Below are 72,089 nucleotides of genomic sequence, written 5' to 3' on the forward strand. Positions count from 1 at the left end.
AGGTTATATAAAAAGCCTCCTGAGGTCTTATTAATTCACATTTGTTTTGCAGTTGTGAAGCTCGGTTTCTCTCCTTCTCACTCATCCTGTCTCTCCGTGTAGTTGTTAGTTTTTCTCTCTTTCTCTCTCGCTTCCTGTGACTGGAGTGCGACACAGTCACACTTTCCTCCTCTCTTTCCTTACTTCTTTCTTCCTCTGCGTCTGTCCAGTGCAGAGCCAGATACAGCTTGACACCCTTCCCCGGCATTAGGGAGGGTGTGTTAACACCTCCTCCCACACACACGCCAGGGCCTTAAGACCCGTTTATGAAGTGTAGGCCTCCTGGCGTATGAACACACATACACACATGAAGAAGAAGAGAGAGATTAAGACGTGCGATTTAACTTGTGTAGGAAAATTAATGATTTTTTTAAAGGGTTTTTGCTTGGTGTTTTCACAGCACTTTGGATTCTACTGATGTGAAACCACTAATTGTAGACTGGTTCTCTGTTTTGCGGCTCATTTCAGAATATTCTGGAAAAACTGTTGACACCAGTGTATAGAAAGGGTGTTTTCTGTATTTTTATGTGTCTTTTTTAATTATGGCTAAGACAGTTTGGACTTGAGTTGGTCAATGTCGCTGATCACATCTCATAAAGAGTTGGCATGGTCATCCAAAGGGAGAAAAAAACGGTTGACTAAGTGTTTTGATTGCGATTACACAAAGTTTAACGGCGCCTGAATGTGTCAGAGAGGGAAGCGGACTGTCATGGCTGCTGCAGCTGTGCGTTTGCTCTGAATGCTAAATCAAATTATACAGTATCAACATGTTTAAAACAAAATAAGGTAACTGGAGAAGCTTCACTTGGCCACTACAGCCGCTCAGTTAAAGGTTGTGTAAGGTTTGTGCGTGTGTTTGAGAGTGTGTGAGCGTGTTGGGTTACATGGCGGATATAAGGCTCTATCCCTCCTTTCATCAGCTGAGTGAGGAAGAATCGAGCAGCAACACACTGCAATCCGACCCTGACGTGCACACACACACACTTTGATACACACAGTAGCAGAAAAGCAGACATACTTCAGTGCCGGCCGTCGCTCATCAGTGCAAAACCTCACTGCTGCTTTCCACTGATCACCACTGTTATAACACATGCCTCTGCGGCTCTGATACCTCTTGCCAGCATTATATCAGTAAGTCAATATAACTCTAACTCCAGTTTGGTTTTTACTTGAAATGATGAGTGTTATCATGTAAACTCATCATTCGGGTAAAAATGTTAAAACCATAATTGGCTTCCATGGTCTGAAGCCAGAAGAAATCCGCCCCGCTGAAGGCTTGTTAGGGAAGATACTGAATCCCCACCAGCTGCAGGGGTGCTGATCTGTCGTTGACCCTGACCACTGACCTGTCTGGACCTAACAAAAGATAATTAACTTTCAGGGGTCAACAATGAAGGTCGTAGTTGTAATCGTAATCACATTAGAGAACTTTTAGCTTTAAAAACAATTCAGAACTAATTCTGTAATCATTTGTAAATATTGATAAAAGGCAGAAAGTATTTTCACTAGATTCTTGATAAGCAGAAAAGCCATGGACGTGATTTAAAGGAATATTTCAACATTTTTTGGAATATACTTCTTCACTTTTTGCTGAGCATTAGATGAGATCAATACCACTTTCATGTTTGTACAGTAAATATTAAGTTACAGCGAGTGGACGGTTATCTTAAGGTTATCATAAAGACTGGCAACAAGACAATCTGCTAGACTAGCACCGTCCAAATATAACAATATACATACTACTGGCACATGTTAAGCTCAATTTGTTCAATTTGTACAAAACAGCTTGTCATTTTCAGACACAGGTTGTTCGTTGTTTTTACATATTAAACAAACAAGATATATCTTTAATTAATGAGCTTTGTTCGGTTGGATTTTGCCTTGGGACAGAGTCAGGCTAGCAGTTTCACCATTTCCAGTTTTTATGCTAAACTAAGCTGTCAGACTAAACTCAACAGACAAACTCCTCCCTTGACATACAGTGGCTTCAGAGAGTATTCAGACCGCTTAACTTTTTTTGCAGTCTTTACTGTGTTGTAGTTTAAATGGATAAAATTGTCATAATAACAAAATGAAAACATGTTTTTAGAAATTTGGGTTTTGGCTGGGTCACACATTCTCCGGTCCTTTTAAATACTGTTTGGTAAACTCAAGTCAACTCAACCCTTTTACCCAAAGTCCATCCAGCCGCTCCGTCATAAAGGCCTGACTGATGGAGTGCTGCTGAAATGGTCGTCCTCTCGACAGGTTCTGCCGTCTCTGCGGAGGACTAGAGTGACAGTTGATAACACACAGTTAATAACCAATACAATTATTAAGGCCACTGTGCCCCTGAGAACACTCAGCGCTTGGACTGATGTAGATTTCATGGCTTTGTTTTTGTTGTAACCTGCACTGTGAATTGTGGGATCTTATATACTCAGGTGTGTGCCTTTCTAAACTATGTCCAATCAATTCAATTAGCCAATCAGGTTCTAGACACATCTCAAGGATCTGAATACTTTGTAAATTAGAGATTTCAGCTTTTAGATTTTTAATAAATCTAAAATTGCATAATCTTCTAAAAAATCATTATGGGTAACTGAGTGTAGATTGATGGGCAACAAAGGCAGTTTTATCCATCTAAAATTCAATCTACAACACAATAAAGTTTGCAAAAAAGTACAGGGATCTTTCCGAAGAATAGATAACTTTTTCCTGGTGATTGAAGCTGTGTAGGTTTTCAAAGTCAAAGTCTCATTCTCATCCACTTACCTGTCCTCATCTGCGTGTCATAACTCTGATCTGTCCTCATGGAGAATTAAATTAGCCTACCTGATGGTGTCATGGAGAAACTGAAAGAGACAGAAATATAAAATAGAAATTCAAACGGCAGCCAAGGAAACGAAGTAAGAGAGTTTGGATGGTTACTGAGTAACTGTGGGTATCAGTGTGTACTTTAGTGTGTGCAGAGGGGAGGGGGGTAATTACGGTGTAGAATGTCCTCCTCATCACTGGAGCTGACCTAAGAACACAACGGTTAATCATCCACTACCCAGCAGAGAGAGACAGAGGGAGAGAAGGAGGGAGGAAGCACAGTTAGATTGAAAAAGAGACACTTAATGCACCTGTACTCGCTACCAGGTAAAATAAACAAAGAAGAAAAGAGGAATCACCTGTCAGACAGTCTGGAATGAAGGAATTACTTATCTGACAGTGAGAGGACAACAGAAATCTGTGGGCGAGGACACTTCTTCCTCCTGAAGAAGGATCTGGATCCTGTGTTGTGTTCATGTGCATCTGGGTGCGTTAGTATGTGTGCTTCACAAGGTCAGACCTGGTTTTGGATTTGATTGTGAGTGTAAAGAGGCAGCCACATGGGGCCCGGAGCCTGTCCGGGATGCCAGCCGCTGCAGTGAAGCCCAGTCCAGAGGACATGGTGGCGGAGGGAGGGGGTGAAGGAGTGTCCCAGTGGGATGCCTCGACGCTGGACCGGGAGAGGCTGCCTCTCCCCTCTCTCAAGGTCCCCAGGGAGCTGCTGCGGAGCTTCCCACACTCCAAACGGGTGGGATCCTACCTGGTGGGGAAGATGATCAATAAGGGCTCATTTGCCAAAGTGATGGAGGGGCTGCACATCGGCACGGGGGAAAAGGTCAGTGCTTTCTCCCTGATGTGAGAATTAGAGAGAGGAGACGTGACGTGACCTGCCTCAGACTGGAGAGACGGCGCACTGGCAGAGGGAAAGATCACACACCAGATTATGATTACATGGTTACAACTTGTGCCCTGTACACTTGCAACTGGGAGTTATACTCACTTGAGTTTGAATAAGGCAGCGACCTGTTATTATTCTTGTTATGTGTACAACATCATAGTCAGAACTACCTGCATTTAATGGGTACCTCTCCATGACTCTTAAAGGGATTTTTTTGTTATTGCAAATTGATGCAGCATAAGTTTAATTTATGATTTATGTACATTATGAAAATAAACATGTCTACTACATGTTGAGAGGAAGTATACACGGTGTTCCCTTGAACGTATCCTTTCTTTTTAATGTGATATTCTTTCAAATAGTCGTAACAAAACCCACACTAATATATGAAAGTGTGTAATATTTTGCCTATTTCTGATACTGTGGCTATAAACTGGGATTATAGATATACATCATTGTGTAGTGGAAGCCGTGTGTGTGTGTGTGTGTGTGTGTGTGTGTGTGTGTGTGTGTGTGTGTGTGTGTGTGTGTGTGTGTGTAAGTAAATGTATGTGTAACTTTCTTTCATCGCCCCGGCTCATATGTACCTGACCTGGTTGCCATAGCAGTGACCAAACTCACCTCCAAGGGTGTTTGCACCTCTTAACCCCTGTTACCCTCTGCAGGTACGAGACCTGTGGAGGTGAAGTCTACAAATGTGCGCACACACACACACACTGTTTTATACTATAGGACCTTCTTATTTTTAAATTTTAAATGAAACGACAGTGACATCACACCATATATTAATGACAAACTTTTTTTTTTTTTATGGAAAATATTAATGGAATATAAAATGTAAATAAACTGAGCCTTCTAGATTCTACCAACACTTTACACTTTACCATCATTCACACCCGAATGTTTACCTTATACGTTAACTGTAGTTCTCAGTTATAAGCTGAATCATTTTCAATAAATGTCACTTTTAGGAATTTCATTTCCTGGGCCAAGTAATTTTTTTTGTCACAATCATTCATTTCAGGGGAAAATGGTTGTAAGAACATAAATAGCTCGTATCAACTTTTGTGTAACCAAGGGAAGGTTTTTTTTTGTTGTTGTTGTTGTTTGAATTCATTCAGTCTTATTTTCTACCACACATGATGAGTGATACAAGTTAAACATAGATCTAGAGGTGGGTGAGGTCTCATAACTGAAGGTCACTGGATGAGTCAAAGTCAAAACTCAGTGTATGGCTCTGCTGCATCGTAAACTGTTGGCACTCTTCCTAGTGTCATCTAGTTTCAGTCCTGTATCTGTTCGCTTCTCTTCTTCTCTCTGTGCTCACATGTACAGTACTTCGATACAGCCGAATTCCCAATTAAGCTGTTCTCATTTACAGGTTTTTCTGTTTCTGTTGTCAGACAATGGAACAAGTTTGAATAAGAACTGAAAACTCATTCAGAATACATGTCAACCCGCAGTCCCTTCCAAGCCATTTCTTAGCTGCTGCTAAAATCCTGATTTTATAACCACGACGTCATGTGACAAAATCACCAAACACATAAGTTAAAGACAAAGACTGTTCTGTGATTTTCAGCTAAATGATCACTCTGAGAGAAAGTTAGAAGCTCAGTAGCATAAGCTGCCGTGCGGTCAGCACAGAGAAGTGTGCCTGTGGAGGGAAAGCCTGACCTCACACTCGCGGGGCTGTACTGTACTGTACTGACTCTTTTAGGGAAGGTAGCTGAGGTCTGTCTAAAAAAAAGTCACTAAAGGCGTCTGAAAAGTCTGAACAATCCAGCAACAAAGTGCTAAGTTGGCAACACTGCTCGTTCGTTCCAAATCATCTGGTAAGAACAATGAGCAATAGGGAAACACTCAGCCTGCCGACCAATAGTCTGTTTATAGGACTGGCCCCGCTGTTGCGATCCAGCAAAACATATAGGTGGAGAAAGTGATTAAGGAATACTTCCTTAACAATTAAAGTGGAAGTACTCTTGGGCAAGGCTCTGAAGCCACAACTACTTACACATCTATCATTTGTAGAGAACTGTGGGTACACATCCATCCATGTAGCTCAGGACTGCCAAAAGACTTTTACATTTTAACAGAAGAGCAAAGGGTGCTGATTCAACTTTCTAAAAACCACATTAAAGCTATTGTATATTTATGTGCATATTTGTTTGTGTGTGTGTGTGTGTGTGTGTGTGTGTGTGTGTGTGTGTGTGTGTGTTTAGGTGGCTATTAAGGTGATTGACAAGAAAAAAGCGCGTCAAGACTCGTACGTACTTAAGAACATGAAGAGAGAGCCTCGTATTCATCAGATGGTCCGACATCCTCACATCGTTGTCCTGTTGGAGGTATGAAAAAAACCATCATCAATGTAACAACATTACATTTGTTCGTATTTGAATCCATTAACAGTACGTTAATTGTAGATTGTAAAAATGAGGTTAGAATAAGCTTAGTATGCGCATGAACGCCTGTTTGTGTCAGACTCTGGAGACAGAGAACAGCTACTACATGGCCATGGAGCTCTGTGCTGGAGGAGACCTGATGGACAGGATCTGTGAGAGGAAGAGGCTGGAGGAGAGGGAGGTGCGGCGCTACACCCGACAGATCCTGTCTGCAGTGGAGCACCTGCACAAACACGGCATCGTACACAGGTGAGACTACACACACACACACACACACACACACAGGACGAGCATGGACACAATGTGCAGTACTTCTACATGTATTAGAGACATCTGCCTCATACTGAGTTAATGAAAATGAACTGTTTTTCAGTTAAGTCCTGGAGGAGACATCTTAGTCGTAAACATTCGAACTGAAAAATATTTGCATATTTCTCTGGATACTTTTGTGTATTTTTTAATGAGGGAGAAGGAGGAGATGTGCTCTTAAGAGTTTGTAATCTTTTAAAACCCCAAACTGACATAAAAGCTGTGTCTCAATACAGGGGCCACATCCTTTGGAGGCTGTGTGTAGGCTGCGAAGGGCAAACCGAAATGAGACGGTCAGGTCTACGGTGGATTTCCATATTCATCCTCAGCCGCTGTTATACATTTGCAAAGTAATTAACCCCCCCCCCCCCCGCTGAGTCCTTCATTGCCCAGGAAATGAAATGAATTTGAGGGAGCCTTCAAAATGGAAGTGGATGTTGCACCACTGTGACGCAATCAGTCTTTAAATGCAGCCCTCGAATGATGCAGCCCCTGAGTTGAGACACATTCATAGGCGCTGACATCCTGTTAAAACTATGGTAACCTCACTTACCATTTAGTACAGTTTTAACCTTGATGTCCGGACATCTTCTGGCATGCATATTACAAAAAACTGTATACTGGAGCGTGTGATAAAGTGCTTGTCATGCTTTTTCTGTTTGGCCCTGGTAGAGATTTTGTGAAAACAACTGAGGCCTTCAAACACCCACAAGCAGTAGCTATTTGTTGCATGCTGGATGTTATGGTTAGACTTGTAGATTCATGCATATAAACACACTTGTTAGCACACAGCACACAGAGTAGTTTGCAGGGCATTAACAGTTTTCAGAGGAGGAAATACTGCAAGAAAGGCACAGTGCAGTGTGGGAGTCGAGAGTGTTATTTTAGTGGCATTTTAGTATGTGTAGGCGTTAGAGACCTAATGCTCATACACACACACACACACACACACACCACACACAACATGCACAGCTCTGGGCTTTGGTTTAAGACCTTGGCTCCTCTGAAGGTGGGAATGTGATTACCAGGCAATGACCTCATCATCCTGCGCCGGCGCCATGATTCACACATCATCACAACATCATGGACTTCCTCTCTAATGAAGTCCCTCAACGATGTAGCGCTCAACCATTCAATAGCACCTCTCTCAGTGTCACACACACACACACCCACGTCCTCACACACATACATACACTCACTGGCGCTCACACACACACTCTCTCCACCACAGTCCCACACAGAGATGATTAAACTGGAAATAAATGGAAAATTTGCACTTAAACGCACCTCCTGCCACCCACATTCAGTAGGTTTACCGCATACATTTTCTCCTTTATGACAATGTCTGCTCTCGCTCCGTCTCGCTCCGTCTGTCTTTGAACTTTCCTCGGGTTGTGTGAGCGGTGTCCTTTGGATTTTTGGGACCTGGAGTGTCTGTTGGTTAGATGAAGGCAGATGAAAGGAAAATGGCTGATTCCCAGGCTGTAGTTTATAGGGGATCTCTCTCCCCCTAACCGCAGATTTTCATTTAGCTTGGTAGTTTTAGAGCAGGCCGTGTGGCTGGTGGTGAGGCAGGGGTACTTTCAGGAAAGTGAGGCAACTTTTCCAGGTGATATTATTCTGGTAGAGGATCACAAGTCAAGAGGAGCAGTTTGAGTTGACTTGAAAATCTTGATGGGTGGAAGGTTTTAGCAGTCCAAAGCAAACTAATTCCCAAAATGACTACTACTGAATGTACCCCCAAATATTTTTCAGCAGTATTTTTAATGCTTGAGCTCTACCCAAACCCAAATTTAACTTGGGTTTTCCTTTGCTTTTGTGGGTATAGTCTGGTCCCATCTCATCTGGTTGTCCATAAATACACAGGAAAGCTTAGTAAGGCCAAACACGCATTGCAGGAGTGTCTGTCAAGTAAATTACTCCAAAACACTCATGTGTAGGGAAAAAGCAATTTAAGAAATTCCTGTAGGATTAAGGACAAAGCTCATGGTGAACCACACTTTGTTTTTTTGTCTCTCTTCTTTTCCCCTGTAGAGATTTGAAGATTGAAAACTTCCTGCTGGACGAACATAACAACATAAAGATCGTAGGTATGTTGACATTTCTGCTTTTTCCAGTGACATTTGCCTGCCGGTGTATTAATGCAAAATGTTGAACACATCAGGATATTGCAGAACCGTAGCCATCGAGTGCATCTGTAAATGTGCAGCAACACGAACCCATTGGAAAAATGATGATGTTTCACACAGACTTTGGCCTGAGTAACACTCTGAAGACCGAGTCGTTGTCCCTGGAGCTTCTCAACACCCAGTGTGGAAGTCCAGCCTACGCCGCCCCTGAGCTGCTCGCTCACAGGAAGTATGGACCCAAAGTGGACGTCTGGTCCGTGTAAGTGATAAAGTCTCATTGTGTCTGTTGAGGCCTGTTCGATCATAGCTTTCCCAGGATATTTCTTTCCTCTGTGGTGCTGTGTATGGATAATGTCAATGTGTTTGTGTTTGTACACATTTTCCCTCTGTGTGTGTGTCTGTGTGCGCGCGTGTGTGTGTGTGTCTGTGTGTGTCTGTGTGCGTGCGTGCGTGCGTGCAGAGGTGTGAGCATGTTCGCCATGTTGACAGGGACTCTGCCCTTTACTGTTGAACCATTCAACATCAAACAGCTGCACCAGAAGATGGTCAACGGAGAGATCAGCAGCATCCCCAGTGATGTCAGCAAAGGTAACGCCACCTTCCACCCCCCTCACTGAAACAAAGACTGTGCCCCCTTATGTACTGTCACTCGCCTCCATAGAGCTGGAGTTGAGAGAGCTTGCTTTGAGTCTTGATGGGGTTTCACGGGTATTTGCTAGAGGTGACATGGCGAGAACAAAAGTACTTTGAAATAATAAGAAAAGTAAAGACTGCTCTATGGGTTGAAGTAGCTAAAAATATATAAAGGCACACCTACAGGCTCATAGTATGAAACTGTTATGAATGCTAATGCTAAAAAATGCACCAAGACGGCTCTCACACTTCGTATTAATCATTTCAAATATCACTTATATGCTTGGCTATCCAGCTCCAGACAAAATGGCCAAGATTTAAAATACAAAAAAAAATAAAGTAAACCATAGAAGATCAACATGATGATTTCCCAATTTCCATTTGGGAAAGTTTTCCTCAGTCTCAGGTCAGCACATTACAAATAGCTAATTGAAGACAAAACCTAGGATTTCTACCGACCACAGATCTGTCACGAGACAAAGAACTGAGGGAAAAGTTTCCCCTCAGTTCTTACTTGTTCTGCACCATGTCTACATTGGCTTTAGTGTCTCTGTTTATCTCTGCTTTATTTTGGTCTCGTTCTCGCACATAGTCACTCCATTACAGTCTGTCATGGCGCCATGTCACCACAAACAAACACGGCTCCTGTTACTGTGGGGAAAACCAGCACGGCCCTGATGCTCTGAAACTGTGACAAGATCAGATTAGTGGCTGTATCACTGCCACAGATCAGCATCTGAGACATCCTCATTAACTTTTACACTTTATCCCGCTTTTGCAAAGGGTTGTTTCGTTCATCAACCCTTTAAACTCTCAACAAACACAATACACAACTTTAACTTACCCAGACCCCAACCACCACCGCCACATTTTTTTACTGTGAGTGTCTACAAAAATATTTTTTTTCCCAGATGGTGATCAATTAAAATCCTCAAATAGTCTATTGGTCACAAACAAACTGAGTTGACCCTGCTGAGACAAGCTGCTGCCTCACCACTGAAAGCAAGGCAGCTGATAGCAGCAAACTGAATTCAGCAGTCTTGGCGTATGTCTGAGAATGCGGCAGCCATCCTCTTTGAAGCTACCTTCTCCTCCAGACTGCGGTGCTTATCAGGAATCCTCATCTGGAGTCAAACTATCAACCACGCTTGGGTGTCGTAGGCTGACAGGCTAAATTGGTTCTCGTCAAGGGAAATCCTGCCTCTCTCCATGCTGTCGTCTCTGATACGGTTTCAGCGAAGTCACAATGAATGACAGCAGCCTGGCAGCCTGAAGTGGTTGTGTAACATTGGTTCTTTTTAGTTTGGTCTATTTGGCCAGGCATGAGTAGTGAGAGAAGTCATTAATTTTCTTGGTCGGTGGTCTGAACCTTGGCGTTGCCCAACTACATGCCAAAGTTCCCTTCACCTGCCCAAGACACTGACCCAAAACTGCTTCCATGAGCAGGCTGGAGTCTTGCATGGCCATCTGTGTGACTGTAGCTGAATATGAAGCATTTTGAAGTACATTTACCACAACCCCTTCCAAGCAAATTTGAGTAACCAACAAGATGGTTGTTGACCAGCAGTTGCTTGCATTTAGAATACCAACTATGACTGTGCGGTCTTGACTAATGTTCATGTCTGCAACCAAAGCTGAATGCTAGCATTTAACTTGTGGGTGGTGGTGAGGGTGGAGTGCAGTCTCCACCAACTTTCAAGAAAAATATCTGGCTCTCTAGCTGCCAAACGCTCCACTATGTTCACCAGCTAATCGCTAACTTTGTCCATCCACTAATTGGTGCTGGGCACATTAGCCTACAGTGGGCTTTTTGGGCTTTTTGAGCTTTTCTCTCCGAAAACAGCTGCCTGCTGTTAACAAACCAGTGAGAAATAACACTCAGCCAAAACTGTGAAGTTACAGGAAAGGAAACCAAAACAATGAGCTGAAAGACCCAAAAACACAGAGCTGAACTGCAGAGTCAGGTAATTCTGTGTGGGTTTGTCCCTATGAGCAACACCTTTCACATCATACACTGCAATACATTATTGTTTATAACTGCTTATTAATTTATTTATCTATTATTCTGCTTTAAAAGTTCAAATGTTACATCTGTGCTCCTGTTGCAGGTGCGGTGTCGTTTGTGTTGTCTCTCCTGGAGCCAGACCCAGCCAAGAGACCCAGTGTCAGAGCCGCGATGGAGGAAAGATGGATCAACGAGGGATATGCCAAGAAACCACTACACACGCTCTCTCATAAAAACAGGTCGAGATCTACTGTGTGACTACACTTTAACATGCCGTCTACACACACACACCCAAAGGCGACTGAAATATTGCGGAATTCACCAGTTTTATGTACTGTAAAAAGTTCTATTAAATGTTTTCTAAATATATCTTAAAATAAGAAAAATAGGTGATGTGTGCAAAAATATGTAAATACCTTCAGTATATTCACTTGTGATTTCTTAATAAATGACACTAGTATATTTGTAACATAAGTGTGTATTATACCATGAGATACAAAGAGCCCTCTGGGAAAGTTCTGCAGCAAACATTACAATGTGGGCAAAAGCACCAAGAGGGAAATCACAGCAAGTTTTCTGACAAAATGAACATTTTTGTGGTCAGTAGAGTAACAGCTTTGTGTATTATAGCGTGACTAAAAGGCTTTTATCACTTTATGCAGTGTGGAAATGTAATCATGTATGGCTCCTCCTGGCAATAACGTGTTTTCTGAAATCCACATGAATAAAGCAAGAACTGTTCCAGCCCTGGACAGCTCACAACCAAAACCCTGAGTAGAAACCAGTTTCTACCCATTCCTTACCGACAGATCCTGAACGAGCCATTAGATTTCTCTCTGCTTCACTTTTCACGCTTTATCTTTGTTATGGTTTTTCCCTACCTCTCTGTTGTGATTTCCCAGACTGTGTCCGGAGGATCTGAACTCGTCTGTGTTGGCCTATATGACAGAGACACTGGGCTACGCCCTCTCTGAAATTATTCACACGCTCACCACCCACCGACCCTCCGCCATCATGGCCTCCTATCACCTGCTGCTCAACAAACTCAACAGGAGCCAGAAAGGAGCCAAGGCCAGCAAGGTTCGCACCTCATTTTCACACACACGCAGGCCTGCACATGCTGAAATAAACGCAGCTTTTCTGATGCCCGTAATACACAAGTGGGTCAGTTGTTGGCATCTCAAAAATGATGAAAAGCATGTATGGTTTGCCTGAAGTTTGAATGATTGAGTTGCAGAAGCTGGAAACCAATGACTGGAGTCTTCCCAGTAAGAATACATGGAGAGAGAGGAATAACACTGAATCCAAGACTCAGCAACAGGTAATGCAGACATTGTCTATAATATAATAAACATTAATACGATAATCACTCAGAGATGTTAAAGTAATATTCCTCTAATACATTATAATGCAGACATCAATCTATATTTTTTTACTGTCATCATAGTGCATGTTAGTCTGTCTACTTCAAAATAGCTAAAAAATGTGCAGAAACAGCTGGGCGCTGTATTTGTTTATTAGCATGCTAGTGATGTGTCGGGCGGTTTCTCAGTCTTTCACTTTGGTCCACACTGAAGTACCTCAGCACCCATTGGATAGATTGGCATGATGTGCAGACATCATTATGGTGTCCATGGGATGAATCCTACTGACTTTGGTGATCTCCTGACTTTTCATTTAGTGCCACCATCAGATGAAACTTTCAAGTCGTCCAATCTAATCATTGCTTGATCTTTAGAATGAACCGACCAATGAGAAAAGCTCTAAGCAGTCCAGCAGGCCTCTGAGGGCCCAGCAGACAACTGAATGTCAGAGCAACAGGAGGAGGACCGAGGACCTTCACAGAAAGGACAACAGAGAGGACGATGAGAACCGTCCCCCTTCCCCCTCCCTTCCCCAACTTCCTCACTCTGCCTCCCCCTCAATACCTCCTCGCCTTCCCTCCCCCTCCCCTGCCCCTCTCTCTGCAGAGGATGGGGCAACTGATGAAGAGATCGCCATCACCTTGGACACCAGAGAGACGTTGTTTCCTGAGGGTAAGGATTTACTGCACAGAAACAAAGCTGCACACATCCACAGTACAGTGTGTGACATACAGTATCTGTGTACCTTTATGTTCCAGTGTCTGTGTTTAGAGACAGGGAACTCGTCCATCTTTCTCCTCCTAAGAGCTCTGCATCTCAACTCTGTGACTCCGCCCCTTGCCAAGTCCCCGTTGAGCCAATCAGAGACAGCAGCACAGTGAGACCGATCCGACACACGCACCTGCTCAGGACAACTCAGTCGGACGGGGCAGCAGACCCCGGGTCAGACTGTTTCCATGACAGCCGCCACCAGGATGACCACTCTCATCACCTGAGCATCAACGAGCGTCTGGAAAAGCTGCAGACGTTTTACTCCTCAGAGAAGAGCGGCATCTCTCCCAGGATGCTCCTGGAAGCCGACACACACACCACACACTCCTCAGACAGAGTCCACCTGGGTTCCATGGAAACAACCCAGACATCACCCTCTGCCCCCCTGCCACGCTTGCGCAATGTGGGGCTAAAAGACGGACGAGGCAGGAAGATGACGTGGGTGGGGTTGACTCGACCTGGGCCCCCAGGACTCCTGGTCAACGGGTCTAAACCTCCCGCCTTCCCCTCACAGAGACAACATACCTTGGTCATCAAGAGCCTCAGGCAGGAGAGAGGGAAGAGGAGAGATCTGTCGGCAGCAGGAGGAGGGGAGAGAGGGATGGCAGGGGGAGGGATGAGTGGAGCAAAGAGGAACTCAGTTCAGTTACGGTCATCTCTCCAGCGTCGGGTGGCAGACCTGAATCTGCCGCTGCTACCTGCAGCCCTGCAGGGGAAAACTGACAAGAAGAGCCAGCTGCACAGCATGGACTACTGACACAGGGATAGGAGGACGTGATAGAGCAGCAGTGATATGACGAGGGGAGGAGGATGAAGAAGGAGAGGAGTTAGGAATGAGTTAGCGACACAGATGACAACTGACTCAGAAACAGAAGTAGGGACAACATAAAGGTGGCAGACAGAAAAGGCTTATAAATGATCACTTTCTAGCTACAAAACATGGAGGACTGAGATATTAGAACTGTGCACAGACATTTTGAGAAAGCAGCTACAAAAAGATACTTTTACTTTTTCTCTTCCATTCATGCAGACTCCAACCCAAACACCACACACTGTGTATTTATATGCTGCAGTGCCAAACTTTTAAATTCTCACTAAGCTCATCAATTCAAATATGGCCTTCAAGATTTTTACCGTTGACCATTTTCCTCTTGGATTTCAACGTGTTTATTTCCACCCATCACAATGTGAAGTGCAAGACGCACACTGACTCATGGTTGTGTTTGTATTTACTGTTGTTGAATACGTTTTTGTACTAACGTTGAAAGTCAAAGTAAAAACAAGTCTCAATTCTGCCTTAACTTCTTGTTATGGGTCTTCAATTAAGAATTTGTTAATATATATTTAAATAGGGGTATGTTTTAATATGTGTTTACGTAAGTTGACTCTCAGACTATCATGCTCAGCTGTGATATCGCCACTTACGGCCAAATAGGAATTTTCTGCCAAACGGCTGCTCGCGCTAAATGCTCTGGGCTTCCCAGTAAAGTTATGCCACTGTATCAGTGTTTCACTACAAAATAAGATTTCCTTTCACACACAAATACCAAATTTACACGTTTTTTCTAGGGACAATGCACATAAATCAACATCTGTAAATGTGCCACTGTGAACCTGTTGGGTAACTTTTAACTGTTGTCATGTGGCAGGATTTTCTTCAACCAATGACTTAATCAAATAGTGCACCTGCTGAAGGCCATTGTGTTCACTAGCTTACATAGTGAGAAGAAACTCGCATTAGGATGGGCTACTTTTCTACATTAGGCTGTTGGCTAACTAAGAAGTACCTCAGGACTGCTGTGGCTTTACCTGTTGTTTTTACTGTATGTCCTCTTAGATACAGTTGAGCAACTCAGTATGAGATGCAACCAGTGACAGAGAGAGAGAGAGAGAGAGAGCACCAGAAAACTACTGCCCTTCACGTTATGTTCTGTCAACTTATTGACATTTCTGCGATGATTATATAGTACACATGAAGCCTCAACCATCCTTTAATAACATGCAATTGCTAAAATTGTTAAGAAATAATAGTTATTTTTTTATTTTGTAATCTGGATAACTTTCCTCCTGGATCAACATAGTGGCCAAATTTATAACTAGTCTGGTAGCCTGTTACATCAACAAACAGGGTTAGCTTACAAAATTAGCGGTCTGGTGGTTTGCATGTACAGGGTGGCCTGGGATCAAGTCAAACTCCCAGCCTGAATTATTGTTTCAGTTTGCCCCTGGACGCAACTTCACTAAAAAGCAACAAACCGATAGTTAATAATATGACCATAATAAACTGATAAACAGCTGAGTTTAAACAGGAATGATTCATTGTGATCATAAGATCATTAAATACTGGTAACTAGCTGACACTTCTCTCTCTGTAACTTCAAGTTATGGTCTTTAGAGCTGGGTACGTATTCATTAATTACAAATTAGTTTATTGTTTGTTCCTTACTAGTTTGGTAACTACACAGGATTTTGTCAGTGCTACCACAACAATTTTGTTTTTTACAATACAGTGGCTAACAGAGATCTAAATACATCTACATCTAATTTGTTTGTTCAGATGGGCTGACTCTTCCCAAGTTACAATTTGTAATGTTTGGTGGAATAGACAAGCATCAAATGGCTGTGGTAAAACCATGGCATTGACCTAAACTTGAAAAAATGAAAATTAGGAGAAAAAAAAACCCATTTTGACATATATTTTTTTTTTACATGGGTGTGGTTGTACTTCAAGCTTCAACAATCTTACTCCCAAATCTCTGTCAAGTGTCTTCTCCCTCATTCTCCCTCTGTCTCTGCATTCTTCTTTCTTCATGCCACCGTCTCTGGATCATTAATATTCAGGTGTGCTGCAAAGATGTGGAAGAATCTGGTTGCTGCTTCGTGGCTGCTAAATAATTCAGGGCTTGTTACCTGATACTCTGTTTGCATTTGTGTGTGTGTGTGTGTTTGTGTGTGTGTGTGTGTCGATTGGTGGCGTGCATGTTCTGCGTGTGCCCAATGAAGACAGATTGAACCCACTGAGGTGGATACATCCCCCACTCCAGTTACCTTTCTGGCTACTTAACAGTGATATGTACCAGTAAGCTCTGATATTGTATCAGACAAACACACATTCACACTGCACAATGGCAATCCACTAAACAAGAGCAGCACAGTCAACTTCCCAAGTTAAGTAAGCCTAAAGAACTACAAGGGTATGTGACACCATCACTTACGGCAGCCGACAAATAAATGGAAAAATCTCTCTCTGTCTGGTCCATGTCACAGAGAACAACACTTCCATATAAAGAATGAAAAATACAAAGTTGGAAATTGAATTCAATTACATAAAACTGACCCCCCCCCCAACTTTAATTTAAAAAGACAAAAAATATAAAATATATTCATACAAATGTATAACAGATTAATAATAAGGATCAATGATATGATAATAAATGGGAACATCATTGAGGTGGAGAAGCAGTGGTTCTTGAGGTCGTTGTTAAAATATGGATTCCTCAAACATACCTCAAGAGGGTTAGTAGGGTGTTGACATAGGACGTCTCACTGACTGGTCCTGCAGGTGCTGTGCATGTTGTGTGAGTGTTAATTGCATCTTTCAGAGTAAAATCAAGCCTAATTGGGGACATGGACAGAAATAGTCGTTAAGGCTCTTGCCATTTTTTGTTATGAATGTTTAGGCTGTTATCGCCCATGTTTGCAGAAAGGCTCTTATTGGGTTCACTTGATTCTGAATCTGGTACAAAACTTGAATAATTAATGCTGAATTTAATTGGTAAGGTGATTTTGCTGATATTAACACCTTGTCAATTGAAGTGCAGTATGGATGGAAGACATTTAAAGACTTAGGACATGGAAACACTGTGGTGTGGGCAATAACATTGAATCAGTGCCTGGTAGATTCTCAGGTAGAGCTGGGACAGTGGGGATTTCTCTTGAGCAATATCAACCACCTTAGGTACAATACAGTTGAAGCCATGAGGACACGTTTCCTGTTGATAGATGAATACGTTCCAACTCACCAAACAAAAAAATATTCAGCTTCATTCATCATTTATCAGAGTTCATGCAGATTGATACTAAACTAAATGCTAGTTTATTAAAGGCATATGGATGTTTGTTGAATATTGGCCAGTAGGATATGTTTTCATGCTATAAAACCATTAATAGCCATGTCAGTTACTTATGCTGTTGAATTTTGAATGTTAATTTATGATTCAGTTTTATGGTGGTATTTGCTGGTCCATTCGAGCGCAATACATCCACCAAATTTGGTCCATTAACTCCCTCCCTGTCATGAGCCGAACAAGAGCTTCATTGGGAGTGTAGGCAACTGCCTCGGAAATGAACAAATTTAGATATAGACCAGAAAACAACACCAGTGTGAGCAGCAACACATAGCTGAAGAATTTGTTTTGAAGGGTGCACAATAACGCACTTTTGTTTTGGTTTCCGCCATTTAAGTGGATGAAAAGAGCGCTCCAAGTGAAAGTAATACAGACGTGTGTTGTTGTGCATCTGTGAAAACTATTTTTCAGCTAAAAATCACATTGTTATCCAATCAATAAAATAAGAAAACTTGCTTTGGATGCCAGACATGTTTGTTGGTCTGAACTTGATAGGACTGAATCTGAATGGTGCATGTACGTAAGAAGTGGACAAACCAGGAACGGAAAACAGATTAATAATGCATGTTGCACGAAAGGATGTATCCAGGGCGATTGGAACATTGCGTAAATATGCATTCTACAGTGAACATTGTTCTGTCTGAATCAAAGGGTGACTTAAGACGTGTTTCATGTGATCACAACTGGTGACGCATTCACTGTTGTGCTGTTTCACTCAGTGTCTTGACCAATGACAGCCATGACAAAATCAAAACAAAAGCAAAATGGAAGTCAGCTCAAAGCTGACGTGTGAGTACCTGCGTCAGTCTTGCAATAGTGTGCAGCAGTTCATGGAAGCTGTTCTTTTACAAAGAGGAAGAAATATACTTCCCCAGCAGGGTTAGAGCAGAGAGGAGTTCAGAGGTGAAAGCTTAAGACTTATTTTTCCCAATAAGACATTGTGACCTTTTAGATAGCAGAGACCAGAACCGCCTCTCAATAAAGAGTGCGCAAAGTTTGGAGTTCATTACTTGCTAGTTCAAACTTCACACGTTCAACTCAGAAGTTCAGATTCCTGAGGACAGGAGGACTATTTGCAAATGGAACAGCAGTGTTCTCTAATATCAGCAGCTCAGTCTGTACAAGTACAGTTTTGAGGTACTTGTACTTCACTTGAGTATTTCTATTTTATGGTACTTTATACTTCCACTCCTACATTTCAGAGGTAAATATTGTACTTTCTACTCCACTACATTTATTTGACATCTTTGGTTAAACAAGCCAGATACTGTAAAGACACTTTAGTTCACTAAAGCATGCACCTGCACTGTACTGGTTTCCCTCATTATACTGTATTTGTACTCTACAGCAGAGTGTAGGTTAAGTTGCCTTAAAGATTCAGACGCTGTCACACACCATTAGGTAAGATGCTATAGAGACGTTCACTGATGGTCACTGGGAGTTAGTCATCTGTGTGTTCATGTGGGTGTGTTAGCATTACTAAAGACACAACATGCCTGGACTTGGTCAAGTCAGTTGATGCTTTCTGACGGTTGTTATTTTAGGGTTGAGCTAGTTACTTATTAGAGAAGCCTCAGGACAGAAGAAGATTTAAACCAGGTCCTAAAGGATCTTTGTCATTGTCATATTTCACCTTGCTAGAGGCCTGTGAGTTTGTAAAGCCTCAAAAAAAAAAATTTTAGGCTGAACCACTCCAGAGTTTTCAGTCGTTTGAATTTGACCACGGGACCCTTTGTGTTGTGTTTATGTAATGACTGTACGGATGTTAGCTGTAAGCTTACTACCAAGAGATGCACCAACCGTGTCTATGGGAGTGTGTCTGTGTGTTGGTATTTAGTTCAGACAATACCAATATACTGATGCTAAATCGGTACAAAAGCCAATCATGTCCATTATTGTAGTTTAGCATGTTAGCATGCTAGCATTTGCCAGTTAGCACTATATACAAAGTACAGCTAGTTTTGTGAGTATTCTACAATCCAAACTAGGTATAGGACAGATTGAGAGTTTGACTTGATGATGGTTAATTCTGAGGGAGACATATGTTTGTACCATCAATCCAATAGATTTCAAAATATTTCAAGTCTGGACCAAAGTCGCAGACCAAACATTACCATGACACATTGTCATAGAGCCAGGTGCTGCTATCATGTTTAAAAAAAAAGGGAAGAGAAAGTGAACAGAGACAATAGAGATGTGGATGAAGTGGCAGAAGTGAAACACACTGAAAACTGACATACCCAGATTCCACTCTGAAAGCTGAAACGCTGCTTGTGGATGAATGACTGTCTATGCCATCATTTTGATGTATAGTCGCTTAATCCCTATTCTAATGACTGATGAGAGATATGTCCTTTGTGTTTGTGCTTTCATAGAACAAATGCAGGATCAAGAGCCGAGACAAAGGAATGAATGTGCACCTGACCCCAACATCAACTTCCAGACACAGTACACAGGAATGGCATATTGTTACTGTCTGATAAACCACAATTCAGTTTCCTCAAATTAAATGATTTTGCCATGAAACATAATAAGTTTGGATTAATATCATAATTTGACACTGATTTTAATTTGATAATAATCACACTGATATGGAAAATGTATACTGATGGTCACCCTGAGGCCACAGGGGTTACAGGTGCACTGGTTATGGATTGAAATGGATGGTGTTACCCCATTAGCACTTCAATAGTCTTGGGTGTCTCTGAGAATAATCGCTGTGTCCATCACAGTGTGTGTGTGTGTGTGTGTGTGTGTGTGTGTGTTTGTCAGTCTGGGCAAGTCTGTGTTCTGGCGTGTCTGGTTTCTAATGATGGTCATTCATAATTGAGCATCATCTCGCAGGGGGATCGGTCCAGGGTGGCGCGGTGGTTAACTCGTCTCCGGCTGCTCGCCATCCCAGTGTGTGTCTGTATACGAGTCACGGGGGTCAGCAGCGCACAAAACGTCCAGTACCGCAGGGCAGCAACCCGAGCCGAACACTGTTTAATTGATGCCACATCTGATTAACTGTCAGTTCAAGATCAACACCAGCCAATTCACTAAAAGACGCCTTGACCAGAGGGACACTGTGTCACTTTAACATCAACACATAGGAGCTTAACCTTCACAGCAGGCTGACATGTAAAAAGAAGTCAGGTTATTACAAAACAGGGACCTTTATCTTGGTAGTTAGATTTGGTTTTCCTGTCAAACTCTGCCAAGTTTATTCATGATGTTTTGCATAAAATGTCAGTTTAGTGGGTGTGCCCTAACTGCTGAGACAAAATATTAAAAATAGATATTATATTTTGATTTTTACCACTGAGGCCACCAAAGTCAGACATTTTCATGTTGTAGTGTGGCTTTAAAGGGGCTATTTGTACATTTTCTCTACCATCGAATGTGGTTTCTTGCTGGGAGCGGGTGGTGGTGATTGTCACTTGACAAAAGCTTCAGACATCGTTGCATTTACAGACAAGAGATAATAATATGTTCTCTGAGCAGCGTCATGTCACATGTTATGTCATGTGTGGGCCAGGGCTAGCTGGTTAGCGCGCTAACTTCAGAAGAAGAAAAGACGTGATAGAGACAAGAGTTAACACTGGTGTTGCTTTCCAGTGCTGGAGACAGCTCTTGGTGAGTAAGGGAATGAAGTTTGATGCTGAAGATGCTGACCTGAAACAGCTTTTAATGCTACTTTTGGCTACATAGCAATAGCAAAACTTACAAATATGTCTTTTAAGAACAAATCTTAGTCCAGTTAGCCAAGAGGTAGATAATTTGGAAGTTTTTTCTATGTATGATGTAATACTTTCTTATAAAGGAGAGTTTATAAGAAAAAACTAATAACTTAGTAAATGATTTAATAACCTAGTGCAATTTATAAATCCTTCAAAGAGGTTAATTTCTTTTTCTTTTCTTTTCTTTTCTTTTCTTTTCTTCTTTTCACAGTTAAACTTGGTCACTGTTTGAATCCATTGTAACTTTTGTGAATCCACTACAGCTGTCGTCCTCAGTGAAAGTTTCAGACTTTTTAGAGGTATTTCAAAGCTGAAGACTATAACTGTTTAATACAGAATACAGAGTTTTGGTGGTTTACTCCATTAAGGACAAAAAAATTTTGGACTCAAAACAAATAAAATTTCCCTAGTGTGGATATATAGAGGACATGTGAATTAGACAAAAAACAGTGAAACTGAAATGTACAGAATATCCATTGACATTTATCCCCCAAAGTGCTGCCGAATAATTGCACAGCGGGCGTTAAGTCACACAAACATTTTACACCACTCCAAAGCTGCATTAGGCTGTTCCCAGACAAAGAGGTGGATCACATATTTAATGGACGAGCAACCCTCTGGCTTGCTCACAGGACATTGTTTGGATGAATCATTGCTCGATGAGAGTCATATTTCTGGATGAAAAAGATCCCGTCAAGATAAGCGGCCGTCATGACGTGCTGCCAGCTGTTTTGACAGGCAGAACTCACCACCTACACATTCACAATAGAAGGCCGATCCAAGACAGACATGCTGGGCCTCCACTCTCAAACATACTGACTCCGTGATATACAAGCCGTTATTAAAGACAAACCCACCATACAGCGTCCGCCTTTGATGTTTTCTGGCACTTTCTCTTAACGACTATTCAAGGATTTCTGATTTTTCTCTGTTTGAAAGTTTTCACTCACTCTGAGTCAACACTCCATCCCAAATGTCTCGCATATGATGCCCAGAAGGTTTTAAGAGTTGCTGTGAGTGCAAAGATGATAAAAACAAACACACGCGCACACAGACACACACAAGCTTTTCCTGCCAGACAAACTTGCAGGCGAGGAGACAATCAATTACTAATGAAGTCTGTAACAGAGAGCAGAGCCACATGAGTCAGAGGTGTTGAGTTCAGCACATACAGTTTGTTGTTTACACTGTGGAGAAGACTATGAAATGGCAACTGTGGTGTTACCTGGGAACGTCACTTCAGAGGGAAATGTGTGCAGATACACTATGTTTGTGATTCTCCACCCTGTAGTCCTCAGCTATAGCAACCAGTAGAAAACCACGCAGGCTACAACATGTATTGATCTACAGCTCCATCTGCTGGAGGCTATATGTAGTGCATGTTAATTTGTTGAATTGTCCTCATACTCCTACATGACTGGACAGCTGGTTTGATGTAAGCATAGTGGTTTGTTTTTACCTATAAAACCAAATTATTTCTCCAAACTCAACTCAATTCAATTTTGACATTGAAACACCTTTCCCTCCCTGAAGCTTAAGAACACAGTAAGTGCTTATATGATAGCGACTCCTTGAACTTATTGAATAGATGTACTTCGTAATAACACCTAGGTCTCCTACTGCACCGAAACTGAAGTGCTGTCCCTCACTTGATGAAATCTGCCAACTGAGTAAATACACACCATCTTTCAGTTTTTAACAGTTTGATAAGTATTGAAATGTTTGCTTTTTTTTTTACAGGTTTCTATTATGCTTCCATTTGTACTTTAAATGGGTATTCACATACATATTTGTGAATTATTGAGTTTTTATGCTGTTGGAGCATGTGTTGCTACATATGCTTCAAACCGGAGGTGAGATAGATGCTTTTGATTTTGGAATGAGCACTTTAAGTTTGTGGGAGGTGTGTGTTGATACCAGCGCCTCATTTTGGTGGGAAAGTGTGAGGTTTTGTTGGATAGGTGTGTGGTAGTTAATGTTAATGTAGCTGCAAGCTTAAGGCTTTTTATAAGGCGTGTGTTAGAAACTTCATGGTACCCGATTGAAGAACACTCTTACCATGGCACAGGTGATGTTTACAGTGAAGAAATAAATGACTCAAGCGGTGAAAACACAGAGTACGTAAAGCTCATAGCTGCTCTGTGCTGGCTCCTAGTGGATATTAAAGGAACTTAAGCTTTATTCCACCTTTTAAAAACTATCACAGAAGTTTCTGCTTCTGACACAGTAACGTGGTTAACGAAAAATTCACTTTTATTTTTTTTCTGGACAGTCCTTTTCTTTCACTGGTTAAATACAACATCACAAGTAGCCACACTGAAGCCCTGGAGTGTTTGCCAGAGCAGCATTATACAACAACTTAGTCACAATTTCAACAGCTTGGTTCATTGATCCAGGGGGAGAATTAAGAAAGTTTGTTCTAGAAAGTGGTGAGTAACGCTGAGGAGCACACTACAAAAAATGCCCAGAAAAGTAGCTGTGAAAATGAAAGTCTGATTTTAAAAAGGAACTAAGGACTTTATCTGCCAGCTGGAAGAGAAGAGAGACTTGTTTCTTTTAACGTTTTTTCTCAATGTTCTGCCTAGAGTTTGTTTCTTTAAATGGCACAGTTTGTCTCACCCTGCTGACAGATTATTTTTCTAATAATGATATGAAATGCCTCGTTGCATTTAGCATTGTTTGTAGTGTTGACAGCCTCCAAACTATCCCAGAGTTTCGACCTGAAGGACGATCCAATCAGCAAGCAGAGCAGCAGAGACGAAAATTGTTCAAAAAACCGTTGTCAGATGTAGGAAGTGCTACCTGGACAGTTTTGCAGCCTCACAGGGTTTGGATCTGACAGTAAGAGCACTGCTGATGGGCATCGTCTCCTGGTCCACCAGTTCACCTGTTAAGTGTTTGGAGAAATCGGCCTACCAGAATAACAAAACCCCATTTAAAAAAAAACAAAACAAAACAAAAAAAAAAACCCATAATAAAATAAAAATGAAGAAATAATGTATGTATTTACACAGATATCCACACATACAGAGTATACATCCATACATTAACAGTACACAATGTCTGCACATACCCAGACAGTGCATTTACCCACCAGAAAAACAAGTTTTGGTGGTAAAATCTCACAGTCAGTTGTTGTCACGTCACTACAATCTATGGTCTCCACAGTCACATATGTGGGGGGGGTTCCCTAAAAAGGGCTCATCAAATCAAATCAAATCAAATCAAATCTCAACTATAATAATGTGCTTATGGCTGCGTACAAGCTTTACCCAGTTGCAGTGCAGAGATACTGGAAATCAACATGGACTACTTTGCTGGGTATTATGGCAGTAGAGTTGGATTTTTTTTTTTTTTTTGTTCCTCCCAGACATGTTCACTGTTGCTCAATAACAGTTTATGTACAAAAGTTCTGCATGTGATAAAAAAAAACGCATAAGCAAATCTAAAATTAAAGATATTTTTACATTTTGCCCCAGTGTATCTGATGTTTCCTTTGAACCTTTTTTTTTTTTCTGTGACTGAACATTCACATTCAGACTTCATGTTCAGTCAGTTAACTCAAAAATGAACTTGCCATTCACAAGGCAAGCACAAGGTTTTACTAACAGTTGTTATTCAGGTTTATTTTAAGATGTTTACTTTATGAACAGTGAAACCGCAGTACATCTGATCCACCTGTTTTGTTTTTTTTTTTCCAGTGAAAGTGAGGCGAGACATGTAAACCAGAGCCCCACCAGCCTCTGTGGACTAGTTTCTCCAGTTTGGTTGAGCATCAGGGTTTGAAAATGTAACTGGAAACCCAAGTGTCCCCTCCACATTGCTCATTTAGGTTTCAATCAGGCCAAGCTTGAATTGTCAAACTCTTGAGTGGAGCTGGGACTTTTCTTATCTTTTCTTGGTAAATGTCCTGACAGATAGACATGACTCTTGACTTTTCAACAACAAGGCCAGAACCACTTAAGCGCATTTCCCCAAACTGCAAGAACTCTGACAAACTGTCTATGTTGTAATATGAAAAAAACAAAAAACAAAAACAGAATTTCTCATCTTATTTGGCTGTGCAGTGAAAACCAGCTTGATGAGAAGCCAAGTCACGGTTGCAGTCACTACTGACTATCCATCCTCACCATGGAAACATGAATCACACAGAGTAACAGTGTTTAACAGATTGAAAAAACAAACAATAATACACAAGTTTTTTCTACAGACAGTATCAAAGGTGTGAAAACCGTATGTGTGTGTGTGTATATGTGTATGTGTGTGTGTGTATAAATGTATGTGTGTGTGTGTGTATATGTGTATATGTGTGTGTGTGTGTGTGTGTGTGTGTGAGATAGCAGGAGGGTTTGACACCAGGTGGTGTTGTGGCGTTTGCGGTGTCCTGTGCAACAGCTTGTTCCTTCAGAGTGAGTCCGCTCCATTTATGGTTTTTGGACACACTCTTCATTCAAGCGCTGCGCAACTAAACCACACACACCATTGCCATGGCAACAGACCAACAAATAATTCCACTGAATGTATATAAAAAAGAAATGTAAAAAAACAAAACAAAAACAGAGCGAATCAGCATGAAGACACGACACCTCAGAGGGTAGGGAGAGCTGGGAGGCCAGTGCTCAGACAGAGGTCAAAGGTTAGTAGAGTTCAAAAAGTCAGAGGTTACCCTGGTCAATTCTTGCCCTAGTTGGTCAATATTCAGCTCGGTCATTACAGAGCTGAATGTGGAATTAATTAGAGGGAAGTTTATACAATGTTTTACAGGACCAATCATTGTTTTTTTTTTTTTTAAGTTTCATTTCCTTGAAAATAAAATGCCCCAAACCCCTTAACATATACAGTATATATATAGTTATTAACATATATCACTGAGATTTCCAACTGAAAATCATCCGATGACAAACAGGTGAATGAACCTTTAAACTTTGGACACAGCTGTGGATGTTTTAGCCACATGTGGCCAGAGTTCAGAGGTTTGGTTAAGTTGAAACAGCACTACTTTAGGCATTCCTGTTAATGCAATAAACTGAAATGGCGCTTCCCCAAGGCATATTATACATTCATAATACTATGTGAGTGCAACTGTGTGTGTGTGTGGCTCTGTTTCTATTGTACTTGCCACAAGATATAAATTATCTGCAGGAAGCAGAATATGTGTGTTCATGTGTGTGTGTATGTTTGCATGGCTCGTCTGGGCTCCTGTCCTCACGACTGAAGCACATTTCCGTAGGAAACAATTGCACCTCATTGGCTCAACCAAGTTAGCCAATCACCAATGACGGAAGCCAGAGCCCCTGGGCCCGCCCCATCGCCGAGACCGGAGTTTGGTTGGTTGGTTTAGGGATGGGTGTGCGTGTTGTATCTTTTGTGTGTTTGGAGACAGTGGAAAAGAGGGCCATAGTCCATTCCATTTGCGGCATCCTCATGGATGGAGGGGAGGGGATGAAGTTTCCGTCGTGATGAGAGTGAAGTGTCGGTAGAGTAGAGGAGGGGAGGAGCTTAAACCTCCGCTCCTTTCAAGCCGATTCGTTCCTCCTCCTGTCAGTCACTGTTGGGCTTCAGGGAGAAGGCGAAGATGTTGAAGTGGCTGCTGAGCTGTTGTACCTACCAATGGAAAAGCACAACATTATTTTATATCTCATTGTAATTTCAAACATTTATCAGCACCAAACTAAAACAAGGAATTCTGCCTTTCGTTCTGGACTCCAGGCTCATTAAAAACACTTATAAGGGAAATCCAAAAAGTTAATAATCCGCATGTGTGACCTTACCACTGATACGCCGTAGTGTATGTGTGCTAGTATGACAGCGGCTGTCCACAGATACAGCAGCAGCGTCTCGTTGCCGGCCACCCCTGTGACCGCTACCAACACCACCACCAACATGGGGAGCAACAACCAGCTCAGCGCCTGGCATCGTGTGTTACTCATCTGACACACGATCAGTTTACACTGCAGGATAAACACAAACATAAATATGTTATGGCAACAAGTTGCGGTTTGTGTGTGTGTGTGTGTGTGTGTGTGTGTGTGTGTGTAAACAATCAGCAGACTCTCACCGTGACATTAGCGAATGCTGTCCCCACCATGAGGTAGAAGATCCTGGGCTGCAGCTCGATGATGTTAGATGGAGAGTACACCACCCAAATGGTGGACAAGACGAAGAGGAGGACGGGAGAGAGGAAGGGCAGGAAAGCTTCGTACAGGCTGCTGTGTTTCAGAGTGTTGCCGCGGTAAGCCCTGCCATACCACACGGAGAGAAAAGTTCAGCGCACTGGGCGAAAATAATACGACGACTATAAATAAAACGCTGATGAAAATGGAACTTACTTCAGGACGTTGTAGAGGCTCATGGGTAAGGTCACAGTGAAGGAACAAGCTGGAAAGCAACAAACATGAATTAATGCAGCTGCTTCAGCAAAGTGAAAGAGCGTTTTCAGATTGACTAATCACAGCTCACCGATGATCATGAAAGTGAAAAGGTCTCTATAGAGGAAGTGAAACAGGATCGGCTGGTACCAAGTTTCCACACCGACCACAGCAGTGACCAAGTAAACAAGGGAGATGGTCTGGAAGGAGATGAGACAGCAGACGTCCAGTCATTAGAAGGCTGGTATGTTTATGTTAATGTGAATGAATGTATGTGTTTGTGTACATCATTACCACTTGGCTGATGTCGTATCCCCAGGGCAGAAACAAGATGCCAGTGTTATATTTCTCCCAGTGAGACAGGATGAAGGAGAACAGCACCACCCACAGGATGTAATACAACGTGGCCACACCCACACCGCTCTCGCCACGCCCAAATATGGAGTATACGGTGGCCACGAAGAAGATGCAGGCCCAGCTGTCCAGGCCGTGGTCAAAAAGCTCCCCCAGTGGTGTGGAGGAGTTGGTGCGACGCGCCTGTTTACCATCAACACCATCTAAACGCAACAAAGAGGCACTGATCATTACATACACAACATGTTTATGTGAGTATTTATACAAAGACACAAACATACAAAGTGCTAAAGATGTTCTTTTGCTTTCTTTTTTTACATGTTTCACACTTGAGCCAAAGCTGCTGCCCACACTCACATAACTGCACAAAGTCTTTGAAAAGAGCCACATTCCTTCTTCCCACCACTGAAGTCTCTGTCACAACCTCTGATCTGAGCCGCACTCATTTCATCCACACATAGAAGTGTTCTGAAAACACATCCTCATAAAAAAATTAAAAAAAAAATAAAAAAATAAAAAACCACTGTATGGAAAGTTGTTTTATTTCAATGGATCATAAAATGTTCGGCGGGATTTTAAACGGACCTCAGTCCGGTTCACAGAGTACACGTCTACACACAAACAAACAGAGACGGAATTTCGCAGTCAAATAAATCTGTATGGATATGACTGTAGTTAGATTCACTGACTAACAGTCTATAAACTAGGTGAATTTGGCTCTGTCAGTGAGCGTGTTATGTGTATGCATTGCACTTCCAATGTAATTACAACAAGCTTAAAAACTTCAGTCTTTGTGAAGTCCTGCTAAAAACAACAACCTCCTGATGACGTCCAAATCAGACTTATTGCTCCGTTTAAGCTCGGTTGATCAAACTAAATGCAAAACATTCAACTTAATATTGATTGTGTACAGTCAGCTGAAGGTGTCTCAGGATGCTACAGTATGAATGAAGCAGATCAAATTCCACACTCGCAGATTTATCCACTTGGAAACTCTCCACCCATGTATTCATTTTAGTACCTTGACAACAAAAGCTCCATGCACACCCATACTGTCAATGATGACTGCTGACTGATAATGTGGCATTCTGTTGATATTGGTATCTGGATTTACCTGATGCAAGAACTATATGACCGTATCTCCCTCATTAACACAGCAACTACATTTTAACAGACAACAGGCATTAGTTTATCTGAGGAAAAATAATCACTGAACAAATGAAATATATCCATGTCTCCAGGATGTTACACGCAGACCACAATATCCTCCCCCTTTTACCAGTTATGAATATAGTCTGATAGCTTTATGCTCTTGAGAGCCACTGCACTGGAAGAATTCCCCTTGAGCCTCTCAAAAAGTCAGAGAGAGAAACACTAACACATGGAGGGTCACGGGGGTTTAGGACTCACCGAGTGTATAGGCCAAGAAGTTGAAGATCCCTGCAGCGACCCAGACCCAACTGGGCACGTGTTCATGTCCTGCAGCTGAGACATAAATAATGTAAATATTCATCATACCACACAGAGACACAGAGGAAAATGGAAAGGCACAGTATACCACAAAACAAAACTGAGTACACCTCTGGTCACTGGTCATCGCTAAAATGTGTAGAAATCACAAATCATCTCCATTTAATACAGTTAAGAAGAAGGAAGCCAATTAATTTGAAAAACAGAAATGTTTGACTTTAAATTAAACTATAATGAAAGGTCCATATGTAAGAATAAACTAGTCAATACACCCTTCATTAGTGAAGTCTGTTGTTCATTTAATGTTTTGTATGTCTGTCTTTTATTTTTGTTGGCAGATCCAATCCTCCTGGGCATGGATGATACCAGTCTTGCACAAATCTGCGGAGAGATGTTCTGCCTTTTGTCATGGATGATTCTTCTCAGCGGCTCTGTGCTGGAGGGGTTTTGTTGCTCTACCTTCTGCTTAAAAATAGTCCACTAGTTCTCACTTTTTTTCCTTCTTCACAAACTCTTGTGTGATTTTTGCACTGTGTTTGGGATACTGTCATCTTGGAAAGTTCATCTCCAAGCTTCTTGAGACTGGGAGTCATTCTTTCATTCAGTATTTGGGTACAAACTTGCATTCATTGTGCCATTTATAAATGTCATCTCCTCTTTCACTAATGCAGCTCCATATCAGCACATTCCCACCTCCATGTTTCACAGTCTGAAACATGACACTATGCAGTCACTGTGGTACTCCAGCTGAACACGCTGGACTCCATCTGATCTAAACAAATTGCCGCCAGAAGTCATCAGGCCTCTTTTGGTGGTTTTCTTCTTTGAACGCCACCTATAGAAGGTTGACTTCATACAGTGTCCTTCTCACTGTCTGATCAGCCACTGAAGCACCGGTTTCTAGAGATAAGACTTGTGCCAAGTCAGACACTCTTATCATTTGTGGTTCAATGCAAGGTTTCATAAATATCAAATTGTGTGTGGTGCCACAGTGCCTTTTTTTATTGGCAGTATGGCTCCTCCTGTACCTCCTAACTACTGCAACAACTGTGTTCCAGCTTGTGTTCAGTCGCCTACTCGTGCATATTTGTGAAGTTTCTGTCAGGTATTTCCTTCCATTGTGGAGCCATATTGCATGACTCACAACCCAGACCAAATCTGAGGAATCTGTGGTGTTCACTGATTATTTTATATCCTTTTTCATGCTCTTAGCCTCAACTGGAAGTCACAGGAAAACTCCCTTCTGTTACAGTGATAAGAGGTAAACTGACTTTTGTTGTGTTAAGGTTGTACTTTGGGGTCTGTGTTTTCAATGCAGTCCATCTAACCCGTTTGTTTTTAATTATAACAAAATAGACTACACTTCAACCTAGAAATAATACAGTTACTGTAAGATGACACAGTTTTGAATGAGTTAACATTTCAGTGATATTGCACAAATATGTTGTGTGTCATTTTGACCAGAGGTCATATTGACTGTAGAGTCATGTCTGTGTGTGTTTACTTTATGTGTTTATGTTCACCTATCTGTGCAAAACGTAAGTAGAGACAAAGGCATGATAAAGTACAGTATCTTTAAGAGTTATGCGTCAGTCTTTGTTGATGTTCTAGAGATTCTGTTGTACATACATACACAACAGTGGTAGTTTAGTGTGTGTGTGTTTGCGTAGGGTGTCATGGGTTAGTGATCACCCTGCCCCATCACAGGCGCTCATGTTTCAGTAAGTGATGGACTTTGCCTTTCATAAACAAAGTTACAAGCCTCTGAAAAAGGAAAGGAAAGAAGGAAATGACAAGTGACAAGTGGTACAGAGGACCTACCAGAGGCAGTGAAGTCAAAGTCGTAGAAGGCCAACATAAGGAAGTTCAACACGAGGAACATGAAACCTGTGAATGTAATGAGGTTTGGAGCCAACCATGTCGGTAGAAACTGGACAAAGACAAAAAGATAATGAAAAACATTTAATTAACATGTCACAGCTCTTAAATACAGTCTTCTCGCCCTAATAATAACACTGATTACATAATGAGACAGTAATTATTTTTGTCACACATTATGGGCAGTTACATATCTGTAAGGCAGTGAGGATTTTATGGAACATGAATTTCTTAAAATGAGTGTCAGATTTGTAAATATATAATAATAAATAATAAAGGCTTGGTGCATATAAGTAAATAAATATATCAGTGCTTAAACAAGCTGTTTAAAAAAGAAAAGGGCCCATTTATCTAAAAGACGAACAGCTTGTGTGTGTTACAAGGTACAAGACTGGTTTCAAAACAACACACTATCTCCACAGTCCAGAACAGACCTTTACAATCAGAGACTGATGTGTTCTGACACAGACACAAAGAAGAAGGAGGGGTTGTGTAAGGCTGTGTTGTTACTGTATCACAGTGGACAGTTTGAAACGTCATTAATGATGCAGCACGCGCACACACACACACACACACACACACACACACACACACACACACACACACACACACACACACAGACACACACACACAGATCGAGTTGAACAGGTCTGTCTTACCTTCACGACAAAGTTCCAGAAAGGGTGCATGACATAGATAGACAGGGGATTGGAGTCCACTGCGCTGTACTGCAAAGAGACACATGATTTGTCAATGATAATCATTCACCCATTTTTTATATTTGATTGCAAATAAATCAGCGTTTATAAACAAAGACCATATGGCCTCACATGTAACTTGTTCACTGGATAATTTTAGTAGCCTGTCCTCATGCAGATCAAAACTAACCTGATGCCAGTCTTTGTAACTTTATCCAGGCATGATGAACAAGTGTGCGTGCTACAGTGTAATTTATCTGCACTAGAGTTCATACAATTTAAGAGGTGCGTACAGATGATTTTAATTTTCACAATAAATAATCACAGATTACTTTAAAGTTGACAAAACTAGAACACCTCCTTTACAATGTCCATTGTGAATTAAGTCATGATGTTATGTAATATCAAAAAAATGTTTTCCACAACTCAACAAAAATAAACAATGTGATCACTCATCACTGCATACGCAAAGACAGACAGTGTAGTACAAACATGACTATACAAATGAAAAGCACAGAAGCACATTGACAGAGACACAAGTTGCTCTCACACCAAGGAAGGTGGCACTGCACTAAGTGTTAAGTGTGACAAAGTAAGTGAGAAGCAGAAAGATGAATAATTGCATGAAAAACAGAGCAAGAAAATCAGTAGAACAGTCCTCTGCTCTCATGTGCTTTCCACTTGCATGCTTGTGTCAGGGCACATTTGTGCACCGTTTGAAAAAAACAAGCACCATGTCATAGAGAGCCACAATCCTTTCATTCACTGTCATTTGTCATCCTCCGCTCTCCTCCAGGAACTAATGCTTGGGGCACAGTAGCCAACACTTAGACTGAGCCAATTAAAAAGCAATTATTGGAAAAAGGCCTTTCATGATAAAAAACCCAAGGGATTAGATTCCCACAGTAATCAAAGGAGAAGGTGTTAAAGAGAAACTGAGTGACCTTTGTTTGAGTCGTTTAAGGATAAAGAACATGACCAGGAAAATGAATAAATATAGACACATCACACATCAAAACATTTGTATATCAGAATACATAGCTTATATCATATAACTTGGATTCTTTGTCTGTAAACTTCAGGGATACTGATAAACCAATACATGTACAATTACCATGTCAAATTATGTCACTTATCAATACTGAATTGTCTTTTGAGATCCTTTAAATAACTGTCACTCCTCTTTCAGTCCTGCATTGCCTTCGTGTATTACCACACTGATGCTCAGCTTTATGGCAATTAAGTTAACACTAAAATGTTGGTGTGACAAACAGAGGAAGACGGTACTGTTCAAAGAAACCTTTTAAAAACACAACTGTAGGGTCACTGAACTGCCTCTAAGAGTGATTTCACTTGTCAGGCCCCGTCTCTGTTCCCCATCAGTCCACTGGTTCATGTTGAGTGGTTTCCCCTCACTTCACCATTACAGTAGCTACTTAGCTTCTTACTCTTTTGTGGCTGTGATAATAGCATAACAATATCACATTAAAGACCTATCATTCTACACAAAAAGGAGACAGTCAGTAGATCTTTGAAATGTGTTAAAACATTTTGGTAAAGCCTTATTTAATAGTCAAACAGGCAAAAAGAGGGAGCCGTTAGCTAACTATTAGCACATCTGCGCCTATGTCAAGTACAGCCAAGTAAACAATTACACTTCCGGCCACCACTTTCAAAATAAATAATACTCATCAACATTGTCCCCCGCACAGACCTCTCAAACGGACACTACACACATATATGTGAAATACTAAAGGGTTGGTTTATTCAGCAGACTTTAAGTAGTGTGTATAGTGCTTATATGTTCGGGCACACGCGTGACTGCTGAACTGATGATCAAAAACTCTTTTCCAACTCTAACGGTTCTCTTAGATTGCTGACCCCAAATTTGAACACTATTCAATCAATGGTTACTGAAACTAACCCCATGAACAACAAAATTATTGTGACAACAGCATAGAAGATTTACAGTTACTAACAACATCTAAGACAGGCCATTAACACTTTTATTTTTTAGGGTAAACGTTATCAGCATCCGGTATGATTTTAGCTAATTCTGGCTACCTTCACACACTCTTTGGGAGGCGAGCACCCTGCAGATCGTGACAGCTAGCTGTGAAACACACACACGCACATGCGCGCGCGCGCTCACACTCACTCACTCACTCACTCACTCACACACACACACACACACACACACACACACACACACACACACACACACACGGCTCAATGGCTAACTGCTAACATGGTATTACAATCTATTAATCATACCTTGTATTTGTCAAAGCCCGCAAGTTGATCCTGAGTGACATATTCGTAAAGAGCCATGGTGGTATAGATGAATATCTCTTCCTGTGGAAGTGCAAATTCCCAACGTTAGCTGCCGAGTCGAAGTACCATCTATCTTAGCCGCTTTCGTTCACGCCGGGTGAGGTGATGTCGAAACATTTGGACCACTCCTACAGAGTGCAAACACTCAAGCTAACCGTAGCTTACTACCGCCGCCCCCGGCTTGGATGACAATGATAAAAGAATGACGAAAAACATAATGACAATCTCTCAACTGGCTCCAAATTATACCGTTACAATTTTTCATGGTGTCACTTGAAAAAATGAATAAGGGTTATGATTGCTGAAGTGTTTTATTTTCGTTCTTTGATCACTGAGGTCTGCTCTATTAAAAGTATTTCTATGGTGCTCCTAAAAGTGACGTGGCTTTCCCTCCAGCCGGAAGTAAGATACGTTAGCTTGTTTGCTGCTGAGCAGCTGAAGAAACGCTCGAACTGACAGTAAAAACCTAAGCCAAGGGATAACGTAAGTAGTATCAGTAGCTAAACTGCGTTGCAATGGGTTTATTTTTGTAATTATGTCGAAGCTTCATATGTAGCATCCATCGTATCGGTTAGTTTTACCAGTGTAGGTGCTGGTTCTACCAGTTAGCTAGCTAGCTAGCTGGGTTGACGTTACACAGATTGATAGTCCACTCAGAAAACTGACCATGATTTGGCAGAGTGATTAACCACCATGTATATAAATTGATTAAATTTACAAATATTAAGTAAGTGTCGGCGTATTGTGGTCAGGAAGGCACTGTTGTCTCTGCATGTTGAGTTACCGGTATGAAATATATGATTATGTTTTCAAAAATACAGGTGTATGCCTGTGGTTTGGGATGCTTTAATCTAAAGTTATTCAAATCACTATATTAAAAATAAATACTATACTATCAAATTAACATAATATCGTTAACCACTAATTATATAAGGAGTACCTTTTCTTTTTCCTTTTCTCGGTGAATTACAACAACTAAAAATGACTTGCAGAGATCTTAAACATAGGGATATAGGCAGTTTATCAGGGGGAAATCATTCCTCTTATTATTGTGAACATTAGTTAGTTATAACTTAACTTCACACCATAATGAAATCAACGTGTACAAATGGCTAAAAGGTGATAAACCTGCATTACACGTCAGTAAATCAAGATGATACAAACTAAACATGAGTTTATAGTAAATTGACTTGCTAAAATATCTATACCTCCATCATCCATTTGCCAAACAATCTTTTTCTTCCAATGCTCCATTGTGTCTCTTTATCCTTGGCAGAATGGTGACAGACGTGCAGCTGGCTATATTTGCCAACATGCTTGGCGTGTCATTGTTCCTGCTGGTGGTGTTATATCACTACGTCGCTGTCAATAACCCCAAGAAGCAGGAATAGAGTTTCCCAATATGATTGGAGAGGTAAGTGTAATCTATGTTTGCCTAAGATGGTTCATCACTCCCATACCTTGTTTTTTTTATTGTGTGTATGGTTACAACTGTTAGTCATGGTCCATTGTGCCCTCAAAAAAACACATGTTTAACACCATACTACATCACTGAATTTGTTGAATAGGTCCCTTTAACAAAAAGGTGTGATATACTAATGATTGAAAGCAAGAAAAGTAGTGTTTGTGTAGAATGCACAGAATTAAAGGCATCATGGCACATGGAGAAGTAGCTGAGTCATACCAGTTCAGTACATGGCTGGCGTGTTTATAATTTATCATTGGTTATCAGTAAAAATGTGGGGAAACCATATTTAAATGTTCATTTATAGTCTGGTTTAATAACTGTAGCACATTCAACTTCAAACAGGATTATTTTGTCTAGCATTTAACACATGTGAACCCAGTTTGTCTTCTTCCCACAGGTGAGATGGGAATCTAAGCCAACACCAACAACATTCCCTGTCTTCCCATCCTTATTCCTAGAGAAGAATTTCTATGTTGTTATGATTGCACAGTAGTGTTTTTTTCTAATAAAAATATGTGAAGTCCATCTGCATTGATTTTTCAGTAAATTCCTCGAGGTTTTCTACACATACATTAAATAAATTGTTATTAAGTTATTGTGCAAAATTTAAAGTACACAAACTTTATTTCAAGTTAATTTAATTATACTTCAAGTTTTTTTACAGTTCCAACATAGTATTGTCTTATTTATATATATGATTTGTTCCCATATTGGTGTGCTGTGGAGCAAAAAGCTCTATAGGAATGTGACAGAAAAAGTATATTCAATACAAATATGTATTACCCATAAATGGTATCAACCCCCCGTTTGGACCTTATCATGTATTAGTATTCATCCCCTTCCAATTCAATGTGAAGTGAGGTAACAAAATTTACATCCATTAGTCATATGTTTAGGTCTGTATCAACTTTGGACTCAAACTTGTTTTTAAGCCACTTGTGCAACTTTGGCTTTATGTATATTTGGAAATTAAACTCCCCAAGTTACAGTTCTTTTGCAGAATACAGAAGGTTTTCCTCTAGCATTTCTCTGTATTCTGGCCTGGTAAAGGTAGATTTACAGCTATGCTTTGATTTTTTTGTTACTTTCTCCTATTTGGTACTTTTCATTAACTTCATGGATTAGTTTGATATTGTCCTCTCCCAACAATTGTTTGGGCTTTCCAGATACAACTGCATTTATCCTAAAATCAGTTGCTACACATGAATTACTAACTTATAGATACACAACACTAACTAATGTTTTACATTTTTACTTAAATAAGTTTGATTTTACAATTTCACATTTGAGTTTCTTTTCTGTTGAGCAGTGTGGTAAAAACAAACCATGAAAAGGTCCAACAGGGGTTGACTCCCTTTTATGGGCATTATAGGCAAAGCACAAACAACTTCTGGAATAATTACATTAAATACACACTTCTCACACATTTGTTTCTAAACACACAAAAGGAAATAAAGGGGGCGGTAAAGGTGCTGTTGTGCGTGTCAGCTGGAATAAAAGTCAACCTTTGCTGTAAGAGTACAAGTGGCTGACTAAAACATATAGTATATCTATCAGTGCATAACAGTATTGGTCAGAGTGCACCTACTGCCTTTTTGTGGGAACAAGCGGCAGAAGACAGAACTAAAATTATAAAAACACAAATGTGAGGTACAGTGATAGAAGCTGAAATGTTTAAAGATATTTCAAGTCACTGGATTTTGATGAGTTGTAAAACTGGGATGGGGAAAGTGTGTGCCTCTCCCCTACCTCAACCACTGCTGTGGTGTCATTGAGCAAGGCACTGAACCCCCAGCTGCTCCAGTAAAGCTACTCAATGTTTGTACTGGGCAGTTATAACTATGTCGAACAGCATGGTTGAATACATCATGCATGCTCTGGAAACTGAATAAATAAAGATAAAAATGATATATTGCACATTAGGATGCCCCAAATAATCCTCCTGTGATGACAATGCCCTCCTTGTTATCAAGATCTAACTGGCTGTGATCACAACATTGTGATTTAGGCTCACATTAAGAAATACAGATATACGAAGTGTCTCCTCTACTGTGCAGTTCCTAAGCTTCTCCACACAGGGTCACTGTCTCACGCATGTTCACAGGCTCAGGCAGCGGCATCGCCGGAGTTTCCTCAACCTTTAAAGACAACAAGGTACAGCCTGGTTAAGTCATTTATTATGTCTTACTGTAATGTTAATTCCACTTGACACAAGTGTCTATTTTCACCTGTTGCAGTGTTTCATCCATCTCTGGTGAAGTTTCTATGATAGCATTTCCTTTATAGTGTAAACTCCTGTCAGTGCCCTTCTTCATTAGTGCCTTAGAGGCCAGCTGCATGGCACCGTCTTTCCCCGACACACCTGCAGAGTGACATAAACGGTAAAGACGTTAACTCAAAACAATAATGCCATGGAGCATTTGAAAATTATGGAACAAGGGAAAATATCCTCTGTAATGCTGAATCAACACACATATTGAAGCCAAATTTAATGGTAAAAATAGTAGCAGTTCAGAAATTCCTACACTGGGGACGAACCAAAACAGTTTCAGGCCATAAAACCAAAGCAATGAGGTTAAAGACAATAGAATGCTATGTATGACTGAGGGGAACTACAGAGTGGGATCACTCTAAATAAATAAATATTGATTAGTGCAGCTTTAAGGTCATGTGGAATCAAACTTTTATGAGATGACCCACTGCAAAACCCTGTCACTGGCCCTGGCCCTATCTTAATTGATCCCATTATTAGTCAGGTGACTCCCTCTAGGCCAAACAGAGCTAATACGACAGCAATACGTGTGTATGTGTGCATATACAGTACATACCTGAGAGTGACAGGTGTCTGTGGAGGCCTGGTTTGAGCAGCTTCCACACCTTCATGGAGGGTGACTCCTCTGGATTACTGCTAACAGGGGTCGTTTTACTGTCCGGTGTGGAAGAGGTGTCAGTTGATCCCAACCTCCGGATGGGGATGCGGCTTATATGAGGCTGTAGTTCACACCTGGGCAGGCAACGAAGAGGTTAATATTTTCACCATTCATGGAGAAATCAAAGCATGGAGAAGGCAAATCTCCATAATATACAATGTCCCACTGTTGCAATGCAGATGTGTATTTTCATTTTCTTCTTCGGTATACAAGATTGGACTCACTTGCTAAATTTGATGGAGGAAAGGATGTGTTCAGGCGCCAACCCTTTAGCAGTCTGCGACAGATGGAGATATTATAGCAAGACTTTGTTAAACAAATGTATATAAAATATATAAGATATATAATAAAAAAATGGGTAATACAAGAAATGAGGAGAATTTGCTCTCTGTGAGTGAGCCAGCAAAGTCAGCTAACCTCTGTACGGGTCTCTGTGGAGTGATGAGTTCGGCACCCTCTCCCCACACGTCCAGGACGCGTGGGGAAAGGCATTCTGGACCAACCCTCTGAACTGTGTCCACCAGCCTGAAAGTCTGGACAGCTGAGGCCTGTTAACCAGATGAAGGGACATGAATACAAAAAAAAAAAAAAAAAAAAAAAAAAAAAAAAAAAAAAAAAAAAAAAACAGAGGGAAGGAGAACAGCAGGTGGCAAATCGGCAACACAACATTCAAAGACAGAGATCTTTTCCAGGACAAAAAACTATTAGGAAATTAAAGTATTTAAAAAATTACAAATGTAACACACATGAATTGCTGAATGTTGATGTATCAGTGGTCAAGAGGACATGTTTTCACAAGATCTCACATGTTGGGTTGAATGATTGTCTTGAGGTTTGACTTTCAAGCACCTTTAACTGTTTGGCAGCAACTGCACTCTACATGGACACTGATAAATAAAGATTACATGCAACAGAGTGAATAGAGAGCAGAGGACTCACACACAGAAGTTGCTTCACAAAAGGATAGTTTTTATTCCAGAGGTTAAACAGAGAGGCGGTAAAGGACAGCAGCACATTTAAGAAGGGGACATTCTTAAAGATGTTACACAGACAAACACTTAACCGTAGTCTGGTATAGAAGGTTAGCACCACATTGAAGGAAACATTCTCATAAGGAGGATAAAGCAGAACGACCTAATGAGAATGTGACTATGCATACAGTGTGTTTCCACCTAAAGCTTTTTCTTTGTTATTCTGGATGAAGATATTTAAGCTTTAGGGTTGAAACAACTGGGAAACAGGACATCAAAGTTCACAGTGAGAAAGCAGAATAAAACTACAGTTTTTCTTTTTCAGGGCACTGGTCTAAAGTGAAAGCTCATGATACATCGTTCCCCACTGGCCTGAATGGAGTGGGCATAGGCTACATGAAACTCATCATCATAGTGACATTAAAGGAGCATTTAGTAAGACTTTTATGTCTCTGTAACACAAAATGACAATCAAATGTTCAGAGGTTGACAGTTTCACACACACTAACATTAATTTGAAAGATTTCTCTATCAGGTCTATGCTCCTTTTTTGGAAAACTTTACATCTAAGTAAAAGAGGATGGATTTTGTTTGACATCTGCTCTAATTAACTCCTTTTTCCTTTCATGAAAAGGTCAACAAAAGTCTTAAATATGCCCCTTTAACTCATCTGTAGTTATTTATATATATATTTTTTAAATGGTACAGTGTTTTAGGCCTGTATATTAAAAAAGCCACTAAATTATGAATACATTTCTCCTATTTTTCCTTCTTCATTGCATCTTGCAAGGGTAAGTTTCTCCAAATAGAGGACAATGCAGATGTAGAGGCAAGACGGATGACCTATCGGATCACAATATAATCCAGGTGTTCTGATAAAAAAGGTTGAGCAGAGCCACCTAGACCTACTGCTTACAACAGAGCAAGGCACACCATAACTACAATGTTGCACAGCACTTAAACAGACGATAGTTACAGCAAGGCCAGATATTCAGAAAGCTATTTTGATCCAATCGATCAAAGGTCTGGTTTATCGGCTGCTCATAAAACCTTTCCAGATCATAGACATTCAACCTCAGCATCTTCAGTCCGTCTAAAATGGCTGGTCTAAAACACAGACCATCATCAAGTACTTGGATGACAGCACACAAAACTGAATTACAGACAAATTACTATAATTCCACAATTCCTCTATGAGGCTTATACATATAGACCAAGACGATGAGATAATTTCTCACCTCTGCAAATCACAAAATATATAAACTTTGACCATCAACTACACACCTGTCAAATTCAATTTACACAACGAAACACACAAATGTGCTTGAATAAATAATGATCAATGCTTTCTTCACCGGCTTGATGACACATAATAAAATTAAAAAAAAAACTCTACACTTTATATACACCAAAACCATTTCTGGAATCTCATTAGAAAATTATTAACACTTGCCAACTTTGACTTGGTCACACTGTTGGAAAAACAAATAATTTTATATGATATTGCTTGTTGGCAGCTCTATGACACAACCCTTTTTTTTCATAACTCCATCATCCTTGAGGATTTAAGCCAGTGATGGTCCGCATGAGGTTTCTGGCAATAGGCTACTCTGTGAATATCATAATGTCAGCACCAAGACTGGACTGACACTGGAATGATACAGGTTTCATTATTATCACAGACTTACACACAAAAATTAAACAACAGACCTTTTACATGTGATTTTTGATCACAAGGATTTAAATGTAGACTACAGAACGCTAAGTCCTACACCGAGCTAACTCCATATATGACTATAATGGGACGGTGTGATCAGTCTGCGACCTGCACTGTTTTACATATTACCATTACAAAGTGAAATCCAAATACACTGGGGAAAGGAACAAAAGATCAGAAAGTGCTTTAAAAGATTTTACAGAAACAGAAGCCACATGTTCAGTCTAATTCTGCAAACCCAATCTCTCAAAAATTAAATAAAATAAATAATTCAAAAATTAAAGTGCAAAATCGCAAAAGTAAATCACATTGTAGCTTAAGAGTAAGAGTAACAGTATTTCCCAAATATCAACACAGTATGGAAATTCTATTAATTTGTTACTTGTATACGGACTGAAAAAGCCACTTACAAGTTCTACTGTAAGGAACCTTTACCCCGTCTCTAGGACAGCCTTCTTCCACCTGCCCAATACTGTGAAAATTAAAATTAACATACTGTCTCAAAGGATGCTAAAAAACTAATCCATGCATTTGTTTCCTCCAGACTGGACTACTGTAATTCCATATTATCAGGGTGTCCCAATAACTCAGTGAAAAGCCTCCAAATGCTGCAGAATGAGTACTGACAGGAACTAGAAAAAGAGCTCATATTTCTCCTGTGTTAGCTTCACTGCACTGACTCCCTATAAAATCCAGAATAGAATGTAAAATCCTCCTCCTTACATATAAAGCCCTTAATGACCGAACTACACCAATCTTAAAGAGCTCAAAGTACTCCATTATCCCAACAGTGCTCTCCGCTCTCAAAATGCAGGTCGACTTGTGGTTCCTAGAGTTACCAAGAGTAGAATGTGAGGCAGAAACTTCAGTTATCAGGCTCCTCTCCTGTGGAACCAGCACCTAGTTTGGGTTTGGGAGGCAGACACTTCTCTACATTTAAGATAAAGGCTTAAAACTTCCCTCTTTCATAAAGATTATAGTTAGGGCTGGCTCAGGTGAACCATCCCATAGTTATACTGCTATAGGCCTAGACTGCTAGGGGAACTTCCATGACGCACTGAGCACTTCTTCTCTCTCCCACTCACCCCCCTCTTTCTCCTCTCACCCCAACCGGTCGAGGGAGGTTTCTTGCTGTTAGAAGGGAGTTTTTCCTCTTCACTGTTGCCAAGTGCTGCTCATAGTGAGAACTGTTTCTCTCTGTAATATTATAAGGTTGTGACCCTGTAAAGTGCCTTGAGATAATGTATGTTATGATTTGGCGCTACTTATATAAATAAAACTGAATTGAATTTAATCCATTCGTATAATATTTCTAATATCAATGTATACTGTTAATATCTACTGTATATTCTGCAAGTTCAAGGACACAATGGAGATTATGTAGCTAAGCAACTGCCGCACATTGCTAAACACATTCACACACTAACTGGTCTGCTTTGGTTAGTAAAGAGAGTCCACAAGAACTATGTCAGAAGGTTGTGTGTTACACAATGCTTGATTTAACGTTGGTAATGAAAGGAAAAACGTTTCTCAACACATTTCAGTCATAATTGAGATTTGAGGAACATTTGCACTCTCAAGTGTATCATTTATCCTAAGGTGCTAATACTGTAGATACATGTAATTATGCAGATATGTGCAGAAGGAAAAACAAAAACAAATATTTGAGGAAAAGTTAGAAGAGCTAGCACCAGTAATGTTTCAATCACACACTCACAGACATACACCAGATAGCAATTTGCACTTACACTCACTCTGTCCACCCACACACACACGCGCACGCACGCACGCACGCACGCACGCACGCACACAGAGGCCCTCACAGGTTAGGTTAGATTCAGTCCTGGGTGGGCCCAGTTGGAGTGTTGGTGGCCGGTGGTAGGCTCTGAAGGAGAAGGGGGCTCAGTTTGGAGAGCAGCCCGGGGCGGGGCAGAGCCTGCAGGGAGGGGAGCAAGGTGGAGAGGCTGGGGGGCTGGAGGGAGTACAGACCTGTCATACTGACGGAGGCCGGGAGGGGACAGGAGCCCGCAGCACACACTGAGGAAGACGAGGAGGAGGAGGAGGAAGGGGGTGAGAGTGGGGGACGTAAGGGTGTGTGGCTGTTGCTGGGGGACCGTAGGATGGAGCGGTGGTGGGGGGGACGTCTCTTCTCCTGAGGCTTAGGGTCTACAGAGAGGAAGACACATACGCACACCAACTCAGAGACATGCGGGGATTGTGTGCAACACAAAGTGGGTACCTGTGGAAACTGCCGTTCACAAGAGCCATGTACTGAGGCACAGCAGATGTTAAAATCCTCCAGGTAAGCTAATTGCTGGCCTGTAGTCATAATCAATCTGAATAATGGAAAAATATGCTAATTTTTCCACCCAAACAATCAATTTGGTTGTGGTGCCTAGGAACAGGGCTCATTAAAACACAAAAGTCATGCAGTCTCATCCTCATTTTGAGCAGGACTACAGTTGAAGGTGACAAAATGCATGCACAGACAACAGCAGCGGGTGGAGTCATGCTCAGGTCATGCAGGGGTCATGCTCATATTACAGGCCAGAGACATCCAGGACAAGAATCCATTTGTTGATGTCTGTAAAATAGAAATCCTCCCAAGCCTGGGGCCCAGTTCACATCACTGTAACAGTAAACCTGAAGCTGACTATTACAGACATTGACACACCAATCTGGCATCCTAAAAGAACCACACTACCTAAAAGAGCCCACTACCAGCCATCAACCGTTCATCAGCATCAGTAAAAACAGAGGACGGCAGCCACAAGAGCCACTAAGAGACAGAACGTGTAACGTTGAGAGAGGAAAAGAGAAGAGTGGAGAAACACCCAGGAAGAGGAAACCAGCAACCAGTATGACAGGCAGATTGTTGAGAGGTCAGCTTACCCCTGACTGGCCCGAGTGTCTTGTTGCCTCCACGTCCACTTGTGTGTGTGCTGTTGTGCTGCGTGTGAGTTCTGGGTGGGGGGCAGCCAAAAGTAAAGCTTGGAGAGCTGTGCATCTTTGGGGAGGGTGTCTGGCTGCTGCTACTGTGGCTGTTGCAGCGAATGCGGCTGAGGGTGTTCTCCGAAGCTGAACCAGACAGACAGCTGCATGGGAAAAAAAATAAATCACAGAAAAAAAAAAAAAAAAAAACCTCAACACAGAGCCAATCAAACGGTTTGTTCCACATGAAAACTCAACATACTTAAGTACACATTTTTGTGTAAGTTGTTTGGCTTCTTTGTTTGAACTCACTTGTTGAAATTCTTTGGCGGTGAAGCCTTGCTGCCATTGTGGTGTATTCTTGGTGGAGGGTGAGAGTGGATGTGTGTGTTCAGGCCTTTAGTGTTGCGTACGTGTTTGAGGATCCAGGCTCGGAGATTTGTCAGGCAGCTGTGCTCCGACAGAACCAGTCTTGGCCAGGGGTTACACTCTGCCATATCCAGGGCTGAGACAGCCACGGCACGCCCCACCTGATGCACAGTATCACTTGAGTTTACTTCAGAACTGCCTTGTCTTGTTAGGTAAATTTTGTTTGCAGATAGATTCTGTAGTTCATTTCACAAACATTTTCACCACATTTCAATAAACATGTGTTCCAGTCGGAATTATCAGCTGCTGACAGTGAGTCAATAGCTTGGGATGATATGAGTTGAAAGGATTTCATTCATGTTCCCAAAAAACTACGATCCTGACACAGTGAAATAAATTGAATGAATTGAATGAGATGAAATACCTGTAAAACAAACCACTCTTTTCCTCCTACCTGTTCAAATATTTCTGGAGTGTATTTTGGAGGGAATGATGGAGGTGGAGGAGGGGTTGCCCGTCCGTTGTCATGGCAGGCAGGTGGAATGGTGTTCATGCTTTTTCCTGTGTTGTAGTTGCACTCCAGAGTGTAGCTGTCGGGGAGAATAACAGAAACATGACCAACTATTCCTACAGCTATTGTTTCGTACTAGGGCTGGGATGATTATCCGACGTAATCGACGTTGTCGATTATAAAAATTATTCGATGTGGAATTTTAGTGTCAACGCGTCGTGTAAAACCACACAGGGAAAATGTTCATAGAACAAAACCGGAACTTTCTAATGGGACCGTTTATATCCATCGTCTTTGGTTTACCCGGATACAAGCGCAGCGCAAGGGCTGGGACAACGCTGTGATGTAATTGAAGTCATTTACTACATGAATGATTTGCGTCTGTGTAATCTATTTGAACAACATGGCGCCGTCTACCAGCAGTACGACGGAGCGTGTGGAGCAACACACGGCAAAAAAGGCTTGCACACGGTCCTCCAAAGTTTTGGAATACTTTAATCTTGACACCAACGGTGCGGAAGTCTGCAGATTCTGCAAAGTGCATCTGGCATATCACTCTAGCACGACAGTCATGCACGAGCACATAAAGAGGAAACACCCTGGTGCAGTGTGTGTGTGTGTTGGACGGGGCAAATTGTTATATTAAATGACTAACTGGAAAATAATTGCAATAAAATTACTGTTAGGTTAATAAAAAAAATAATCCTTAGATTAGTCAAATAATCGAAAAGAATAATCACTAGATTAATCGTTTAAAGAATAATCGTTTGGGACACACTGTCTGTATTTTGATCAAATTAACAAACATTAAAGATGCACGATTAACAGTGGGATAATTACACATCCTTGAATTTCTGATAACCTTACAATTGACTCAATTCAAAACCCAAAGGAGTATTGAAAATAGATTAAAAAGTTGCAATGTGCTATTTGAACTGACCACTGAACATCACCTATTGAAGTGGTGTGTATTCATTGAAATCTGACCTGTGAAGCAGCCCTATGGCCTTGTGAATGGCCACTCGCCCGCTGCCTTCTTTGGACTGCCCATCTCTCTTGTCTCGTGCATACATGTTTTTCTCTGAGAAGTTACAGCCAAGGAAATCAAAGTGGGCAGAGTTCACAGCGATCAGCCTTGGGTACAGCATGTTTTCTACCTGAAGACAGAGGAAAGGGAGTGGAGTGAAGCTAAGAAAAACTTTGACAATAACACAAAATATCATCTGACATTGTTCCAGAAATATACCAAGGTAAGGGTTGGAATACACAGACAATCTTTTACCTGCTGGCTCTCATTGGGAAGGCTGTTTCCATACATGAAACATCCACGTTTGGAGGCGTGGCCATGTAAGTCCACATAATATGCCACGCCTCCCTCCTGGGGTGGAATTGATTCCTGTTCCTCCACCTGTGGGACTGTTACCTCTACAGTAACAGGGGCTACAGTCTCTGAAGAGATTGATGAACTGTTCTGGTCTCCTTTCCCTGTCTCTGTGGTAACCCAGACATTTTCTTCCATCACCATGGGAACTTCGGGCTGTGCAGGATTTTCTTCCTTCTCTACCGTTTGTTGGTTCACGCTGACGTCAAGGGCGGTGAGGGGAGGGGCTTGATGCTGATTGGCGGGTTTGATGTTCAGGGGCGTGGTCTGTGTGTGTGAAGGGCTGTTAAAGTGAGTGCCGGATTGTGTAATGTGCAAGCGGTTGTGCATGTGGTGGTAGAGCAACAGTGTTTTGGCTCCATAGATGGATGGGTGCAGCTCGGGGCTGGGGTTCAGGTATTGTCTGTTCAAGTTCACTCCTCTGGAATCAGTCCTTCAAAACAGAGACAGATTGCTAGTAATTAAAAAACTGTAATAATCTTCTGTATAACCGAAGGGCTTTTTCTAGCATACTAATTACAAGCAGTGTTTGTTTAAAGAGAAGATGGTTCAGATGCTATTTTAAGGTACACATCATTCCAGATTTGTGATGCACAGAGCTGTACAGAGAAAAACCACCAGGAACAATTACCAGTATATCACTATTTAGTTATATGGTTAAAATAAGTAAATAATGCTTCCAAAATAAGGTCTGTGGTAGGAGAGAAATCTGATTACTGACTTGTGGCATGTTTATATGTAGACTTACAGTAATCAGGTTATTATAGTGCATGTAAACATGTTCAACAGTTTCCTGTGTTACTCGATTTCACTGTTGGTTTAGTAAACAAGACTCCTGTTATACATTTTATGGGATCTATTTGCAAGTCAAAAATCCTGCCAAGTAACTCATATGAGCCACTGTTACCTGTTGTAACTACCTGTAACTGTAATTTAACCCTTTTACAAGGTAAGTCACATCATGACATAAATAACACAAAACATTTATGAGAAATGTAATGAATGATGAGTTTAATGCAAACCATATATGTATGTGAAATTCTTACCTGTAATGTCCACGTACAACCCCGTCTGGATTGAGCATAGGAATGAGCTTGAACACAAACATGTTTCGAAGTGCATGAGCACGTGGGTCATCTCTTCTTAGGATAAAGTTTAGGAAACCATTAAACACAAAGGATGAGGGCGTCTCCCCTGGGTGTACCCGACTGCTGAGGAAAAACACCTGCAAACAGACACACCAACAAGGGTCAGCTGCATCTCTTTGAGATTATTAGGTAATTCCACATCAGCCTCAGCCTTAAATGTTGTCATTAAAAGCCACTAAAAGTGTAACATTACAAACGACAATACTGATTGTGTTTATGCACAACTGAGTCATACCCTTTTGCTGGAAAAGCGATGTGGTCTTGGAGTGTTGTTGTCGGGAAACAGCTTAGGCAGCCGGGGTTCTCTCTCTTCGTGCATCCCGTTGCAGTTGGTCACAGTGAGCAGGTCCACCCTATTGCCATCCAGAGAGTGGCACAGCAACTCGCGATGATAATACACACTGCCCGGTGCACTGGCAGAGGGCACAGGCGAGGACAGAGATTTCAGAGAGTGAGAGTTGAAAAGAGAGAGGCATTTTACTTACAAATACATGTCAATTGACATGTATTGCATGTGTTGTGGGGGGTTGTATTGTGTATGTTTTACCTGATTGGACTGAGTTTAGCAGCATTGGGGTAGCTCTCATCCAACTGCTGCAGCATCTCCTGGCACTCACTGTATGAGAATGGGTAGCAGAAGGAGAAGTAGGTGGTAGCCCCCCGCACCTCCAACAGCCGGTGAGTGAATGAGAGAATGAACTGGTTTTCTACAATCTGGAAAGCGATAGAATAAAGGAAGAAGAGACATATTATTAGAAAGATAATTATAGTTGTCAGGAAGCCAGACTGACAGCACTCTGCCTCATTGGTTCCTGTTGCCCACATCCTCTGCCTGACAGCCTCTGAGTGTGTGTATATACCTCAGATGTGGGTCTGTCTCGGATCCTTTCCCATCGGTTCTTGCCAGGTAAAGTGCGCACAAGAGGAGCCATACCCTGGCTATACAGCTTCCTCTGGTTATTCATGTTCATCACATTGATCTTAAGTATCTTCCCAGGTGCTGCACCCCGCACACTGAAGTAAAACCAGGATCTGAAACACAAAAACAGTGCAGAAAGTAAAGATATTTATCTACAAAGAAGCATTGTTCGTGCCTTTTGTCCTCTCATGTAAACAACAAAATACCTTCTACAAAAGCAGAAGTTTTTTTTACCTGTTTCCGTTCTCATGCTCAGTACCAGCACAGTCTGGCTGAGTCCACACATTGAACTCATAGTCAGGGGTAATAGTAGACCCTGAGGGGGCACTCCCACTGGAAGCTGTATCAGAGGAAGGGCTGGAGCTGCCCTTCTCCACCTTCTCCACACGTGCGAGGTTTCCTGAGTCAAACTTGGAGCTGAACACAATATTACCAAACCGAGCCTCCATGGTTCTGAACTCTGGCCTCTTTGACTTTTCTCCCCTCAGGTTCTTTGTGATGAGCCAGTCAGAGGTCTGACATAGAAAGTCTGTTATGAAATCAGAAAAACAAAAACACATTTACACTCACAAAAAATATAAAGAAAGAAAAAATGTAGGGATGCTTGTGCTGTCATTTCTGGCAAAATGAGTTGAAACAAGAGTGATAAATGGATCCAAAAACTCAGACAGCCCTTTAGTCTTACATGAAGCAACCTGTATTGGAATGACACAGTGGCACAGCTACAGTATTCTGGGCTATAGGAAAAAATATTTCTCAGTTCTAGGCCCATTTTGCAACTCACACATGTCTAAGTAAACTGATGTGCTTATAAACACACAATTACTGACTGTTTGTCTCAGCAATGACCAAAGTGCTTACTATATACCTGACCTCAAACAACAAATTTCCTGCTTACCTGTCAGCTCCAAAAAAAAAGGTGTCATCATACAGTTAATTCATTTTCACCTTTTATGACACCCAAACAGCATGCATGCCACTTAAAAGGCACAGTGGCTGGTCTCAGTCAGTCATATTCAAAATATCTCCACTCTAGTACTGACAAGCCATGACACTAATTCTACATGTTTAAAAATTGCAGTTGCTTGTAACAGCTTAGTCTTGGTAGTAATATCTTTGTTTTGTCTACCTAAAAGACAATCCAGTGAGGAAATTAAATATATCTATAATTGACATTATGACTCACTTATAACTATGGAGATATCTGGAGTTCACATTTCGATAGTCAAAACTGAACTTCATATATCTTTAAATGGAGGCACCAAGCAAAAGTAACTCGGTAACTCAGTCTTACTTGTAATTAGAGATATCATGTCGATGAAACATTTTTACTCGCTTATATGCAAATCAAGCATTTATATACAGCATATGAAGTCAACACATAACAGCGACAACCTGAGGACCATAGAGAAACTACAACCATGGTCAAACTATATGCAATATTATCTTCATTGGCACTCCAGTGTTAGCTAGACCCCCGTAATCACTGTACCACTGGCGCAGATAAACCGATGCATGGTTGTCCATCACTTATGAGAACATGACTACACCTCTGTTCAGAGGGATACAATAATGGCTGCTGTTTGGTTTCAGTAACAGAGTAATAACAACAACAGCTGACCGAGACATCTAGCACACAATAAAGGGGGTGTGAAGTCTCGGCTGCAAGCGTTACACTCGGTTCACAAAATGCTCTCATTTAACGCTATTTAAATGAGAAAATGCTAGCTAACAGTTACTACCATGCTAGACTTAGCGGCCAATATTGTACCGTTAATGTTACAGCTAATAATGCTAGCATACGTTTCTAAGCTACTGAGGCTAACTTAGCTACCGAACTAGCAGTCGGTGCTCGAAACGAAACGTCTTTTTTTACTGAATGTGCATTTTTTCGTCGCAACATTGTCACAGCATTTTAGCTGCACCAATGTTTTAACACGAGACAATTAATTTTCAGTCTTACTAGGTTATTTTCGACCGATGTCCATTTTTGTTTTCACCGTCCTTCCTTCTTCACCCTCAATTCATTGGTCTCTCTGCTGCGTTCAGGTTTCCCTGTAGAAATGAAAGATGCCTGGAAATTTCCTCGTCTCTAATCCGAGCAGTAACAAGTGGTAAGACGTTTGTTATTATGGACGGGCACCGACAGGGCAATAATTGTGGTATTAGAACAAAGTGGAGAAGTAATTATCCGATATTAGCATTCAGAGATAATAAGGACTATAAATATATTCATACACTCCAATCTTATACTAATCAACTGACCAACATTGTTCTTATAACAATACGACGACTCTTTATGGTGGCTATTCAGTGCTAAATACACAAATATTACGGAAAAAAATGTACATGAGCAAGAAAAGATAAATGTAAAAAAAAAAAGAAAGAAAAAAAAGTTAAACTAAAAATCAAAAAACAAACTCCAGCAACAAAATATTAAACTCACCAACAATACTATTTCATCCTGTGGTCAGGACAGGGTTATGTACTCAGAGTAACCAGAAAAGAGTTTGAGAGAGTGTACTAAACCTGAAAAGACTTTGGTAAAGAAACATTATTCAGGATATTATTTATTCCAAAGTCTAAGAAAACCAATTTGTGATAGTATTGCATAATAAAACTTAATTGGTTGAATGGAGATGATCCCAAGAACTAACTATCTAGAAATCATAGAAACTATCATAGAAATATGAACTAAGGCAGATGTGACACCTATTATAGGCACTTAGATGTTAACTTAGAAATTAATAAATTAAAAAGGTTAAGTCTTTAACCTTACTTAAACCTGTAATGATTGATTTTCTGGTCACTTGGCAAACGTAAATCTAATATTTACTTTCCTTTTTGTTCTGTTTTGTTTTCAACCCTCCCCTGAGGAAAATATCTGTCTCCTTGGCTGCTGAATGGTCCACAGTGTTTCCCAACCAGTATCTAGCTTTGTCTGTCATTTGGTGCTGAGCAAGTAGCATAGAGTGGCTTTTTAGAAGTTTTTCTCTTAGAGCTGCATTCTGTGTGGCCAAAAATGAAGGTGACACTGATAAGAGCGGTGATAGTGAAAGCAGCAGAAGTGAAAACGCGCTGTAAAAGCAAAATAATGAACTGAAAGATGCTAAAACTCTTTATAGAGCAGAGGGGAACAGCAGAGTTGGATGATAAATTTCTGTAGGTTCATCACAAACAGTGCCTTTCACATTACATATAATCATCTGATCAATTGTTCATATACAATTATTGATCAGAGCAGCTTTAAGATCCATCTAGTGCAGCTGATCCAGAGAAAGGCCACATAATGTTGTTCATTCAGTATTATTTCCTCCACAAATTTGCTCATGTATTCACTGGGAGAAAAAAGTTAATAGTAAAACAGTTTTTTCTGCTTGCAATATTGAAATGGTTGGTTACTTTTTTGAATCATGTGTCATATCACAAACAATCTCATCATCTCAGAACAACATTGTGGCTTAATCATTTTGAAAACGAAAACGAAACATTATTTTCTTGAGAATAGAAGTCTAATTCCAAGCAATTGAAAATGTGAGTAAACTCAACTTGAAGATACACTTTATTTCCGCTCAGAAAGTTAAGTTACACAAGTTGTTTAACTAGGCTAATGCTAATTTGTTGCTTGAATTAAAAACAAAAAAACAAAAAACTGTTTCATTATCCATTCAAACACTATTTCAACTCAAAATTTCAAGGAAAATAACTTCAACTATATATATACCAACTGCAATTTCAAGTAAAGTTTACTCAGGCTTTTAACGCAGCAATATAACTTAAGTTTTCAAATGAGGTGGACTAATGTTTTTAATTGTTATTCTTTATCTTGATTAATCATGGCAAGTTTGCAAGTTTCCTTTGCTTCAGAGAAATTATGATATTTGATCATGCGCACTTTATGTTTTATTTACAGAGAGAAAATTGGGGGAAAAAACTGAGTCACTCTAAAATGAGTGGCTCAAAACAATATGTGAAGAAACAGTAAGAAATTGCTGGTTAAATCTTTTTTATCTATATGTTTCAAAGGTACCGCCAAATATGATACTGGAAACATGTTAGAACTGTGGCAATTTGAATTTTACACTAGCTCATGTGATTCATGTAATGTGAGTATTGATTCACACATATGTGAAGGTGCTGTGTGATAAATCTTCCAGCGAACAGTTTCACAAGTGACTTTCTATTCAGGGAAAACACAGTTCTTTCAGTGGCAGGTTACCACCTAGAGAGTAGATGGTGAAGATAATGGTCTGTTTAAATATAGACTTTCCTCTCATATGAAACTGTGTTACTTTGACAGGTGCTGATATTGATGCTCTTTGTATTGTACCTGGATTTCGCGAGAGAGAGGACTTCTTCACCTCCTTCTATGAGAGACTGAAAGCTCAGGGGGAGGTCAGAGACATACAGGTTAGTAATAAGTGATTTATTGTGTACAAGTCAATGGACATTTTTCTCCCTAGTAAGAGTTTTCCTTAGGCCATTGAAGAGGCATTTATCCCTGTCATCAAACTGTTCTATGATGGAAATGAAGTAATTTGTCAAGAGAAATAAATAAAAACTCTACAGTCTGCTGTATCCTCAATTAAAGTTTTACCTTCTTGATGACGAGATGTCACAAAACAAAGATAACCTCTGCATCAGGTGTCTCAATGATAAGCATCAGATTAAAGTAAACAACTGCTCAGAAACCCAGCAGTTTTACCTGACAGCTGTAGCTATCTTTCCTTGATGTACGACTGTGCCAGTGTGTTTATTTGTGGATTGCCTTTTTTCCCTGTGATTGTTTCTATATTAATCTTTGTTTTCATTCTATTTCTATAGGCTAGATAGTTTTAGAGGAAATCCTGACTCTTGTGCCTAACATTTATAACTTCGGATCACTTTGAGAGCCGCAAGCTGTGGGTCAAAGGTGAGTTTAACACACAGAACTAGTTAAGCTTGCTAGTCCCTCAAGAGACTGTGAATATAGATGGGGTTGTCCCCTTACATGATAATGGGACAACTCCTGTGTTGGCCTTCATTCAAAACAGGATTACACATCATTGACTGTTTTAAAAATCATTTTCTAGTCAGTGGTGCAAAATAATAACTTCAGTCTCAGTTTGTTGTTCACTATTAAGTTAAATGTTGAGTGTTACAGTACAAGGAATTCATTTTGGACAAAGTCATTGTTTTCTTTTCTGTACCAGGGCTCATGTTTTTCATTGTCTCATGTTGCCATTGATATTTTGTTTGGTATGTCTACATTTGCTACCAGGCAACCATAGCCCAACCTCTATACTGCAGAAATAAACAATGAACAATTCACTATATAGCTGTCACAGTATTTGTATCTTTTATCCAATTTTACATCATTTTAGAGAAAGAATTGAATTTTTTGTAATAACAGTTGGAAGTTATTCTAATGTAAAATAAAGCAGGGATACAGGGGTATTTGATATTTAACTTGGCTGAGGGATGCATAGCAAGTTAGAGCAGGCCATTGTTGGGTTAAACTGTGCACTAGAGGTGTTAATCCGTTTTCTCATCTTCTTATTTTCCCTCAGGGGGTAACATGTACTCCAACATGCTGGACTTTTTTGGATGGCTGATCATGTGCCACACTGGTGGCCAGAATTTGTCAGCTCTACCCAAATGCTACAGCGTCCGCTCTGGTGATCACATTGTTCAAGGTCTACTCCATGTAGTGAGCTGTCTGGAGCTGATGAAACCTCAAACTGGGTTTACTAAAAGTCACTTAGACACTGAGATCAACTGCAGTCAGGAACGCTGTAGGTGACCATTATTGGATCTGGTCTTGTTTCTATTAAAAACAAACTGCCCATCAGAGCCTGTGTCTTGCTCTCTATGGACAGACGCCAATATTATTTAACTTTAGCACTTAACCAATTTCTAAAGCTCTGTGTGTTGTTGTTGTTGTTGTTGTTGTTGTTGTTGTTGTTGTTGTTGTCGTTGTTGTTGTTGTTGTTGTTTTTGTATTGGAAACATTTACCTTTTGTGTGATTGGTCACTTGGTGCTTTTTGCCTAAAGTGAGCCTTTCTAAGTTTTTGAAAGGCAACTAGAAGAGTAGTGTAGAGCTTTATAAATTGTGAGTATCACTCTGAAAGCGTAGCTGCATGTTAATGTTGTGTAAAAGTTGTAGATCAGGATCAGTTGATTTGAAAATCCTGACTGTGTTATGTGTCAGGGTGTGGTCATTCTCAATTTGCTTGGGGATAGTAGAGGACTGCTACAACCTTCCCTTTTGGGATCCCAGGTCTCAGCAGGATTTTTTGAAGTCAGTTTTTTGCCTTTAATTTGATAGGAACAGTGAGAGAGTGACAGGAAAGATGGGGGGAGAGAGAGGGGATGACATGCAGCAAAGGGCCCAGGCTGGATTTCGAACCCAGGCCACTGTGGTAAGATCTGAGCCTTGGTCAAACATTTCACAACATTTTACTCAAATGGACATCCCTTATGTCCTCACAGGCAGGACAGAAGAACAAAAATGAACCTCATTCTCAATTTCACGCAGTGCACGCAGCAAGCAAAGTCTGTCCTCCTCTGAAGTGGCATTAAACCTGCCGGTCATCAGGGCTAATGTTTGTGTTCCCGAACGTAACTGTGCGCACAGTAATCTTTGTCTTTTGTTTAAATTATACTTCACACAAGGTTCTGCACTGTAGCTTTTCTTCATGAGGCAATAAAATTCGTAATTTTTGTTTTGACCATATATCAACAGACCATTTTTCTCTAAACGTGAGAAACATTTTACTCCTGGTCTCCTGAATATCACAGAGTCACCTGTTATGAAAAATAAATGACAAATCCTTCATATAAGATAAGGATTTTAACTCATTAGCGCAGGTAAGGCTGTGTGAAGTGTCCTAATTAAATATCTTTGTAGTCTCTGGTCAGACATCTTCACAAGTCTTTTGCAAAGCTGAAGCATTTGACATTTAGGTCTGATGTTTGGAATATCTCCACTAATGACCAGAACTCAGACTGGCTTTATGATGAACAGTGTAACAACTTGTATGTTCAAAGAAACACCAGAAGCAAGACACAGGACACACACATGAATTATAGATTTGTGTGTTCGTATGAAATTACCACATTGTTAACCTTCTTTAGCACAGACCCAGCACTCTACTGCTCTGCTGACTGAGCTGGCTTTACACATTCTGCTTTATTGGGTGTGACATTGAATTGAAGTTGTACTTGTGTTTTGTATTTTGTGATTTTTTTTTCTCTCAAACTAAGGTCCTTAAGGTGGGCTCATTGTAGTGTGCGTGGGTGTGTCTCCAGAACAATTTTTTGTTTGTTTTATTAACTGAAAATACAGACTGAAACCTGTTCAAGTTATTTAAGAGGTGCATCATCTTTTGTTGGTTACTGCGACAGCCTTACATTTGTGCCAGTTTTTTTAATGAATATGCAGACGAGTTTTTGCTGCTTGCTGTTATTAATTGAAAATGGTGACTGAAGTCTGTTCAAGTCATTTCAGCGGAAGTTGATCATCTGTTTGTTTCTCTGTGGATTTATGACAGTTTAAAAGTAATTTATAAGCTCTTAATGTGCTGTTTCAGACTTAAATGTGCACTTAATTTTAATCGTTCAATACTTGTTTACTGAATACTTGTTTTGATGGATTTGCAGACCTGGTTTTGGTGGTTTCTGTTTGTAATTCAAAATACGGACTGAAGCCTGTTAAAAATTATTTGAAAAATGTGATCATGGCTTTATTGCTACGTGAACTGTTGGGGTTTTGAATCGGTTTTTAAGCTTTAAATATGCACTGCCTGACTTAACTTTACTGTTGTGTCTGAACTTCGTTTGTATCTTTTCCATTGCGGTCAGTATAATGTCTTGTTTAAATAAATCTCCTGTGTTTTGATCTCACTTTTTTACTTGACTTGAAACTCCTCATTATCTATTTTTCTTGGATTACACAATTATTTGGCAACTGGAAGGTCAGAACAGGCCGTGCCTTGATGTGGCTAATGATTCAAGTTATTATCTTGTGGAAGAACTCATGGACAGTGACCAGTTGTTTACAGCTTTTGATTAATGTAACTTTTTTAATTTTTTAGAATTGTTAAAGTTGTTGAGTTTTGGCATTAAATACTTTTAATATCCTTTAAAATAGTTAGATTTGTTATGTTTAAAGTTTATAAGGGATATAATGAAGATTAGTATCCATCTTTTTATAGTGATGTGATCTTTGTATAGTGTAACTTGACCTGTTTTAAATATATTGATCAGAAATGAACTCACAACTGTATTTGTTGGTAAAAGAAAAATTATTATTCATGTAGTGAGAGCTCAGCCTGTGTACAAAGACATAAATGCTGTGATGCCATTGTTCTGTATCTTATGTTTCAAGGCATTGAAAAATTGTGCTACAGAGAAGCAGCATTTTGAATGGTGAGTAAGCACAACAAACAAAATGAGAAGGCGAGTTTAAGTAAAACTGGAACGAATGTAGACATTTCTGCAGACGATCTTATATTTTTGGGTGAAACCGCTTCTTATTCATGTCTGTGCTTCTCTTTGAGAGAGAAAACTGTTTTAATAGTTAATATTTTATTTCCAGCTACTGGTTCTTTCCTCTTTCTGAAAATTATGTTTTGTTCACTCCATGAGGGTTGGTCTGGTTGAGTCTAAAATCAGACTCCTGGTGGGAGTTCTGGAGAGAAATGTGCACGTTTCCCTGACTCATGTTCATCTACAGCCGTTCCCTGGACCCAGGAAGGCCAATAACAAATAGGCTAAGGATGTTATTTTATAGTTATATATTATTGATATATTTTTTGTAAGCTTATATATTTACTCTCAATTTGCAGAATGAAAGCATAATTCTTGAGCATTCTTAGTACCTGACATATAATTAGTATGTCAGTTGTGTGCTTATTTGCATTCGTCATGTAGTTTACTGCTCACTTGTGGCAGCAGGAAGGTTTTGTCCCTGCAAGCTAGCTTGACGTCCAGCCGTTATATCTATCGTCTCATTTTCGTGGGCGTGACGGTGTCCCATTGACAAACGCTGGGCCTTGTCAAACAGATTGGACAGCAGCCTTTTTTTGGAGGTCTGCGCATGCGCATGGAGGATATTCCTAGGATCTGACGGGTGACTTGCTCAGAGACAGTACTATTGCCAAAGTGTGCTTGTCAAGCTGTCCTTGAGTCGGCGTCAACCGTTCTGAGATCAGTTAAGATATTGTACGCATTATCGGCATGCGCAGACGTGCGTGGGAACTACACTTCCGCTTTAAGCATTGAGAGGCGGTTGTATCAAGTAAACGAGCAAATCACACTGATTTATCATCTCCGTGCTGTAAGTTTGAAAAGTTTGAGATATAATATTGTTGCACAAGTACCGCAGCTCCTTTCAGGAATAGCTCAGTACGTATTTTGTCTGCGTAGCGGGCGAGAGAGAGAGAGAGAGAGAGAGCCTTGCGATCTGAACAGAGCGTTAGCTAGTTAGTTAGCAGTTAGCAGAACGTAGCAGTGAATATATGTGCACTTCAGGCTTTTTGCTGGTAAATAAATGCTACGACTCATCAATACCCAAGTTCCCGCGTCTCCCCTGTGGTTTCCAACTACAGTCCTGATGATGTGAGCCAGGAAAGGTCAACAAGGAGGAAGAAAATGCAGGATCTTACATTGTCACTGGAGTATCATTCTCAAGTAATGGTAAGTATTTTGAAGATTACCATATAAGTGATATTTTTCCTCTATACTGCATATTTGATATGTTTACCGTCAGTTCAGAAGAATAATCAAGCCAGGAAAGTAAAGATATAGGCAGGGAGCAGTAAGATGCAGGTAAGAGACTTTCAGCACAGGAAAGACAGGCAGCGCAAAATCATGAGACAGAACAGTCCCAGAATTTAAGAGATATTTGCTGCTACTACTGTTATGAAAAGGAACGTTTCAGTCCGGTCCATATTTTTGACATTGGTGTAGTTAACAGTTAAATTGCACACCAAGTGTTTTTTTTTTGGGGTGGGGGGATCGGTTGCTTAGCTCTGTTTGCCTTTCTGTAAAAGTCACCGCACGTACTGTAGTATATATTACACTAATTGCAATAACTGAGGCCTTGCTGAGAATGTTACAATAAAATAAATATAATGAAATCCTTGTTCTCTACAGGAAGCAGTGTCTGTGACAAAGGGTTCATTTGTGCACGTGTCCAGACCCAGCAAACCTATTTCACCTCAGATATTCATATGTTGTTGCGACTTAACTCACTGTCCGTTCTTTTGCTGTCAGAATCAGCCCACTGTCGAGCTACCTGACCTGCTTCCTGGACCCACCAAGCCTGTGACCTTCATGAAACCACCATCAAACTGCAACTCATCAGGTACAACACAGAATTATGGATAGAAACCTCCCCTTGGTTCCCTCTGGCTGCTAAGTCTACTCTCTTCTACCCTGTCATGCACTCCATATGACACTTACAGCACACGTGCTGAGATCCATAGCAGGCCTTTTGCAAGGTAGACTGACAGAGCTGGATTAGTGTTTTACCTTTTTACCACAAGAGGGCAGTGAAGCCTTTCTGCTGGCCTCTCCACAGACCACAGCACAGCCATGAGTACACAGACACACTGTTCAAAGACCAGTCAGTTGGTGACAGCAAACCCTGCTGCAGATTAGAGTTATCTTTACCTTCAGTAATCTCTACAAATGTCTCAGTCTTTAACGGAAGAAAATAAGGAGTTTGAATGCTTACATTTTTCACCTAAATGTGTTGATTTGGAGAGCAGATAATATCAGTGAGGTTCTGTGAATAATTTTCTGATGTATTTGTGAGGATGATTTATTATGATGCACTTTAAAATATAAATATATTTTGTTGTTGTTGATCATTTCCCTGAAAGTGCTGTAACCAGAAGATAACGTTTTGTCAGTTGACCTCTGTGAGCTCTTTGCAGAGGGATGCTTTTAAGTCATCTGCTGTCTTTAACTGTAATTAATGACAGGGAGAAACAAACATAACTCATTATTGAACGCTAATTGTTTTTAGGCTTTTTTGGATGAAGAGGATAATAGCAAGTATGCTTAAGATTTGAGTACCACAAAAATCACACTCTATCTAACACCATTAGACTGACTAACTGCACACACTATTGTGCTGACTGCAAGATGGACCTCATGCATTAAAGTGTGGTTTGGCATTCTACAGTCCCTCATAGCAGATGTAAATAACATCCTGAGAAGAAAGTATAAGAAAATGCTACATCTCCTTATAAGGTAGTTTCATTTTGAATATATTTCCACCTTCACTGTTTGTTCGCTTTTTGATTTTTTTTCTTCTTCACTAAACGTAACATTTCTGACACTCAGTAATCCCACGATACAGAGTCATGAACAGGACTCCCCAGTTAATTACATTAAATGGATATGAGACTTTATTAATACACCTGAGCTATCAGAGATTTCTCATCAACTGATAATGTGAAATAGTTTCTGAGTGCTGTAGGGAGAACAAGAGTTAGATAACAGGGTTGACCATTTTGTGACCTTTGAAGTACACTGTACAGTAACTTGGACGATAGTCATGTCAATTCTCTTAAAAAGAGCTTGAAAGGTACATTTGTGTGAAAAGTAAGACTTGGCCTTTAGCCTTGATGGATTTTCAGATGTTAATTATATGACTTGTGATCATTCATGTAACATTTTGAACAGAACTAAAAAGGGCTGAGATTTGGCTTAGCAACATACCACAAACTTGCTTGTATTCTCTTTATTGTGTTTTGTTGATGTGCAGAATGTATTAGTTTGTGGGGGGGTGGGTATTTCGCCAGACGAGACACCCAGATACTCAGCCATAGGGAGCAGACTCATAACATGGCCTAGTTAAAGGTTTTCTGTTGTTTGCATCCCAATCTGGTCAAAATTTCCCAAGATATAGCTTGTAAGAGCGTGTATGTTGTTGCTAAGGAACCGTTTTTCCTGTGCCCCCAGTAGGTGGTCTCTTTATGAATATCATTACATGTCCCCATTCAGGGGTGGCAAGACATCTTTATCCCTTGCAGACCATCTTTATCGCTATTTTCACTCCTAAATTTGGGCAGGATGTTTATGCTCATTGTGGTTTTAGACCTTTATATATTTACTGAGAGATGCAGTGGTGATGTAAAAGTGATTGCTGACATAAAACAGAGGCTGAAATTTACAGGATTTGAAACTTTTGAAATAATTATTAATGGGACAAATGTTCATATCAAAAGCAAGCCTATTTTCCTACACAGCAATGATGGCATACTTACATTTGTCTCTAATTAATCATGGACAACATTAGGACTTCATCCAGAGGTGTATCCACAGGAGGTCCAAGCTAGGGTGTGAGGCTCCCCTATAGTTGTGGCCCCTCTTACTCCCACTGCATGCACTCTGTGTGGGGCAAAGGCTCAGGGCATGGCCCCCTGTCTTCCTGCTGGGCCTCCATCTGCTGTTGAGGTGGTTAGGTCCCCAGATTAATGGCAAGACAATGAGTTTATGACATGTGTCGCCGTGAGTGACAGAGGGTCTCGTCCCAACTGGGCCTCCTGACGACCACTGATCTCACATTTGTCGTCGGCACTATGCCAAGGCTAATGGGAGGAGTGATGCTCCTGCTGTGGAATGGGACTTGTAGTTTACAGCTGGCTGGTAATTCAGGACAAGGATCAAGTCTCTCTGGTTGGTGTCTTAAGACTCTTTCGTGGAGAACTGCACCGGTGCACGTTAGCAAGCCTTAAAGTATGTGAAAGAACAATAATCTATGGTAAAAGCATGTGCAGGCATCCATAGAAACTAACCTTCATTGCTAACTTCTGATTTGCACGTGAGTTTATAGTTGCTTTGCTGCCAGTGAGCGTATTGCACCCTCTCTTCGGAGAGACTTTATGAAGCCTTCTAAACTGGTCTCTGATGTTCCCCAGTTGCCCCAGCAGTGCTCCTTTCACACACCTGTCAACACGCTGTTTCTTTCCACTTTGGTGGGTCCAAGTTAAAAAGAAATCGCTTCCTTCATCTCCCACTCCTCTCCTCCTTGCCTAAAACAGGATGATAAAAGCTAGAGTTTCACATCTGAGCAACTGCAACAATGCTACTGTACCTTCAAAGGGGAAGATGCCACATTGTGAGATGACAGGGTATTGATATGAAAGTGTTGTCTCCTTCCCGGCTGAGATCAGAGGAGGCCTGGTAGATGTGTACTGTTATGTAGCTCTGAGTGGTCTGACCAGTGTGGTGCAGGAGAAGTGTCATGGCGGACAGACTTTCTGGGATGTGTGTCTGTGTCAGTTCTCTCGTGCAGGAATTTGGTATAATGCAAAACTGCAAGGGTTTTTTTTTTGTCTGTACTTGAATTTTCAATCAAACAGGTTCATTTATGTACATAACAGACTGAAAATGCCATAAGTAAAGTATGTGTCTCTTAATCAATTTTACTGGAAATGACTATGCGGTAGCTGATCCCTGTTTACAAGCTGTTTTAATGAGCGAAGTGGTGTTACATGCTTTTCCGTGAACTTCTTGGACTTCCTGGTCCTTGTGTTGCAATATTTGAGAGGGGTGTTATCATCTCTGATAGAAAACTTGACAAAGTTTCTCATTTTAAAATATAGCTTAAAAAACATGATACTTCATCCTGGCAGTTTTGAATAAGTGTTGCCAGATTTACATTAAGGTAAAACCAGATGCTGCATATTTGATGGAACCTTGGTAATCTTGTCAGTTATTTTGGTGTCATTCAACAAAACATTGGTACTTTCAATGCCACATCAGCACTGCATGTGATATTCAGTCAATAACCTCAGGACACTTTATGACAGCAAGGCAAAACAAAAAACAAAAAACAAAAATAGTATAAATACAAAAAGAAAAAGGTAGTTTGGACTAAATCTGCATCTCCAACACGTGATCTTGGTAAACAAATACTTTTTTTTCTCAAGTTAATCTTGTATGCAAACATGATTAGTATCTTACCAGCAGTACAGGTTTTAACCACAGTGTCTCTCTTGCCAATCTGTCAATATTGATGAATGTGAAGCATCAAAGAAGAGTGATGGAAAAAACAGAAACACAAGATTATTGGAGAGTAGAAGATTTCTAAAAGCTTAGTGTTTTTTCTAAGTTAATGAGCATAACAGTAAAATATTAGCTTGGCGATTTTGACAGTTGGTTGTTACTGTCATAGAAATACTACTACTATATAGTATGACTTAAAAACATACATTCATCTGTTTTCATGCTTCATGTTTTAAGATCACAAATCAAGACAAGGGTGGTAGTAATAGCCCAAAATGGAGGTACTGTACATTAACAGTTGTGGTGGAGTAAGTTGTCCAAACAAATAGTTTTATGGTAATACAAACTTATACAAAATATGTACAACTCTATTTAAGGAATTTTCCAAACCTCCTTGAAATCAGTTTTATGAATGTGATGTCTATTGTACAGCACAGTGCGCTGGTGTGCTGATGTGCAGGTGTCTGGATCAGTGAAGATTTCCCAAAGTAGCCTCAGTCAATCAACATTCAAAATCAACAAATAGCCAGAAAAATGCATACATTTAAAAATGAAAACAGTACAGTTACTGATGTGTATTCTACTGCAAAGCTCCATTCAAATACATTTTTAATTATTGTTTATTTGCATGGTAAAAATATTTTATATTTCCTCCCTAACAAAACAGCGTGGGCTGATAGTCAGATGTGAATTTCTAGAACTTGATAAGACTTTTAAATGTTGTTTTGATTGCCATCACTGTCATTGTTTGTCATTTGTGTTTTCTGACACAAAACACAAACACATGTAGAATATTACTTCATTTAACCTTAACGCTATCATGTGGGCCTTTAACAACCTATTTAAAATTCTGTGCTTTACTCTATCACAGCTCACACAATAAAACACCCAGCAACATGAGGTGATGTTGTCACCTGTAACTAGGTGAGATGTAATGTAGATGATGTAATGTAGTTTTAATAACTGGCCCAGCAAAACAAGTGTATCTTGTGAAAGCAAGAAAATATCTAGAAAGTCTTCATGAAATTTCAAACCTGATCTTGGCCAAAGGTAAAAGTCAAATATAACATCTCCATCAACTGGTCTATAGTCTGTTTCTTTCCTGCTCTTTTTGTTGCAACCAGCTACATTTTGCCAGCACACTAAAAACAAGCCCAGCCAAGTAAGCAGCAATTGACTCCGTATCTATCACTCAAGTGTGTGAGCAGAAAAAGTTAAGCTCAGAGTGAAGCGCTGAACCCACTGAAATGCTCCCAATTTAAGAGCAACCTAAAGGATGTAATTGAGGCCTACGGACACCATAAGCCCAACATGGGAGAGCACCTGCTCCTGGATGGCACCCTGCCACTGCTCTCTGTCTGCCTGCTGCGGAGGCTAGCTACCCACTGATGAGGAATTAGAAAGTCATTAAGGAACACAAATAGCGGGATGGCACAGTCGCAACCAACTCCAGACTAAATTTGTGTCTTCATTTATAGACTCATGGGGAAAAAAACGTAATTTTTAAAAACCTGATTTATGATTATATTTACATTTCTAATTTTGATTTTCTCTTTAGGTTAGTATTTTCTGTCATTAAATTTCACCTTTGAGATTATTCTCTTCAGTGCAAATAATGATAAAAAGAAGAAGTTAAAATCAAATTTAGTTTTTGTTTTGTTTGTTCATTAAAAAGTCAGCTTGGATTCATGCTGATTACAACAGATGCCAAGAAAAAATTTTCACGACAGAATGATTCTCCTGTGCCTACTGGTTTGCAAAATAACATGTTAACAGATAGCTGCTTGAAAAGAGTTTCAGCTTGACGCACGCAGCAAGATTGACAGTCTGGACCCATACAGCTCTGTGAAGCACTGCTTAGAGCTAAATGCTAATGTCAGTACCAACATGCTTACAATGACAATCTGTACCATGTTCACCTTTTTGTTTAGTCTGGCATCTTTGCCTATTAGCGCTGAACACAAAGTACAGCTGAGGCTGATAGTAGCCTAATGAATTTGGGTTGTAAGTATTTAGTCATTAACCAAAATACTGGACAAATTGAAATTTTAGCATGAGATGAAAAGTCAGTGGAGGACCAAAGTGATTGCTAGTTATCCTGTAGGTCCGTGGACCCCTAAACTGACACAAATGAGACCATGGAGCCCTATCCAATAAGATTTAGCTTTTAGATGTTTTATTACAGAAAGTGTTTGAAACCCATGACCAAAATATTTATATCTTCTGTCATTCCATTACTTATGGATGGAATTGTAGTGAAAATAAATGATTCCCCTTTTTACTGGGGACCCCCTCAAGGACCCCTGGGGGACCCAACCTTGAGAACCACTGCTGTAGGGAACATGAATGTCAGAACTACATGTCGTGGCCATCAGTCCAATAGCTGTAGATACACACACACACACACACACACACACGCACACAAACACACACTACTTCCACTGTACTGTTACCATCTTTACTATATCTTAAGTAGTACTCCATGAATGTCTGCGTGGAGGTTACCACAGTGGTATGGGTCTTTCCTGCCTTCGAACTGCACAGTGCATGTCAGTATGATGCCTTGGACCCTCAGATTCTGACACTCTCTCTCCACCCTGCACTTGAGTCACTTGAGCCAGTTTAAGTAAACCCAGTTCATCACATTTCTGATGTTTTGGTTTAGCTCCTGTTGTTCGAGGACACGCTGCTTTTGCTTTCAAAAAATCCGCTTTATCTTGCTACTTTAAGTACATTAATTGCCTCTGTGAGACACTTCTGCTGCTACTGCACAATCAGCAGACTACAAAAACAAACTACAACATCTGACTTCCCGTTGTTTTCAGGACACCCGTATATGTCTATCTCTTTCATGCCACATAGAATCTTTGGCCCATGCCTGTCCCTCCATGCCCTGCCTTCAGCTCTCCCATGCTCCTTGTGGTTTGCAAACCTCTGGTCTGAACCGACAGACTGACAGATGGTCACCCTGACATTGCCGTCCCTAGAAAAAAATAATGCTTCCAGGACTTTGAAATGAACTATCTGAAATAGATATTGACATATGCCTCGCTCGGGTCATGTGGAAAATGTACTACTGTTTCCCTGGTGCCATCTGTCTGGTGCTCACTGGTCACACTCCCCCTGCACAAGAGCTTGTGGTACCTAATTAAAGCCTTCAAATGGAGTTGCAAATGAAGTTTTTCAGTTGTCTCCACAGCTGGCAAGGCTGGCAGCCCTGACTCCAGAGGTTCAACTGAAGGGCAACAAGGCCTGGGCTTTACGGTGACAGGTTAGGAAGACGAGTTTCTAATGTCTCTAAAATTTATGCCTGGAGCTGGATGGCTCTGTTAATGGTGTGGTGGATGGGATAAATAAGTGCACATTGTTTCAGGGAATTGAAGAAGAAAAGGGCAAAAACTACTGGAAATCAAGTGTTGAATTGAAAATTGTACGAGACTTCAAGGGCTTGGTCCTCTGACACTGTATTAAGGACTGATGTTTGAAATTTCACATCCAAATTAGTTTTATTTGACTGTAGGCCTTACAGCTGTGAATCATCAAATGTCTACATATCCAAGTGAAACCACCTTGGGGATGTCACTGTGGCCTTGCAGTTGTTCAATGATTCACCGTCGATGGAGCAGCTCCAGGATTGGCCCCAGTTTGACATCATAACTGACGCCTCTACTTTTTACTGTTCTGTTCTTAAGGAGAGACGTGTTTATATTTACAAATGAATCCTGAGCTGGACCATATTATTGAAATAGCACATGCAATTCATATTTTTAAGTGGGGTTTCCCTTTAACTCCCCACTCTATCAGCAGAGAAACTATTTAAAGCTGCACTAGTCAATATTTTTTATATTAACAGTGGATCAAGGAACTATTTGTAATGTGAAAGGGGTTGCTTGTAGTGATGAATCCACAGAGAATTATCATCCTACTCTTTAGGTCTATGGAGCGTTTTCGTGTCTTTCAGCTCATTTATCTTGTTTCCAGATTCAGGAAGCAGCTGTTTTTCAGCAAAAAAAGCACTGATAAACCTGCTGTATGCAAACTGCTCAGCACCAAATGGCAGGCTGACAAAGTTAGCAAGTAGCTGGTGGATGTAGTTCAGCATTTAGGAGGTATAAAGGCAGATATTTTCTTTTATTGGAGGTTGGTGGAGGAAAAACAGAGGAGCTAAAAGAAGAGTTAATTCGGGAATTTGTTAGGTTGCCAGAAACATCTCCAACTGACTCCAGCTGAAATACTGTTCCATGTCTGCTGATTGGGGAAATAGGTAAACAGTTTGCTAGCACATTAGACGGATCCACTTAATAAGGTGATAATATGTCAGTTTCATGTTTATAGCTTGTTCCTCGGTCTGCAAGCGGCCAAAAACATCAATTAGTTCTGCTTTAAATTCGCAGGTGTGCTCAGTCAAATTTTCTTGAAAATTATGAAAACAGCCTCGGTATACAACTTTGAACTTTGCAGGGGACAAATGCAGAGAGTGTTTGGGGTTAGCTTGGAGCTGAGAACTGTCATACAAAGAGTTGTGTCTGCATATGCAGCTTAAAAGCTGTGGCTTTAGACCTCACTGTTTGGACAAGTCAGTAGATCAGTAGATCAGTGGCAGGGTCTGTGATTCATATGGACCACATGTCCAGTAACTTCAGCAGACTGTGTCTGATCACAATGTGATGAATGTCTGTTTCACTGAGGCCCTCAATGCGTCAAGTGCATTAAAGCCCAATTCGGGCTGCGCTGCTTGAGAGGTCAAGGCATATGGGAATCTGACAGATATCATGAACACGGCTATAACTCCTATCTTTTACACTTCAATTCTGCAGCCATAATGCATTGTACTTTGAGAGTTACCCCAAGGCTCACTAGCCGTGTGAGTCATTGGCACACCAGTGACTCCGACTGCACAGTCAATTACCCATCTACCTTTCATGGGCCAGGTGTAGAAGACAGGGAATGAGTTCATCCATGCATTCAACCTACGGCAGCCATGCCTCCACCAGAGGTGAAACCCATATGCAGACGAGAGAGACAAGAGGATATTGGGTTATTTTTTTTTTTTCCTATGCGGAGAATAAAGGTTAATAACAGTCCTTTCCTGTGTCATATTTGACATGACCAGTCATCGCAGTAATTACAATCATTACACTCCAAAGGATGTCTAGTTATCCCTCTTAAACACAGGCCGCACAAAGGAAATCAATTATTCAATCAGAGCTTTCCCATTCATCCCTGCCTGAGTTCACTTAATTTTGGGCCTGGGTGAATCTGCCGCAAATAAACCCCACGACCGGAGAAGAAAAGACGAACAGGCCCCTAATTTGTACCCTTTCAGGCGGTCAATCACTTTTCAAAGGAATGCAAGCTTATTCTGACAATCAGGCCGACGTGAATGGGAATGGGTTTCATCTGCTACTTTACATAAGTTATCTGGTGATAAAGAGGGCAGAAGAAGAGAGAGATGGGGGGGGGCTTCTGTCGACAAGTGCAGCCTGTGGCCCCCCTCCACTCTTACTCTCGGCCCCCTCTCTCTTTTCTCTCATCCCGCTTTCACCTCATCTCTCACCCATCCTCCGCTCCTCATCTTGCCTGTGCCCACTAGGATTGGCAGCATGTAATTTAAGAGCATGGGCACAAAGACCAAATGCCAAGCCCATAATGGAAGCTGGATGTGTTCTGATTTAAATGGGCTTCTCTGCTCAGGGCCCAGGGCCTGTAATTAAGATCACTGGGACAAAGGCGATGAGACACTCTCACAATGCAATCGGGACCTGGTTGAAGAAGAGGGAGCAAAAATATCAGCTCCTTGCACCCAAAAATGGAAAGTTATTTTTTATTTTTTTAAATGGACACTTGAGTTGTTAGAAGAGAAGGAGAAAGTTAAAGTGAAGAACACATGGTTACAAATACAAATAAAGACTCTCTCATTCCTTCCTTGTGATGATCTGATGAAATTACTTGCGCTGCTAATGTCCATTCATTAAAATGACAACTTGGACACGCAGTTGAAATTAGTCACAGCTAACTTTCAAGGATCCAGCACAGTACATGTATCTGTTTGATTGCTTATGGAGTACGACACATTGCAAAAAGCAGCTTAACTTCAGAGAGAATTACTATTACCAAGCACTGACTCCATCAGCATTCCTGTAGGGGTATTTGATCAATCTGAATGATGAAAAGACTACGAGAGGCCTTCATATCCGGATGGAGGGCTGGAAGTCTCGTCCTCCATATCCATATACCCTCCATCACTCTCTCCTGAGCGTTTTTTGTTCCCGAGGACACACTCTAGCTCCTAGTGCTCTGGGTGGTTGTGTGTTCAGACCTTTTTCCGTTTAATTAGATTTGTTAAAACAATTTTTGGAGTGCTTTATTCGGTAAAAGCTCTCAGGGGTTAATATCCGCAGAACACTTCTGTTCAGCTTCTTTTCACCAATGGAGCATAAATTATTTAAATTATTCAGAATTGTGCGACCTTTTATCTCACCCCCTTTGAAGGCAGCAAATTAAAAATGCAAATGGGCTAACTAATTAATATGCAAATGCATTCATTCCCAGTTAACAATTAGCAATTAAACCTGCAGTGTCTAGAAAGAGCACTGACAAAATTAGCAACTTATTTTTTCATTTGAAAAATAGTCAGTCCGAAAAAAACTGATTGACGAAATGACTTTTACTGACAACCACCTGCCTTGATATAAACAAAATTAATAGGATGTCATGTAGGAGACACAGAAATTTGAGTAGAGTCATGTCACAAACAACAGAAATGTATGTCATTTTGTCATAGTTTGGTTCCAAGACTTGTATATTTAATAACTCAATCAAACCTCAATTGAAACATGAAAGTCTGCGAGGGATTCTGTGTGTGTGAGTGAGTGTGTGTGTGTGTGAGAGAGAGGATAACTTAAAGTGCAGCAAAGACGAAGCACAGACAAAAAGTAAGGCAGAAATACAGTGGAGGACTGAGTTAACACATTGCATAACACAAATTAATAGCAGGTCTTTGTTTTTGTAGCCATGGTCAGATATCCAGAGCAGAAAAAGACCAGCAGTAAACCATAAAATACCAAGCGCTATCAAACAGTTTCCTATTTCCTTCAACACGCTCAAATGCAATCTTACACTTCATGCTATCTCCTATATTACACCTTATGATACCTAATGTTACAAACTCGACATCAGTCATGCATGCCAAGCCCCGACTGTCTCCCCAGCCTGAATTTAACCACATCCAGATCCTTTGATGTGATAGCGGGAAGGTGCGGGGGCCGGGAGGCGTGAACTACACCTCCTTGTAAAGGTTATCTGTGATACACAGACCCGGGGGCACCTGCCTCATGCAGAGTTCACGCACGTTGCCGCTGTTCAGCCGAGAACATACAAAGTGATGTATGTATGGAGATCACTGTCAGCTGTGGAGCTATGACAATAGAGGTCAGTCAGTCAGTCAATCAGGGAAACAGGAAGCGAAGGGGAAAGAGAACAAGGAGGATTTGTCTTCTTTCTTTTTTTTTACTAACATCCCGGGCTCATATACTAATAATCACTGTCAGTGTTCAACTTGATCTCTTGTCAGCCTGCAACTTCTGCCAGAGGGCTCAGCAACACGATCATCACCTTTCGACAAATACTCAGTGATTGCCGTGCCTTTAAACATGATTCTTGTGTTTCATTAACTTGCATTAAGTGCCCACGTCCCTTGACGCTTGAATGCTATATTACCAAAGAAGGTTCATATTTTATTTATCGCAGTTTAATATTGTTTTTGAATATTTGCGGTACCTTTAGGCCTGGCTTCCAGTCACGTTATGCTCTTTAATTTCTCTTCGGAATTGATTCTCCATTGCTAGGAGTGACGTTTGATTAAAAACATTTTCTTGCATAAAAATGTAAACGAACCTGAAGTTATTCTCCACACTGCAGCTGTTTGCTACAATATCTTTAGATTACGCTCATGCAGTATTTTTATTCAGTGCACTCCTTAATTGAATTGTTTCTTGTTTATATTGCACAGCCCGCGTTAGATTGCGTGCGCCGTTTACGAACATCTCACCTTACTGACCGCTTATGCCGATGACACCCCGCAGCTCTAATTCATTCGCTGGGTTTTCATATACATAGTGCTAATATACTAGCAACTGCATAATTACTGCACTCGACACAAGACACTCCACATGCATCTCTTTATCTGCTCACTCATGGAATAAATAGAACTAAAACACAAGAAATGCAGCAAAGAGCCTCTTTCAAGCAAATAGGCTGGGGGTGGGGTAGATAATTAATTCTGAGATTAATGTACTGTAGCAGTGGTGTGTTATTAAAACGCTATTTTTAAATTACAGCTCAGAAAGCACCCCCTTGGGATTAAGAGTGTTAGCCACTGATCTCTGCTTAAGTTATGGATGGAAAAGGAGGAAAGGGGGGGTCTATTTTACATGCCCAGGTCCCATCTTATGGCTCATGCTGTGGGCTGACATGGAGAATCTTTTTGGTGTTTGCTCGCCTCAGTGACTCACTGAAAAGCCTTTAGTCCCTTTATCAATGGAGTTAGAACTTGTGCTTTTCAATAAGTATTTAGAGTGTTTGATAGGGTGAGGGCCACTGCTGGTTAACAAGTGGGATTTGATTAATGGAACTTGCTGTGTCTATTGTAAAACACTTGTTTGCAGAGCAGGGGAATGTTGCTGTGAGATAGATGACAGGTTTTGTGGTAACATGCCAGTTAAAAGGTACACAACTCAGAGCGGGACCCGCACAGCCAGTTTATCAAGACTTGAATCTTATTTTTGTAGTTTTGGACATAATTTCGATCAGTTATGATTACACAGCACATGCACAAGCAATTGTTGAGATCTAGTGACATGGCAGCATCCCTATATAGATGTGTAACAGGGCAAAAAACTCAAGCAATCAGACTGTAGCACAGGTTGTGAACAAACTAGTTAAGATAGATTGTATTTTTTTGCTGTTGTACCGAAAGTGGGCTCACATGAAATGTCGCACAGGGAGACTATGTACTCACTCAGCTACCAACGAATGTGGTAGGTCACGATGAACCAAGAGGTTGGTCTGTAAACTGTTGTGAATGAAATTTTACCTTTCACCTTAGGCTAAGCTGGAGTTTTTTTTAAAGCAGTATTAAACGTTTTTTTTGGTTGCCGGCTGGTCGACACTGATGGTGCAAACACAGCACTGACATATTATCACCTTAAGCAAGGTATGGCAAAAGTGTTAGCAAACAGTTGTCTCATCCAGAAGACATGAAGAAAGAGAAATCATTTTGAGTCGTGACATACATAAGTCACATTTACAGTCTTCGTCTAACTCTGTTTTGGTCTTCACCACCTCCTGAATGACAAATCTGGCTCTTCAGTTGCATAACACTTCACCACATTCACCATCTTGTCCTTAACTTTCTCTGTTTGCTGTTTGTTTCTGGCCTGGTAAC

At 40.7% G+C, this 72,089-nt stretch overlaps 4 protein-coding genes across 5 annotated transcripts; 2 read left to right on the forward strand and 2 right to left on the reverse strand.

Moving 5' to 3' along the window:
- The first annotated feature begins 3,151 nt into the window (after positions 1-3,151).
- Positions 3,152-14,627, forward strand: LOC111672751 (uncharacterized). Its single transcript, XM_023430303.2, has 11 exons — positions 3,152-3,670; positions 5,953-6,075; positions 6,212-6,381; positions 8,476-8,531; positions 8,691-8,829; positions 9,031-9,158; positions 11,312-11,447; positions 12,111-12,288; positions 12,446-12,529; positions 12,947-13,244; positions 13,331-14,627. Exons 1-11 carry the CDS (start codon positions 3,419-3,421, stop codon positions 14,098-14,100), a joined length of 2,334 nt encoding a protein of 777 aa, XP_023286071.2. The 5' UTR covers positions 3,152-3,418; the 3' UTR covers positions 14,101-14,627.
- An 8,796-nt stretch (positions 14,628-23,423) lies between these two features.
- selenoi (selenoprotein I) lies at positions 23,424-34,413 on the reverse strand. The gene is made up of 10 exons (XM_023429934.2): positions 34,235-34,413; positions 31,922-31,990; positions 31,206-31,314; positions 29,325-29,399; positions 27,855-28,117; positions 27,652-27,760; positions 27,522-27,570; positions 27,251-27,431; positions 26,964-27,143; positions 23,424-26,796 (listed from the first exon to the last, which is right to left on the reverse strand). The coding sequence occupies exons 1-10, from the start codon at positions 34,289-34,291 to the stop codon at positions 26,692-26,694; spliced, it is 1,197 nt and encodes a 398-aa protein (XP_023285702.1). The 5' UTR covers positions 34,292-34,413; the 3' UTR covers positions 23,424-26,691.
- Positions 34,414-34,687: 274 nt separating this feature from the next.
- On the forward strand, positions 34,688-36,287 carry ost4 (oligosaccharyltransferase complex subunit 4 (non-catalytic)). The gene is made up of 3 exons (XM_023429935.2): positions 34,688-34,777; positions 35,571-35,708; positions 36,160-36,287. Exon 2 carries the CDS (start codon positions 35,572-35,574, stop codon positions 35,683-35,685), a length of 114 nt encoding a protein of 37 aa, XP_023285703.1. The 5' UTR covers positions 34,688-34,777; position 35,571; the 3' UTR covers positions 35,686-35,708; positions 36,160-36,287.
- Positions 36,288-37,095: 808 nt separating this feature from the next.
- agbl5 (AGBL carboxypeptidase 5) lies at positions 37,096-50,708 on the reverse strand. 2 transcript variants are annotated; one of them, XM_023429932.2, is made up of 17 exons: positions 50,603-50,708; positions 48,874-49,168; positions 48,581-48,752; positions 48,268-48,434; positions 47,956-48,133; positions 47,619-47,797; positions 46,474-47,005; positions 46,179-46,348; positions 45,135-45,270; positions 44,624-44,841; positions 44,273-44,475; positions 43,370-43,546; positions 39,110-39,240; positions 38,917-38,969; positions 38,591-38,766; positions 37,991-38,124; positions 37,096-37,900 (listed from the first exon to the last, which is right to left on the reverse strand). In XM_023429932.2, exons 2-17 carry the CDS (start codon positions 49,086-49,088, stop codon positions 37,823-37,825), a joined length of 2,919 nt encoding a protein of 972 aa, XP_023285700.1. In that variant the 5' UTR covers positions 49,089-49,168; positions 50,603-50,708; the 3' UTR covers positions 37,096-37,822. The 2 variants fall into 2 exon arrangements, with proteins under 2 accessions (XP_023285700.1, XP_023285701.1); XM_023429933.2 differs by lacking the exon at positions 43,370-43,546.
- Positions 50,709-72,089: the final 21,381 nt, after the last annotated feature.

The sequence above is a fragment of the Seriola lalandi genome, unplaced genomic scaffold, assembly GCF_002814215.2.
Source record: "Seriola lalandi dorsalis isolate HSWRI2012SDOR001 ecotype SW California unplaced genomic scaffold, Sedor1 jcf7180002054901, whole genome shotgun sequence".
Classification (NCBI taxonomy): Eukaryota; Metazoa; Chordata; class Actinopteri; order Carangiformes; family Carangidae; genus Seriola; species Seriola lalandi.

Excerpts from the sequence above, each read along its gene's own strand:
- ost4 (XM_023429935.2), top strand. The coding sequence starts at position 35,572 with ATGGTGACAGACGTGCAGCTGGCTATATTTGCCAACATGCTTGGCGTG.
- LOC111672751 (XM_023430303.2), top strand. The coding sequence starts at position 3,419 with ATGCCAGCCGCTGCAGTGAAGCCCAGTCCAGAGGACATGGTGGCGGAG. Across the intron at positions 11,448-12,110 it reads ACGCTCTCTCATAAAAACAG|ACTGTGTCCGGAGGATCTGA; the intron begins GTCGAGATCTAC and ends GTGATTTCCCAG. Across the intron at positions 13,245-13,330 it reads AGAGACGTTGTTTCCTGAGG|TGTCTGTGTTTAGAGACAGG; the intron begins GTAAGGATTTAC and ends TTTATGTTCCAG.
- agbl5 (XM_023429932.2), bottom strand. The coding sequence starts at position 49,088 with ATGGAGGCTCGGTTTGGTAATATTGTGTTCAGCTCCAAGTTTGACTCA. Across the intron at positions 43,547-44,272 it reads GACACTCGGGCCAGTCAGGG|ACCCTAAGCCTCAGGAGAAG; the intron begins GTAAGCTGACCT and ends TCCTCTCTGTAG. Across the intron at positions 37,901-37,990 it reads TGGATGAAACACTGCAACAG|GTTGAGGAAACTCCGGCGAT; the intron begins GTGAAAATAGAC and ends TTGTCTTTAAAG.